This window comes from Oncorhynchus keta, unplaced genomic scaffold (genome assembly GCF_023373465.1).
Source record: "Oncorhynchus keta strain PuntledgeMale-10-30-2019 unplaced genomic scaffold, Oket_V2 Un_contig_5040_pilon_pilon, whole genome shotgun sequence".
NCBI lineage: Eukaryota > Metazoa > Chordata > Actinopteri > Salmoniformes > Salmonidae > Oncorhynchus > Oncorhynchus keta.
The window spans coordinates 48,954-119,665 of NW_026288089.1; the positions used below are offsets into that span (position 1 = coordinate 48,954).

Here is a 70,712-nt window from a genome sequence, read left to right on the forward strand (position 1 = left end):
TCCCCTATCAGATCACAGTCAGCCCACTGACACCCCACCCCACTGACACCCCTATCAGATCACAGTCAGCCCACTGACACCCCTATCAGATCAGTCAGCCCACTGACACCCCTATCAGATCAGTCAGCCCACTGACACCCCTATCAGATCAGTCACCCCACTGACACCCCTATCAGACCACAGTCAGCCCACTGACACCCCTATCAGACCACAGTCAGCCCACTGACACCCTATCAGACCACAGTCAGCCCACTGACACCCCTATCAGATCACAGTCAGTGTACTGACACCCTATCAGATCACAGTCAGCTCACTGACACCCTATCAGACCACAGTCACCGCACTGACACCCTATCAGACCACAGTCAGCCCACTGACACCCCTATCAGACCACAGTCAGACCACTGACACCCCTATCAGACCACAGTCAGCCCACTGACACCCTATCAGACCACAGTCAGCCCACTGACACCCCTATCAGACCACAGTCAGACCACTGACACCCTATCAGACCACAGTCAGCCCACTGAGACCCTATCAGACCACAGTCAGCCCACTGACTCCCTATCAGATCAGTCAGCCCACTGACTCCCCACCCCCACTGACAGCCCTATCAGACCACAGTCAGCCCACTGACACCCCACCCTACTGACACCCCTATCAGACCAGAGTCAGCCCACTGACACCCCACCCCACTGACACGCCTATCAGACCACAGTCAGCCCACTGACACCCCTATCAGATCACAGTCAGCCCACTGACACCCCTATCAGACCACAGTCAGCCCACTGACACCCCTATCAGACCACAGTCAGCCCACTGACACCCCTATCAGACCACAGTCAGCCCACTGACACCCCTATCAGACCACAGTCAGCCCACTGACACCCCTATCAGACCACAGTCAGCCCACTGACACCCCTATCAGATCAGTCAGCCCACCGACACCCCACCCCACTGACACCCCTATCAGATCAGTCAGCCCACTGACACCCCTATCAGATCACAGTCAGCCCACTGACACCCCTATCAGACCACAGTCAGCCCACTGACACCCCTATCAGACCACAGTCAGCCCACTGACACCCCTATCAGACCACAGTCAGCCCACTGACACCCCTATCAGACCACAGTCAGCCCACTGACACCCCTATCAGATCACAGTCAGCCCACTGACACCCCTATAAGACCACATTCAGCCCACTGACACCCCTATCAGACCACAGTCAGCCCACTGACACCCCTATCAGACCACAGTCAGCCCACTGACACCCTATCAGATCACAGTCAGCCCACTGACACCCTATCAGACCACAGTCAGCCCACTGACACCCCTATCAGACCACAGTCAGCCCACTGACACCCTATCAGACCACAGTCAGCCCACTGACACCCTATCAGACCACAGTCAGCCCACTGACACCCCTATCAGACCACAGTCAGCCCACTGACACCCCTATCAGATCAGTCAGCCCACCGACACCCCACCCCACTGACACCCTATCAGATCAGTCAGCCCACTGACACCCCTATCAGATCACAGTCAGCCCACTGACACCCCTATCAGACCACAGTCAGCCCACTGACACCCCTATCAGACCACAGTCAGCCCACTGACACCCTATCAGACCACAGTCAGCCCACTGACACCCTATCAGACCACAGTCAGCCCACTGACACCCCTATCAGATCACAGTCAGCCCACTGACACCCTATAAGACCACATTCAGCCCACTGACACCCTATCAGACCACAGTCAGCCCACTGACACCCTATCAGACCACAGTCAGCCCACTGACACCCCTATCAGACCACAGTCAGCCCACTGACACCCTATCAGATCACAGTCAGCCCACTGACACCCCTATAAGACCACATTCAGCCCACTGACACCCTATCAGACCACAGTCAGCCCACTGACACCCCTATCAGACCACAGTCAGCCCACTGACACCCTATCAGATCAGTCAGCCCACCGACACCCCACCCCACTGACACTATCAGATCAGTCAGCCCACTGACACCCTATCAGATCACAGTCAGCCCACTGACACCCTATCAGACCACAGTCAGCCCACTGACACCCCTATCAGACCACAGTCAGCCCACTGACACCCCTATCAGACCACAGTCAGCCCACTGACACCCCTATCATATCAGTCAGCCCACTGACACCCCTATCAGACCACAGTCAGCCCACTGACACCCCTATCAGACCACAGTCAGCCCACTGACACCCCTATCAGACCACAGTCAGCCCACTGACACCCCTATCAGACCACAGTCAGCCCACTGACACCCCTATCAGACCACAGTCAGCCCACTGACACCCCTATCAGACCACAGTCAGCCCACTGACACCCCTATCAGACCACAGTCAGCCCACTGACACCCCTATCAGACCACAGTCAGCCCACTGACACCCCTATCAGACCACAGTCAGCCCACTGACACCCCTATCATATCAGTCAGCCCACTGATACCCCTATCAGATCAGTCAGCCCACTGACACCCCTATCAGACCACAGTCAGCCCACTGCCACCCTATCAGACCACAGTCAGCCCACTGACACCCTATCAGACCACAGTCAGCCCACTGACACCCTATCAGACCACAGTCAGCCCACTGACACCCCTATCAGACCACAGTCAGCCCACTGACACCCCACCCCACTGACACCCCTATCAGACCACAGTCAGCCCACTGACACCCCTATCAGACCACAGTCAGCCCACTGACACCCCTATCAGATCACAGTCAGCCCACTGACACCCCTATAAGACCACAGTCAGCCCACTGACACCCCTATCAGACCACAGTCAGCCCACTGACACCCCTATCAGACCACAGTCAGCCCACTGACACCCCTATCAGATCAGTCAGCCCACCGACACCCCACCCCACTGACACCCCTATCAGATCAGTCAGCCCACTGACACCCCTATCAGATCACAGTCAGCCCACTGACACCCCTATCAGACCACAGTCAGCCCACTGACACCCCTATCAGACCACAGTCAGCCCACTGACACCCCTATCAGATCACAGTCAGCCCACTGACACCCCTATCAGACCACAGTCAGCCCACTGACACCCCTATCAAACCACAGTCAGCCCACTGACACCCCTATCAGACCACAGTCAGCCCACTGACACCCCTATCAGACCACAGTCAGCCCACTGACACCCCTATCAGACCACAGTCAGCCCACTGACACCCCTATCAGACCACAGTCAGGCCACTGACACCCCTATCAGACCACAGTCAGCCCACTGACACCACTATCAGACCACAGTCAGCCCACTGACACCCCTATCAGACCACAGTCAGCCCACTGACACCCCTATCAGACCACAGTCAGCCCACTGACACCCCTATCAGACCACAGTCAGCCCACTGACACCCCTATCATATCAGTCAGCCCACTGACACCCCTATCAGATCAGTCAGCCCACTGACACCCCTATCAGACCACAGTCAGCCCACTGACACCCTATCAGACCACAGTCAGCCCACTGACACCCCTATCAGACCACAGTCAGCCCACTGACACCCCCTATCAGACCACAGTCAGCCCACTGACACCCCTATCAGACCACAGTCAGCCCACTGACACCCCTATCAGACCACAGTCAGCCCACTGACACCCCACCCCACTGACACCCCTATCAGACCACAGTCAGCCCACTGACACCCCTATCAGATCCTACAAATGCTATTTGGCCCTAAACAGAGAGTACACAGTGGCATAATACCTGACCACTGTGACTGACCCAAAATTAAGGAAAGCTTTGACTATGTACAGACTCAGTGAGCATAGTCTTGCTATTGAGAAAGGCCGCCGTAGGCAGACATGGCTCTCAAGAGAAGACAGGCTATGTGCTCACTGCCCACAAAATGAGGTGGAAACTGAGCTGCACTTCCTAACCTCCTGCCCAATGTATGACCACATTAGAGAGACATATTTCCTTCAGATTACACAGATCCACAAAGCAACTCCCATATCTACTGGGTGAAATTCCACAGTGTGACATCACAGCAGCAAGATTTGTGACCTGTTGCCACGAGAAAAGGGCAACCAGTGAAGAACAAACACCATTGTAAATACAACCCATATCTATCTTTATTTATATATATATATATTTCCCTTTAGTACTTTAACTATTTGTTCCCCCGGGCCTTATTGTTATTATATTATATACAACGGCTTTCAGCCAATCAGTATTCAAGGTTCGACCCACCCAGTTTATAATAATGATTATAAACCAGCTAGTTTGGGTCCTGGATGCTGATTGGCTGAAAGCCATGGTATGTCAGACGTTATAAACTGGGTGGTTCAATCCCTTAATGCTGATTGGCTGACAGCCATTGTATATCAGAGCGTTTACCACCAGTATGACAAAACGTGTATTTGTACTTCTTTAATTACGTTGGTAACCAGTATATAACAGCAATAAGGCACTCAGGCGTTTGTGATATATTGCCAATATACCACGCCTAAGGGCTGTATCCAGGCACTCCGCAGTGTGTCGTGCTTAAGAACAGCCCTTAGCCGTGGTATATTGGCAATATACCACTCCCTCGGGCCTTATTGCTTAAATATACCACACCCCCTCGGTACAACACGTGTGTCAGTTTTCAGCACACTAACTTGTCAACAATGAGTTCTGTTTTAACTATCAAGTTGTAGACATACCGCAATGCACAGATTCACCACTAGGTGGGGGAGTTGATCCAACTTTACTCTGTCGTCTCCACTCATTCTATCCTCCTGGTAAAACCGAGAGAACGATCCCTTTTCTAAACGGGAGTTCAAACCCCCGAGCTGACAAGGTACAAATCTGTCATTCTGCCCCTGAACAAGGCAGTTAACCCACTGTTCCTAGGCCGTCATTGAAAATAAGAATTTGTTCTTAACTGACTTTCCTAGTTAAATAAAGGTAAAAAAAACTTACTGCCCTATCCGGCTGACTTACTGCCCCATCCGGCTGACTTGCTGCCCCATCCGGCTGACTTTACTGCCCCATCCGGCTGACTTACTGCCCCATCCGGCTGACTTACTGCCCCACCCGGCTGACTTACTGCCCCATCCGGCTGACTTGCTGCCCCATCCGGCTGACTTTACTGCCCCATCCGGCTGACTTACTGCCCCATCCGGCTGACTTTACTGCCCTATCCGGCTGACTTACTGCCCCATCCGGCTGACTTTACTGCCCCATCCGGCTGACTTACTGCCCCATCCGGCTGACTTTACTGCCCCATCCGGCTGACTTGCTGCCCCATCCGGCTGACTTACTGCCCCATCCGGCTGACTTTACTGCCCCATCCGGCTGACTTACTGCCCCATCCGGCTGACTTACTGCCCCATCCGGCTGACTTTACTGCCCCATCCGGCTGACTTACTGCCCCATCCGGCTGACTTACTGACCCATCCGGCTGACTTTACTGCCCCATCCGGCTGAGTTACTGCCCTGACTTACTGCCCCATCAAGCTGACTTACTGCCCCATCCAGCTGACTTACTGCCCTAACTTACTGCCCCATCCAGCTGACTTACTGCCCTAACTTACTGCCCCATCCAGCTGACTTACTGCCCTGACTTACTGCCCCATCCGGCTGACTTACTGCCCCATCCGGCTGACTTACTGCCCCATCCGGCTGACTTACTGCCCCATCCGGCTGACTTTACTGCCCCATCCGGCTGACTTTACTGCCCCATCCGGCTGACTTACTGCCCCATCCGGCTGACTTTACTGCCCCATGCGGCTGACTTACTGCCCCATCCGGCTGACTTACTGCCCCATCCGGCTGACTTTACTGCCCTATCCGGCTGACTTACTGCCCCATCCGGCTGACTTTACTGCCCCATCCGGCTGACTTACTGCCCCATCCGGCTGACTTTACTGCCCCATCCGGCTGACTTGCTGCCCCATCCGGCTGACTTACTGCCCCATCCGGCTGACTTTACTGCCCCATCCGGCTGACTTACTGCCCCATCCGGCTGACTTACTGCCCCATCCGGCTGACTTTACTGCCCCATCCGGCTGACTTACTGCCCCATCCGGCTGACTTACTGCCCCATCCGGCTGACTTTACTGCCCCATCCGGCTGACTTACTGCCCTGACTTACTGCCCCATCAAGCTGACTTACTGCCCCATCCAGCTGACTTACTGCCCTAACTTACTGCCCCATCCAGCTGACTTACTGCCCTGACTTACTGCCCCATCCGGCTGACTTACTGCCCCATCCGGCTGACTTACTGCCCCATCCGGCTGACTTACTGCCCCATCCGGCTGACTTTACTGCCCCATCCGGCTGACTTTACTGCCCCATCCGGCTGACTTACTGCCCCATCCGGCTGACTTTACTGCCCCATCCGGCTGACTTACTGCCCCATCCGGCTGACTTTACTGCCCCATCCGGCTGACTTACTGCCCCATCCGGCTGACTTACTGCCCCATCCGGCTGACTTTACTTCCCCATCTGGCTGACTTACTGCCCCATCCGGCTGACTTACTGCCCCATCCGGCTGACTTACTGCCCCATCCGGCTGACTTTACTGCCCCATCCGGCTGACTTACTGCCCCATCCGGCTGACTTTACTGCCCCATCCGGCTGACTTACTGCCCTGACTTACTGCCCCATCCAGCTGACTTACTGCCCCATCCAGCTGACTTACTGCCCTAACTTACTGCCCCATCCAGCTGACTTACTGCCCTGACTTACTGCCCCATCCGGCTGACTTACTGCCCCATCCGTTTGACTTACTGCCCCATCCGTTTGACTTACTGCCCCATCCAGCTGACTTACTGCCCTAACTTACTGCCGCATCCAGCTGACTTACTGCCCTGACTTACTGCCCCATCCGGCTGACTTACTGCCCCATCCAGCTGACATACTGCCCCATCCGGCTGACTTACTGCCCCATCCAGCTGACTTACTGCCCCATCCAGCTGAATTACTGCCCCATCCGGCTGACTTACTGCCTCATCCAGCTGACTTACTGCCCCCATCCGGCTGACTTACTGCCCCATCCGGCTGACTTTACTGCCCCATCCGGCTGACTTACTGCCCCATCCGGCTGACTTACTGCCCCATCCGGCTGACTTTACTGCCCCATCCGGCTGACTTACTGCCCCATCCGGCTGACTTACTGCCCCATCCGGCTGACTTTACTGCCCCATCCGGCTGACTTACTGCCCTGACTTACTGCCCCATCCAGCTGACTTACTGCCCCATCCAGCTGACTTACTGCCCTAACTTACTGCCCCATCCAGCTGACTTACTGCCCCATCCGGCTGACTTTACTGCCCCATCCGGCTGACTTACTGCCCCATCCGGCTGACTTACTGCCCCATCCGGCTGACTTTACTGCCCCATCCGGCTGACTTACTGCCCTGACTTACTGCCCCATCCAGCTGACTTACTGCCCCATCCAGCTGACTTACTGCCCTAACTTACTGCCCCATCCAGCTGACTTACTGCCCTGACTTTACTGCCCCATCCGGCTGACTTTACTGCCCCATCCGGCTGACTTACTGCCCCATCCGGCTGACTTTACTGCCCCATCCGGCTGACTTACTGCCCCATCCGGCTGACTTTACTGCCCCATCCGGCTGACTTACTGCCCCATCCGGCTGACTTACTGCCCCATCCGGCTGACTTTACTTCACCATCTGGCTGACTTACTGCCCCATCCGGCTGACTTACTGCCCCATCCGGCTGACTTAATGCCCCATCCAGGTGATCTTAACTGCCCCATCCGGCTGACTTACTGCCCCATCCGGCTGACTTTACTGCCCCATCCGGCTGACTTACTGCCCTGACTTACTGCCCCATCCAGCTGACTTACTGCCCCATCCAGCTGACTTACTGCCCTAACTTACTGCCCCATCCAGCTGACTTACTGCCCTGACTTACTGCCCCATCCGGCTGACTTACTGCCCCATCCGGCTGACTTACTGCCCCATCCGGCTGACTTACTGCCCCATCCGGCTGACTTTACTGCCCCATCCGGCTGACTTTACTGCCCCATCCGGCTGACTTACTGCCCCATCCGGCTGACTTTACTGCCCCATCCGGCTGACTTACTGCCCCATCCGGCTGACTTTACTGCCCCATCCGGCTGACTTACTGCCCCATCCGGCTGACTTACTGCCCCATCCGGCTGACTTTACTTCCCCATCTGGCTGACTTACTGCCCCATCCGGCTGACTTACTGCCCCATCCGGCTGACTTACTGCCCCATCCGGCTGACTTTACTGCCCCATCCGGCTGACTTACTGCCCCATCCGGCTGACTTTACTGCCCCATCCGGCTGACTTACTGCCCTGACTTACTGCCCCATCCAGCTGACTTACTGCCCCATCCAGCTGACTTACTGCCCTAACTTACTGCCCCATCCAGCTGACTTACTGCCCTGACTTACTGCCCCATCCGGCTGACTTACTGCCCCATCCGTTTGACTTACTGCCCCATCCGTTTGACTTACTGCCCCATCCAGCTGACTTACTGCCCTAACTTACTGCCGCATCCAGCTGACTTACTGCCCTGACTTACTGCCCCATCCGGCTGACTTACTGCCCCATCCAGCTGACATACTGCCCCATCCGGCTGACTTACTGCCCCATCCAGCTGACTTACTGCCCCATCCAGCTGAATTACTGCCCCATCCGGCTGACTTACTGCCTCATCCAGCTGACTTACTGCCCCCATCCGGCTGACTTACTGCCCCATCCGGCTGACTTTACTGCCCCATCCGGCTGACTTACTGCCCCATCCGGCTGACTTACTGCCCCATCCGGCTGACTTTACTGCCCCATCCGGCTGACTTACTGCCCCATCCGGCTGACTTACTGCCCCATCCGGCTGACTTTACTGCCCCATCCGGCTGCCTTACTGCCCTGACTTACTGCCCCATCCAGCTGACTTACTGCCCCATCCAGCTGACTTACTGCCCTAACTTACTGCCCCATCCAGCTGACTTACTGCCCTGACTTACTGCCCCATCCGGCTGACTTACTGCCCCATCCGGCTGACTTACTGCCCCATCCGGCTGACTTACTGCCCCATCCGGCTGACTTTACTGCCCCATCCGGCTGACTTTACTGCCCCATCCGGCTGACTTACTGCCCCATCCGGCTGACTTTACTGCCCCATCCGGCTGACTTACTGCCCCATCCGGCTGACTTTACTGCCCCATCCGGCTGACTTACTGCCCCATCCGGCTGACTTACTGCCCCATCCGGCTGACTTTACTTCCCCATCTGGCTGACTTACTGCCCCATCCGGCTGACTTACTGCCCCATCCGGCTGACTTACTGCCCCATCCGGCTGACTTTACTGCCCCATCCGGCTGACTTACTGCCCCATCCGGCTGACTTTACTGCCCCATCCGGCTGACTTACTGCCCTGACTTACTGCCCCATCCAGCTGACTTACTGCCCCATCCAGCTGACTTACTGCCCTAACTTACTGCCCCATCCAGCTGACTTACTGCCCTGACTTACTGCCCCATCCGGCTGACTTACTGCCCCATCCGTTTGACTTACTGCCCCATCCGTTTGACTTACTGCCCCATCCAGCTGACTTACTGCCCTAACTTACTGCCGCATCCAGCTGACTTACTGCCCTGACTTACTGCCCCATCCGGCTGACTTACTGCCCCATCCAGCTGACATACTGCCCCATCCGGCTGACTTACTGCCCCATCCAGCTGACTTACTGCCCCATCCAGCTGACATACTGCCCCATCCGGCTGACTTACTGCCTCATCCAGCTGACTTACTGCCCCCATCCGGCTGACTTACTGACCCATCCAGCTGACTTACTGCCCCATCCAGCTGACTTACTGCCCCCATCCTGCTGACTTACTGCCCCATCCGGCTGACTTACTGCCCTAACTTACTGCCCCATCCAGCTGACTTACTGCCCCATCCAGCTGACTTACTGCCCCATCCAGCTGACTTACAGCCCCCATCCGGCTGACTTAATGCCCCATTCGGCTGACTTACTGCCCCATCCGGCTGACTTACTGCCCTAAATTACTGCCCCATCCAGCTGACTTACTGCCCCATCCGGCTGACTTACTGCCCCATCCGGCTGACTTACTGCCCTAACTTACTGCCCCATCCGGCTGACTTACTGCCCCATCCGGCTGACTTACTGCCCCATCCGGCTAACTTACTGCCCCATCCGGCTGACTTACTGCCCTAACTTACTGCCCCATCCAGCTGACTTACTGCCCCATCCTGCTGACTTACTACCTCATCCAGCTGACTTACTACCTCATCCAGCTGACTTACTGCCCCATCCAGCTGACTTACTACCTCATCCAGCTGACTTACTGCCCCATCCTGCTGACTTACTGCCCCATCCGGCTGACTTTACTGCCCCATCCGGCTGACTTACTGCCCCATCCGGCTGACTTACTGCCCCATCCGGCTGACTTTACTTCCCCATCCGGCTGACTTACTGCCCCATCCAGCTGACATACTGCCCCATCCGGCTGACTTACTGCCCCATCCAGCTGACTTACTGCCCCATCCAGCTGACATACTGCCCCATCCGGCTGACTTACTGCCTCATCCAGCTGACTTACTGCCCCCATCCGGCTGACTTACTGACCCATCCAGCTGACTTACTGCCCCATCCAGCTGACTTACTGCCCCCATCCTGCTGACTTACTGCCCCATCCGGCTGACTTACTGCCCTAACTTACTGCCCCATCCAGCTGACTTACTGCCCCATCCAGCTGACTTACTGCCCCATCCAGCTGACTTACAGCCCCCATCCGGCTGACTTAATGCCCCATTCGGCTGACTTACTGCCCCATCCGGCTGACTTACTGCCCTAAATTACTGCCCCATCCAGCTGACTTACTGCCCCATCCGGCTGACTTACTGCCCCATCCGGCTGACTTACTGCCCTAACTTACTGCCCCATCCGGCTGACTTACTGCCCCATCCGGCTGACTTACTGCCCCATCCGGCTAACTTACTGCCCCATCCGGCTGACTTACTGCCCTAACTTACTGCCCCATCCAGCTGACTTACTGCCCCATCCTGCTGACTTACTACCTCATCCAGCTGACTTACTACCTCATCCAGCTGACTTACTGCCCCATCCAGCTGACTTACTACCTCATCCAGCTGACTTACTGCCCCATCCTGCTGACTTACTACCTCATCCAGCTGACTTACTGCCCCCATCCAGCTGACTTACTGCTCTGAGTGTAGTGTTATATTTCACCCCTCTGAGTGTAGTGTTATATTTCACCCCTCTGAGTGTAGTGTTATATTTCACCCCTCTGAGTGTAGTGTTATATTTCACCCCTCTGAGTGTAGTGTTATATTTCACCCTCTGAGTGTTATATTTCATCCCTCTGAGTGTGAGTGTTATATTTCACCCCTCTGAGTGTAGTGTTATATTTCACCCTCTGAGTGTTATATTTCACCTCTCTGAGTGTAGTGTATATATTTCACCCTCTGAGTGTAGTGTTATATTTCACCCCTCTGAGTGTAGTGTTATATTTCACCCTCTGAGTGTTATATTTCACCCCTCTGAGTGTAGTGTTATATTTCACCCCTCTGACTCTAGTGTTATATTTCACCCCTCTGAGTGTAGTGTTATATTTCACCCCTCTGAGTGTAGTGTAGTGTTATATTTCACCCCTCTGAGTGTAGTGTTATATTTCACCCTCTGTAGTGTTATATTTCACCACTCTGAGTGTAGTGTTATATTTCACCCCTCTGAGTGTAGTGTTATATTGCACCCTCTGAGTGTAGTGTTATATTTCACCCCTCTGAGTGTTATATTTCACCCCTCTGAGTGTAGTGTTATATTTTCACCCTCTGAGTGTAGTGTTATATTTCACCCCTCTGAGTAGTTTATATTTCACCCCTCTGAGTGTAGTGTTATATTTCACCCTCTGAGTGTAGTGTTATATTTCACCCTCTGAGTGTAGTGTTATATTTCACCCTCTGAGTGTAGTGTTATATTTCACCCCTCTGTAGTGTTATATTTCACCCCTCTGAGTGTAGTGTTATATTGCACCCTCTGAGTGTAGTGTTATATTTCACCCCTCTGAGTGTAGTGTTATATTTCACCCCTCTGAGTGTAGTGTTATATTTCACCCCTCTGAGTGTAGTGTTATATTTCACCCCTCTGAGTGTAGTGTTATATTTCACCCTCTGAGTGTTATATTTCACCCTCTGAGTGTTATATTTCATCCCTCTGAGTGTAGTGTTATATTTCACCCTCTGAGTGTAGTGTTATATTTCACCCTCTGAGTGTAGTTTATATTTCACCCCTCTGAGTGTAGTGTTATATTTCACCCTCTGTAGTGTTATATTTCACCCCTCTGAGTGTAGTGTTATATTTCACCCTCTGAGTGTAGTGTTATATTTCACCCTCTGAGTGTAGTGTTATATTTCACCCTCTGAGTGTTATATTTCACCCCTCTCTGAGTGTTATATTTCACCCCTCTGAGTGTTATATTTCACCTCTGAGTGTTATATTTCACCCCTCTGAGTGTTATATTTCACCCCTCACCAGACAGCAATAATAATGGTGATTCAGTCTGAACCGCAGTAAGCAGTGTGCTGTGGCAGTATTGTAATAGTTAGTATTTCATTGAAGAGAAAGGACAAAGGCAGGATCATTCCTTCATGTACAGTCCTGCTATTTCTCACAATGGAGTTTGAATGATGTCAATGAAATATACCAGATGTGTTGAGAGAACAGGGAAGAGGTTTACAAGATGCACACAGCTCTGATATAAACCCAAGGTCTCTGGAACAGAGGGGAAGGAACCTCCTGTTTTCTCTCGGGGGGCTGAGTAGAGGGAGAGAGACAGGACGGAAGGAGGGAGGCTGAGTAGAGGGAGAGAGACAGGAGGGAGGCTGAGTGGAGGGAGAGAGACAGGAGGGAAGGAGGGAGGCTGAGTAGAGGGAGAGAGACAGGAGAGAAGGAGGGAGGCTGAGTAGAGGGAGAGAGACAGGAGGGAAGGAGGGTGGCTGAGTGGAGGGAGAGAGACAGGAGGGCAGGAGGGAGGCTGAGTAGAGGGAGAGAGACAGGAGGGCAATGATTACTGATTCGTTGTGAAGTGTGGGTTTGTGACGCAAGACGATGGAGAAATACAACACTCCTCTCTCTCCCCCATCCCCATCCTTTTCTTTTTCCCTCCCTCCTCCTCCTCCCTCCCTCCCTCCCTCCCTCCCTCCTGTAGAACACAAAATGATAGGAGGACTGAGTAGTTAGGAGGAGCGTGTCTTTGGTAATCAGACGAGGGGCACTCTTTGAATACGGGGATGGTTAGCCTACTGAACAAGACAAATGGAGTATTCAGACACTCCTTCCTATGGGTCACGGCTGGATAGGTTGTGCTTCTGTTATCTACATCCATTACTCACTGTTACCAACTGTGTTACTGTTAAGGCCTGCTTTTGGTAGGGGCCTCCCGAGCGGCGCAGCGGTCTAAGGCACTGCATCACTACAGACCCGGGTTCGATCCCAGGCTGTGTCGCAGCCGGCCGCGACCTGGAGACCTATTAGGCGGCGCGCGATTTGGCCCAGTGTTGTTCCGGGTTAGGGAAGGGTTTGGCCGGCCGGGTTGTCCTTGTCCCATCTCGCTCTAGCGACTCCTGTGGACGGGCCAAGTGCAATGCACGCTGACACGGTTCCCAGGTGTATGGTGTTTCCTCCAACACATCGGTGCTTCCGGGTTAATCAAGAAGCAGTGTAGCTTGGCGATGTTGTGTTTCGGTGGACGCACGACTCTCAACCTTCGCCTCTGCCGAATCCGTACGTGAGTTGCAGCGATGGGACAAGACTGTAACTACCAATTGGATATCATGAAATTGGTGAGAAAAGGGGGTCACAAAATAAAATAAAAATGCTTTTGGAAACATCCCATTAACACTGCATGAAATGGTACATTTTGCGCTCGTTTTATAAAGGACACAAATCAAATAATGCCACCTCTCCCACCTCAGAGCAAGCCAGCTGATGGTATGTAAATATTGCCACCCCTCCCACCTCAGAGCAAGCCAGCTGATGGTGTGTAAATTGCTGAACTTGGCATCAGGGCATAAGGAGTTCCTAAAACATTAAACACGAATTACAATGTCATACTCATTTCATAACACCTGCTAGCTAGCTGGCTAATGTTAGCTAGTCAGCTAACTTGCTAAATAGTGATTTTATTTATGGAAAAAAATATATGGAGGCTGAGACAGGAGGGGTCAGGAGACACTGTGGCCTCATCCGGTGATTGGCCTGGACAGGGCCAAACAGGAAGGATATAACCCCACCCACTTTGCCAAAGCACAGCCCCCCACACCACTAGAGGGATATCTTCAACCACCAACTTACCATCCTGAGACTAGGCCGAGTATAGCCCACAAAGATCTCCGCCACAGCACAACCCAAGAGGAGGGCGCCAACCCAGACAGGAAGATCACATCAGTGACTCAACCCACTCAAGTGACACACCCCTCCTAGGGACGGCATGGAAGAGCACCAGTAAGCCAGTGACTCAGCCCCTGTAATAGGATTAGAGGCAGAGAATCCCAGTGGAAAGAGGGGAACCAGCCAGGCAGAGACAGCAAGGGCGGTTCGTTGCTCCAGAGCCTTTCCGTTCACCTTCACACTCCTGGGCCAGACTACACTCAATCAAATGATCCACTGAAGAGATGAGCCTTCAGTAAAGACTTAAAGGTTGAGTCCGAGTCTGCGTCTCTCACATGGGTAGGCAGACCATTCCATAAAAATGGAGCTCTATAGGAGAAAGCCCTGCCTTTGCTTAGAAATTCTAGAGACAATTAGGAGGCCTGCGTCTTGTGACCGTAGCGTATGTGTAGGTATGTACGGCAGGACCAAATCAGAGAGATAGGTAGGAGCAAGCCCATGTAATGCTTTGTAGGTTAGCTTTAAAACCTTGACATCAGCCCTTGCCTTGACAGGAAGCCAGTGTAGGGAGGCTAGCACTGGAGTAATATGATCACAATATTTTGGTTCTAGTCAGGATTCTAGCAGCCGTATTTAGCACCAACTGAAGTTTATTTAGTGCTTTATCTGCGTAGCCGGAAAGTAGAGCATTGCAGTAGTCTAACCTAGAAGTGACAAACGCATGGATTAATTTTTTGCATCATTTTTGGACAGAAAGTTTATGATTTTTGCAATGTTACGTAGATGGAAAAAAGCTGTCCTTGAAACAGTCTTGATATGTTCTTCAAAAGAAAGATCAGGGTCCAGAGTAACGCCGAGGTCCTTCACAGTTTTATTTGAGACGACTGTACAACCATTAAGATTAATTGTCAGATTCAACAGAAGATCTCTTTGTTAATTGGGACCTAGAACAAGCATCTCTGTTTTGTCCGAGTTTAAAAGTAGAAAGTTTGCAGCCATCCACTTCCTTATGTCTGAAACACATGCTTCTAGCGAGGGCAATTTTGGGGCGTCACCATGTTTCATTGAAATGTATAGCTGTGTGTCATCCGCATAGCAGTGAAAGTTAACATTATGTTTTCGAATGACATCCCCAGGAGCCACAGGAGAGGCAACAGAGGCAGCAGCAGCAGGAGCAGCAGCAGCTGCAGTGGGAGAGGCTGCACTACCTGGAGAAATGGACATAGGAGGACGAACTGGACGGTAAAGGACCCTGGGCTCAGCCTGAGAATATCGCCGCCCCAAGGAAGAACTGGAGGCGGAGGTATGAGGAGGCAGCATGGCGTAGCGGATGGAAGCCCGAGAGTCAGCCCCAAAATGTATTGGGGGCTCACAGGGAGTAGGGCTACGCTAACTTCCTGTGGTTACCGGGGGCTAGAGAGACCGGGCAGGCACCGTGTTATGCAGTGGTGCGCACGGTGTCCCCAGTGCGGGTGCATAGCCCGGTGCGGTATATTCCAGCTCCGCCCGGTGCGGTATATTCCAGCTCCGCGTATCGGCCGGGCAAGATTGAGCGTCGAGCCAAATACCATGAAGCCGGCTCTACGCATCTGGTCCCCAGTGCATCTCCTTGGGCCGGCTTACATGGCACCAGCCTTGCGCTCGGTGTCTCGGGTTCGCCTACATAGCCCAGTGCGGGCTATTCCACCTCGCCGCACTGGCAGGGCGACCGAGAGCATTCAACCAGGTAAGGTTGGGCAGGCTCGGTGCTCAAGAGCTCCAGTGCGCCTGCACGGTCCGGTCTATCCAGTACCACCTCCACACCCCAGCCCTCCGGTAGCAGCTCCCCGCACCAGGCTTCCTGTGCGTGTCCTCGGTCCAGTATCACCAGTGCCAGCACCACGCATCAGGCCTACAGTGCGCCTCGCCTCTCCTGCACTGTCGGAGTCTCCCGCCTCTCCAGCGCTGTCGGAGCCTTTCTCCTCTCCTGCGCTGCTGGAGACTCCTGTCTGTTCAGCGCTATCAGAGCCTTCCTCCTCTACAGCGCTCCCGGAGTCTCCTGCCTGTTCAGCGCAGCCAGTGCTGCCAGTCTGCATGGAGCAGCCAGAGCTGTCAGTCTACATGGAGCAGCCAGAGCCGTCAGTCAGCGTGGAGCAGCCAGAGCCGCCAGTCAGCATGGATCAGCCAGATCTTTCAGTCTGCCAGGATCCGCCAGTCAGCCAGACTCTTCCTGATCTGCCAGTCAGCCAGACTCTTCCAGATCTGCCAGTCAACCAGACTCTTCCAGATCTGCCAGTCAGCCAGACTCTTCCTGATCTGCCAGTCAGCCAGACTCTTCCAGATCTGCCAGTCAACCAGACTCTTCCAGATCTGCCAGTCAACCAGACTCTTCCAGATCTGCCAGTCAACCAGACTCTTCCAGATCTGCCAGAACTGCCAGTCGGCCAGGATCTGCCAGTCGGCCAGGATCTGCCAGTCGGCCAGGATCCGCCAGTCGGCCAGGATCCGCCAGATCCGCCAGTCAGCCAGGATGCCAGTCAGCCAGGATCTGCTGAGACCACCAGCCAGCCAGGATCTGGTAGATCTATCTACCTGCCTGAGCTTCCTCCACTCCTGAGCTTCCTCTCACTCCTGAGCTTCCTCTCACTACTGAGCTTCCTCTCACTCCTGAGCTTTCTCTCACTCCCGAGCTTTCTCTCACTCCCGAGCTTTCTCTCACTCCCAAGCTTTCTCTCACTCCCGAGCTTCCCCTCAGTCCCGAGCTGTCCTTCAGTCCCGATCTGCTCCTCAGTCCAGTGGGGTTCTGGGTGAGGACTACTAGGCCATGGTCGACGGTGAGGGTGGACTATCCAGGGACGCGAGGAGAGGGGACTAAGACATTGACTGAGTGGGGTCCACGTCACGCGCCGGAGCCGCCACCATGGACAGACGCCCACCCGGACCCTCCCTATTGTTTTGAGGTGCGTTTGGGAGTCCGCACTTTAGGGGGGTTCTGTCACGCCCTGGTCTAAGTATTTTGTGTTTATCTTCATGTATTGGGTCAGGCCAGGGTGTGGCATGGGGTTTTTGTAATGTGGTGTGTTTTGTCTTGGGGTTTTGGTGTTGGTATTGGTATTGTAGCTTAGTGGGGTTATCTAGCAAAGTCTATGGCTGTATGGAGTGGTTCTCAATCAGAGGCAGGTGTTTATCGTTGTCTCTGATTGGGAACCATATTTAGGCAGCCATATTCTTTGAGTTTGTCGTGGGTGATTGTCCTTAGTTTCCTGATGTCCTTGTTCTGTGTTAGTTTACACAAGTATAGGCTGTTTCGGTTTTCGTTACATTTATTGTTTTGTAGTGTTTGTGTTTAGTGTGTTTTTTCATTAAACATGAATCGTAATCTACACGTCGCATTTTGGTCCGACTCTCCTTCACACCTAGAAAACCGTTACAGAATCATCCACCACAAACGGACCAAGCAGCGTGTCAACAGGCAGGAGCCACAGGAGAGGCAACAGAGGCAGCAGCAGCAGGAGCAGCAGCAGCTGCAGTGGGAGAGGCTGCACCACCTGGAGAAATGGACATGGGAGGACGAACTGGACGGTAAAGGACCCTGGGCTCAGCCTGAGAATATCGCCGCCCCAAGGAAGAGCTGGAGGCGGGGAAAGCTGAAAGGCGCAGGTATGAGGAAGCAGCACGGCGTAGCGGATGGAAGCCCGAGAGTCAGCCCCAAAATTTCTTGGGGGAGGCTCACAGGGAGTAGGGCTACGCTAGGTAGGAGACCTACACTAACTTCCTGTGGTTACCGGGGGCTAGAGAGACCGGGCAGGCACCGTGTTATGCAGTGGTGCGCACGGTGTCCCCAGTGCGGGTGCATAGCCCGGTGCGGTATAATGTGGTTAATGTTGGGCTCATTAAATGTGGTTCGTGTAGGGCTCATTAAATGTGGTTAATGTAGAGTTCATTAAATGTGGTTAATGTAGGGCTCATTAAATGTGGTTAATGTAGGGCTCATTAAATGTGGTTCATGTAGGGCTCATTAAATGGGGTTCATGTAGGGCTCATTAAATGTGGTTAATGTAGGGCTCATTAAATGTGGTTAATGTAGAGTTCATTAAATGTGGTTCATGTAGGGCTCATTAAATGTGGTTAATGTAGAGTTCATTAAATGTGGTTCATGTAGGGCTCATTAAATGTGGTTAATGTAGGGCTCATTAAATGTGGTTAATGTAGGGCTCATTAAATGTGGTTCATGTAGGGCTCATTAAATGTGGTTAATGTAGGGCTCATTAAATGTGGTTCATGTAGGGCTCATTAAATGTGGTTAATGTAGCTTTCATTAAATGTGGTTCATGTAGGGCTCATTAAATGTGGTTAATGTAGGGCTCATTAAATGTGGTTCATGTAGGGCTCATTAAATGTGGTTCATGTAGGGCTCATTAAATGTGGTTCATGTAGGTCTCATTAAATGTGGTTAATGTAGGGCTCATTAAATGTGGTTCATGTAGGGCTCATTAAATGTGGTTCGTGTAGGGCTCATTAAATGTGGTTCATGTAGGGCTCATTAAATGCGGTTCATGTAGGGCTCATTAAATGTGGTTAATGTAGGGCTCATTAAATGTGGTTCATGTAGGGCTCATTAAATGCGGTTCATGTAGGGCTCATTAAATGTGGTTAATGTAGGGCTCATTAAATGTGGTTAATGTAGCTTTCATTAAATGTGGTTCATGTAGGGCTCATTAAATGTGGTTCATGTAGGGCTCATTAAATGTGGTTCATGTAGGTCTCATTAAATGTGGTTAATGTAGGGCTCATTAAATGTGGTTCATGTAGGGCTCATTAAATGTGGTTCATGTAGGGCTCATTAAATGCGGTTCATGTAGGGCTCATTAAATGTGGTTAATGTAGGGCTCATTAAATGTGGTTCATGTAGGGCTCATTAAATGCGGTTCATGTAGGGCTCATTAAATGTGGTTAATGTAGGGCTCATTAAATGTGGTTCATGTAGGGCTCATTAAATATGGTTCATGTAGGGCTCATTAAATGTGGTTCATGTAGGTCTCATTAAATGTGGTTCATGTAGGGCTCATTAAATGTGGTTCGTGTAGGGCTCATTAAATGTGGTTCATGTAGGGCTCATTAAATGTGGTTCATGTAGGGCTCATTAAAGGTGGTTCATGTAGGGCTCATTAAATGTGGTTCATGTAGGGCTCATTAAATGTGGTTCATGTAGGTCTCATTAAATCAAAGCTCTCATCAAATCCAGACATTTAAATGCGTTATAATGCTTTTCAATGACACTTCCAAGTCTTGGTGGAAACTACCAGGTGACCCGGGAGAAAAGTGATTTATTATCCCATAATACCGGGGAAATATTCAACCTTAATGCGCATACAGGTGGATTCACAAGACACCAATCAAATAACTAACATATATACAGTGCCTTGCAAAAGTATTCGGCCCCCTTGAACTTTGCGACCTTTTGCCACATTTCAGGCTTCAAACATAAATATATAAAACTGTATATTTTTGTGAAGAATCAACAACAACAAGTGGGACACAATCATGAAGTGGAAACGACATTTATTGGATATTTCAAACTTTTTTTAACAAATCAAAAACTGAAAAAATTGGCCGTGCGAAATTATTCAAGGGTGCCGAATACTTTCGCAAAGGCACTGTAGTATCTTCATTTAAGGCCTCGTGGCATTTTATGAAGTTAGTTATAGTGACTGAGTAAGTGTAATTATAAAAGTAAGCCTCCAAAGTGCCATGTTTCTTAGTTTATTATGTGGAGGAAACATTTAGGAAGCCAGGACCATCCTGCTCCTCAGCTCTCTTACTGCAGTCCAGTGCCATTAGACATCGTTGAAGTTTGGCCTCTAGTAAATTGGGGAAGGCCTTCTCACAATGGACTCATCATACAAGGCTCTACAGACAGATACAAACAAAAAAAAAGACCGGCTGTTTTCGTTGACGATGTCTTGAAGTCAAGTGGCTCAATATTGAAATGTAGTTTTCTGTACCACACAGGACAACCACAGGACAACCAGGAAAAAGCGACGGTCGGTGGAACTCTGGCGCCACCAACTGGACAATTGCTTCAGTTCGTTTGTGGCAGCAATGCTGCCAGATATACTTGATACAAGATCAAATGTTACGTCAATATTATTATCTCCAAATTGCCCCCCACGAACACACACACGTAATATATTATTATTCCAATTTAGCTGTTGATCTGGTTTTAACTTAACAACGCGTCTTCTCATTTCTGATTGGAGGGCGGGCGACCACGTGATCTTAGAACCTACAAATGTGTTACATTGTAACAGTCAAACGTGGTCATTCCTGGCGTTGATCGAATCCCCATCCACACCACCGTTTATTTAAAGCGTTATATTTTTTATGGAAAACAAAAGCATACAGAGTGTAACCATAGTAGAATTTGACGTGTCGGAGAACGGCTACTTTCTCCCGAAACCATTGTGGGTATCGCTTCTCGGCCTTTTGGCTAAGATCAAGTGTAGTATCTGTTCTTATCAGTTTAATATCTGATACGTCCCCTATCTGGGGACCATATATTAAATTGATTTTTGGAATAGGGAGATGGAATAGGGGCTTGCTCCGTCCACTCCACGCATCGACCTGGTATTGCAGTACCTCCAGGAACGGTGCACCCCCTTTCATTGTAAAGAGAAATCAGACGGAGTTGCTTCGTTGATCTATATTGTATTTTCATATTGAGCAAACTTCATTTCAATATCAGTGATGGCAAGATAGTACCGTTTTATTGACTACGATAACTGTTGGGAATGGGGTGCGTTCATATTCTAATCAAAGATTTTTCGTCACGTGCACGGGATACTTACTTGTAAAACTTTCCTCAACAGTGCATGATCACAAATATACACACAGAGCTAAGAAATAAAGTAGTTAAAACATTAATATACACACTGAGCTAAGAAATAAAGTAGTTAAAACATTAATATACACACAGAGCTAAGTAATAAAGTAGTTAAAACATTAATATACACACAGAGCTAAGAAATAAAGTAGTTAAAACATTAATATACACACAGAGCTAAGTAATAAAGTAGTTAAAACATTAATATACACACAGAGCTAAGAAATAAAGTAGTTAAAACATTAATATACACACAGAGCTAAGTAATAAAGTAGTTAAAACATTAATATACACACAGAGCTAAGAAATAAAGTAGTTAAAACATTAATATACACACAGAGCTAAGAAATAAAGTAGTTAAAACATTAATATACACACAGAGCTAAGTAATAAAGTAGTTAAAACATTAATATACACACAGAGCTAAGTAATAAAGTAGTTAAAACATTAATATACACACAGAGCTAAGTAATAAAGTAGTTAAAACATTTATTTTTGTTATGATTGGAAATATATGCAGTAGAAGACGATACAGAATAAACTATGAAATGTGCTGAAGTCATGTACTGGTAACATGGACTGTCTCACAAGCAACTGTCTATGTATTAGTTTGTCTCAATCACACACAAGCATTTCTTTGGAACAACCGTTTGTCGATTTTCAAAACAGAGTCCGCAAGACACAACTTTTGCAAAACAGTAAATGCATTTCGAAAATGTAGTTGTCTTTTAAACACATAAAAACATTAATAAAAAATATATTTTACGTCAAAATTGCAAATACTTATCTCTGGAGCGCAAGAGCAGACCAAGCAGAAAGTTAGTCTCTTGAAAATCCCAGTAGATCCATAAATGTTCTTTGCAGTCTCATTCTGTCGCCTCTCTGGTAACTAACCTCCTGTCGCGTCTCTCTGGTAACTAACCTCCTGTCGCGTCTCTCTGGTAACTAACCTTCTGTCGCGTCTCTCTGGTAACTAACCTTCTGTCGTCTCTCTGGTAACTAACCTTCTGTCGTCTCTCTGGTAACTAACCTTCTGTCGTCTCTCTGGTAACTAACCTTCTGTCGTCTCTCTGGTAACTAACCTTCTGTCGTCTCTCTGGTAACTAACATGCTGTCGTCTCTCTGGTAACTAACCTACGGTCGTATCTCTGGTAACTAACCTTCTGTCGTCTCTCTGGTAACTAACCTTCTGTCGTCTCTCTGGTAATTAACCTTCTGTCTCGTCTCTCTGGTAACTAACCTTCTGTCTCGTCTCTCTGGTAACTAACCGTCTGTCTCGTCTCGCTGGTAACTAACCGTCTGTCTCATCTCTCTGGTAACTAACCGTCTGTCGCGTCTCTCTGGTAACTAACCTTCTGTCGTCTCTCTGGTAACTAACCTTCTATCGCGTCTCTCTGGTAACTAACCTTCTATCGCGTCTCTCTGGTAACGAACCGTTTGTCTCGTCTCTCTGGGAACTAACTTTCTGTCGTCTCTCTGGTAACTAACCTTCTGTCGTCTCTCTGGTAACTAACCTTCTGTCTCGTCTCTCTGGTAACTAACCTTCTGTCTCGTCTCTCTGGTAACTAACCGTCTGTCTCGTCTCGCTGGTAACTAACCGTCTGTCTCATCTCTCTGGTAACTAACCGTCTGCCGCGTCTCTCTGGTAACTAACCTTCTGTCGTCTCTCTGGGAACCAACCTTCTATCGCGTCTCTCTGGTAACTAACCTTCTATCGCGTCTCTCTGGTAACTAACCTTCTGTCGTCTCTCTGGTAACAAACCGTCTGTCGTCTCTCTGGTAACTAACCTTCTGTCGTCTCTCTGGTAACTAACCTTCTGTCGTCTCTCTGGTCACTAACCGTCTGTCTCGTCTCTCTGGTAACTAACCTTCTGTCGTCTCTCTGGTAACTAACCTTCTGTCTCGTCTCTCTGGTAACTAACCTTCTGTCGTGTCTCTGGTAAGTTAACCGTCTGTCTCGTCTCTCTGGTAACTAACATTCTGTCGTCTCTCTGGTAACTAACCGTCTGTAGTCTCTCTGGTAACTAACCTACTGTCGTCTCTCTGGTAACTTTCCTTCTGTCGCGTCTCTCTGGTAACTTTCCTTCTGTCGCGTCTCTCTGGTAACTAACCTTCTGTCGTCTCTCTGGTAACTAACCTTCTGTCGTCCCTCTGGTAACTAACCTTCTGTCTTGTCTCTCTGGTAACTAACCTTCTGTCGTCTCTCTGGTAACTAACCTTCTGTCGTCTCTCTGGTAACTAACCTTCTGTCGTCTCTCTGGTAAATAACCGTCTGTCGTCTCTCTGGTAACTCTCTCTGGTAACTAACCTACTGTCGTCTCTCTGGTAACGAACCTTCTGTCGCGTCTCTCTGGTAACTAACCTTCTGTCTCGTCTCTCTGGTGGTAACTAACCTTCTGTCTCGTCTCTCTGGTAACTAACCTTCTGTCGCGTCTCTCTGGTAACGAACCTTCTGTCTCGTCTCTCTGGTAACTAACCTTCTGTCGTCTCTCTGGTAACTAACCTTCTGTCGTCTCTCTGGTAACGAACCTTCTGTCTTGTCTCTCTGGTAACTAACCTTCTGTCGTCTCTCTGGTAACTAACCTTCTGTCGTCTCTCTGGTAACTAACCTTCTGTCGTCTCTCTGGTAAATAACCGTCTGTCGTCTCTCTGGTAACTCTCTCTGGTAACTAACCTACTGTCGACTCTCTGGTAACGAACCTTCTGTCGCGTCTCTCTGGTAACTAACCTTCTGTCGCGTCTCTCTGGTAACTAACCTTCTGTCTCGTCTCTCTGGTAACTAACCTTCTGTCTCGTCTCTCTGGTAACTAACCTTCTGTCGCGTCTCTCTGGTAACTAACCTTCTGTCGCGTCTCTCTGGTAACTAACCTTCTGTCGCGTCTCTCTGGTAACTAACCTTCTGTCGCGTCTCTCTGGTAACTAACCTTCTGTCGCGTCTCTCTGGTAACTAACCTTCTGTCGCGTCTCTCTGGTAACTAACCTTCTGTCGTCTCTCTGGTAACTAACCTTCTGTCGTCTCTCTGGTAACTAACCTTCTGTCGTCTCTCTGGTAACTAACCTTCTGTTGCGTCTCTCTGGTAACTAACCTTCTTTCGTCTCTCTGGTAACTAACCTTCTGTCGCGTCTCTCTGGTAACTGACCGTCTGTCGTCTCTCTGGTAACTAACCTTCTGTCGTCTCTCTGGTAACTAACCTTCTGGCGTCTCTCTGGTAACTAACCTTCTGTCGTCTCTCTGGTAACTAACCTTCTGTCGACTCTCTGGTAACTAACCTTCTGTCTCGTCTCTCTGGTAACTAAACTTCTGTCTCGTCTCTCTGGTAACTAACCTTCTGTCGCGTCTCTCTGGTAACTAACCTTCTGCCTCGTCTCTCTGGTAACTAACCTTCTGCCGTCTCTCTGGTAACTAACCTTCTGCCGTCTCTCTGGTAACTAACCTTCTGTCGTCTCTCTGGTAACTAACCTTCTGTCGTCTCTCTGGTAACTAACCTTCTGTCGTCTCTCTGGTAACTAACCTTCTGTCGTCTCTCTGGTAACGAACCTTCTGTCTCGTCTCTCTGGTAACTAACCTTCTGTCGTCTCTCTGGTAACTAACCTTCTGTCGTCTCTCTGGTAACGAACCTTCTGTCTTGTCTCTCTGGTAACTAACCTTCTGTTGTCTCTCTGGTAACTAACCTTCTGTCGTCTCTCTGGTAACTAACCTTCTGTCGTCTCTCTGGTAAATAACCGTCTGTCGTCTCTCTGGTAACTCTCTCTGGTAACTAACCTACTGTCGTCTCTCTGGTAACGAACCTTCTGTCGCGTCTCTCTGGTAACTAACCTTCTGTCGCGTCTCTCTGGTAACTAACCTTCTGTCTCGTCTCTCTGGTAACTAACCTTCTGTCTCGTCTCTCTGGTAACTAACCTTCTGTCTCGTCTCTCTGGTAACTAACCTTCTGTCTCGTCTCTCTGGTAACTAACCTTCTGCCTCGTCTCTCTGGTAACTAACCTTCTGTCGTCTCTCTGGTAACTAACCTTCTGTCGTCTCTCTGGTAACTAACCTTCTGTCGTCTCTCTGGTAACTAACCTTCTGTCTCGTCTCTCTGGTAACTAACCTTCTGTCGTCTCTCTGGTAACGAACCTTCTGTCTCGTCTCTCTGGTAACTAACCTTCTGTCGTCTCTCTGGTAACTAACCTTCTGTCGTCTCTCTGGTAACGAACCTTCTGTCGTCTCTCTGGTAACGAACCTTCTGTCTTGTCTCTCTGGTAACTAACCTTCTGTCGTCTCTCTGGTAACTAACCTTCTGTCGTCTCTCTGGTAACTAACCTTCTGTCGTCTCTCTGGTAACTCTCTCTGGTAACTAACCTACTGTCGTCTCTCTGGTAACAAACCTTCTGTCGCGTCTCTCTGGTAACTAACCTTTTGTCGTGTCTCTCTGGTAACTAACCTTCTGTCTCGTCTCTCTGGTAACTAACCTTCTGTCTCGTCTCTCTGGTAACTAATCTTCTGTCTCGTCTCTCTGGTAACTAACCTTCTGTCGTCTCTCTGGTAACTAACCTTCTGTCTCGTCTCTCTGGTAACTAACCTTCTGTCTCGTCTCTCTGGTAACTAACCTTCTGTCTCGTCTCTCTGGTAACTAACCTTCTGTCGTCTCTCTGGTAACGAACCTTCTGTCTCGTCTCTCTGGTAACTAAACTTCTGTCTCGTCTCTCTGGTAACTAACCTTCTGTCGTCTCTCTGGTAACTAACCTTCTGTCGTCTCTCTGGTAACTAACCTTCTGTCGTCTCTCTGGTAATGAACCTTCTGTCTCGTCTCTCTGGTAACTAACCATCTGTCGTCTGTCTGGTAACTAACCTTCTGTCGTCTCTCTGGTAACTAACCTACTGTCGTCTCTCTGGTAACGAACCTTCTGTCTCGTCTCTCTGGTAACTAACTTTCTGTCGTCTCTCTGGTAACTAACCTTCTGTCGTCTCTCTGGTAACGAACCTTCTGTCTCGTCTCTCTGGTAACTAACCTTCTGTCGTCTCTCTGGTAACTAACCTTCTGTCGTCTCTCTGGTAACTAACCTTCTGTCGTCTCTCTGGTAACTAACCTTCTGTCGTCTCTCTGGTAATGAACCTTCTGTCTCGTCTCTCTGGTAACTAACCTTCTGTCGTCTCTCTGGTAACTAACCTTCTGTCGTCTCTCTGGTAACTAACCTTCTGTCTTGTCTCTCTGGTAACTAACCTTCTGTCGTCTCTCTGGTAACTAACCTTCTGTCGTCTCTCTGGTAACTAACCTTCTGTCGTCTCTCTGGTAAATAACCGTCTGTCGTCTCTCTGGTAACTCTCTCTGGTGACTAACCTACTGTCGTCTCTCTGGTAACGAACCTTCTGTCGCGTCTCTCTGGTAACTAACCTTCTGTCTCGTCTCTCTGGTAACTAACCTTCTGTCACGTCTCTCTGGTAACTAACCTTCTGTCGCGTCTCTCTGGTAACGAACCTTCTGTCTCGTCTCTCTGATAACTAACCTTCTGTCGTCTCTCTGGTAACTAACCTTCTGTCGTCTCTCTGGTAACGAACCTTCTGTCTTGTCTCTCTGGTAACTAACCTTCTGTCGTCTCTCTGGTAACTAACCTTCTGTCGTCTCTCTGGTAACTAACCTTCTGTCGTCTCTCTGGTAAATAACCGTCTGTCGTCTCTCTGGTAACTCTCTCTGGTAACTAACCTACTGTCGACTCTCTGGTAACGAACCTTCTGTCGCGTCTCTCTGGTAACTAACCTTCTGTCGCGTCTCTCTGGTAACTAACCTTCTGTCTCGTCTCTCTGGTAACTAACCTTCTGTCTCGTCTCTCTGGTAACTAACCTTCTGTCGCGTCTCTCTGGTAACTAATCTTCTGTCGCGTCTCTCTGGTAACTAACCTTCTGTCGCGTCTCTCTGGTAACTAACCTTCTGTCGCGTCTCTCTGGTAACTAACCTTCTGTCGCGTCTCTCTGGTAACTAACCTTCTGTCGTCTCTCTGGTAACTAACCTTCTGTCGTCTCTCTGGTAACTAACCTTCTGTCGTCTCTCTGGTAACTAACCTTCTGTCGTCTCTCTGGTAACTAACCTTCTGTCGCGTCTCTCTGGTAACTAACCTTCTTTCGTCTCTCTGGTAACTAACCTTCTGTCGCGTCTCTCTGGTAACTGACCGTCTGTCGTCTCTCTGGTAACTAACCTTCTGTCGTCTCTCTGGTAACTAACCTTCTGTCGTCTCTCTGGTAACTAACCTTCTGTCGTCTCTCTGGTAACTAACCTTCTGTCGACTCTCTGGTAACTAACCTTCTGTCTCGTCTCTCTGGTAACTAAACTTCTGTCTCGTCTCTCTGGTAACTAACCTTCTGTTGTGTCTCTCTGGTAACTAACCTTCAGTCGTGTCTCTCTGGTAACTAACCTTCTGTCGTCTCTCTGGTAACTAACCTACTGTCTCGTCTCTCTGGTAACGAACCGTCTGTCTCGTCTCTCTGGGAACTAACTTTCTGTCGTCTCTCTGGTAACTAACCTTCTGTCGTCTCTCTGGTAACTAACCTTCTGTCGATTCTCTGGTAAATAACCGTCTGTCGTCTCTCTGGTAACTCTCTCTGGTAACTAACCTACTGTCGTCTCTCTGGTAAAGAACCTTCTGTCGCGTCTCTCTGGTAACTAACCTTCTGTCGCGTCTCTCTGGTAACTAACCTTCTGTCTCGTCTCTCTGGTAACTAACCTTCTGCCTCGTCTCTCTGGTAACTAACCTTCTGCCGTCTCTCTGGTAACTAACCTTCTGCCGTCTCTCTGGTAACTAACCTTCTGTCGCGTCTCTCTGGTAACTAACCTTCTGTCGTCTCTCTGGTAACTAACCTTCTGTCGTCTCTCTGGTAACTAACCTTCTGTCGTCTCTCTGGTAACGAACCTTCTGTCTCGTCTCTCTGGTAACTAACCTTCTGTCGTCTCTCTGGTAACTAACCTTCTGTCGTCTCTCTGGTAACGAACCTTCTGTCTTGTCTCTCTGGTAACTAACCTTCTGTTGTCTCTCTGGTAACTAACCTTCTGTCGTCTCTCTGGTAACTAACCTTCTGTCGTCTCTCTGGTAAATAACCGTCTGTCGTCTCTCTGGTAACTCTCTCTGGTAACTAACCTACTGTCGTCTCTCTGGTAACGAACCTTCTGTCGCGTCTCTCTGGTAACTAACCTTCTGTCGCGTCTCTCTGGTAACTAACCTTCTGTCTCGTCTCTCTGGTAACTAACCTTCTGTCTCGTCTCTCTGGTAACTAACCTTCTGTCTCGTCTCTCTGGTAACTAACCTTCTGTCTCGTCTCTCTGGTAACTAACCTTCTGCCTCGTCTCTCTGGTAACTAACCTTCTGTCGTCTCTCTGGTAACTAACCTTCTGTCGTCTCTCTGGTAACTAACCTTCTGTCGTCTCTCTGGTAACTAACCTTCTGTCGTCTCTCTGGTAACTAACCTTCTGTCTCGTCTCTCTGGAAACTAACCTTCTGTCTCGTCTCTCTGGAAACTAACCTTCTGTCTCGTCTCTCTGGTAACTAACCTTCTGCCGTCTCTCTGGTAACTAACCTTCTGTCGCGTCTCTCTGGTAACTAACCTTCTGTCGTCTCTCTGGTAACTAACCTTCTGTCGTCTCTCTGGTAACTAACCTTCTGTCGTCTCTCTGGTAACGAACCTTCTGTCTCGTCTCTCTGGTAACTAACCTTCTGTCGTCTCTCTGGTAACTAACCTTCTGTCGTCTCTCTGGTAACTAACCTTCTGTCTTGTCTCTCTGGTAACTAACCTTCTGTTGTCTCTCTGGTAACTAACCTTCTGTCGTCTCTCTGGTAAATAACCGTCTGTCGTCTCTCTGGTAACTCTCTCTGGTAACTAACCTACTGTCGTCTCTCTGGTAACGAACCTTCTGTCGCGTCTCTCTGGTAACTAACCTTCTGTCGCGTCTCTCTGGAAACTAACCTTCTGTTGTCTCTCTGGTAACTAACCTTCTGTCGTCTCTCTGGTAAATAACCGTCTGTCGTCTCTCTGGTAACTCTCTCTGGTAACTAACCTACTGTCGTCTCTCTGGTAACGAACCTTCTGTCTCGTCTCTCTGGAAACTAACCTTCTGTCTCGTCTCTCTGGAAACTAACCTTCTGTCTCGTCTCTCTGGTAACTAACCTTCTGCCGTCTCTCTGGTAACTAACCTTCTGTCGCGTCTCTCTGGTAACTAACCTTCTGTCGTCTCTCTGGTAACTAACCTTCTGTCGTCTCTCTGGTAACTAACCTTCTGTCTCGTCTCTCTGGTAACTAACCTTCTGTCGTCTCTCTGGTAACTAACCTTCTGTCGTCTCTCTGGTAACTAACCTTCTGTCTTGTCTCTCTGGTAACTAACCTTCTGTTGTCTCTCTGGTAACTAACCTTCTGTCGTCTCTCTGGTAAATAACCGTCTGTCGTCTCTCTGGTAACTCTCTCTGGTAACTAACCTACTGTCGTCTCTCTGGTAACGAACCTTCTGTCGCGTCTCTCTGGTAACTAACCTTCTGTCGCGTCTCTCAGGTAACTAACCTACTGTCTCGTCTCTCTGGTAACTAACCTTCTGTCTCGTCTCTCTGGTAACTAACCTTCTGTCTCGTCTCTCTGGTAACTAACCTTCTGCCTCGTCTCTCTGGTAACTAACCTTCTGTCGTCTCTCTGGTAACTAACCTTCTGTCTCGTCTCTCTGGTAACTAACCTTTTGTCTCGTCTCTCTGGTAACTAACCTTCTGTCTCGTCTCTCTGGTAACTAACCTTCTGTCGTCTCTCTGGTAACTAACCTTCTGTCTCGTCTCTCTGGTAACTAACCTTCTGTCTCGTCTCTCTGGTAACTAACCTTCTGTCGTCTCTCTGGTAACTAACCTTCTGTCGTCTCTCTGGTAACGAACCTTCTGTCTCGTCTCTCTGGTAACTAACCATCGGTCGTCTGTCTGGTAACTAACCTTCTGTCATCTCTCTGGTAACTAACCGTCTGTCGTCTCTCTGGTAAATAACCGTCTGTCGTCTCTCTGGTAACTCTCTCTGGTAACTAACCTACTGTCGTCTCTCTGGTAACGAACCTTCTGTCTCGTCTCTCTGGTAACTAACTTTCTGTCGTCTCTCTGGTAACTAACCTTCTGTCGTCTCTCTGGTAACGAACCTTCTGTCTCTCTGGTAACTAACCTTCTGTCGTCTCTCTGGTAACTAACCTTCTGTCGTCTCTCTGGTAACTAACCTTCTGTCGTCTCTCTGGTAACTAACCTTCTGTCGTCTCTCTGGTAACGAACCTTCTGTCTCGTCTCTCTGGTAACTAACCTTCTGTCGTCTCTCTGGTAACTAACCTTCTGTCTTGTCTCTCTGGTAACTAACCTTCTGTCGTCTCTCTGGTAACTAACCTTCTGTCGTCTCTCTGGTAACTAACCTTCTGTCGTCTCTCTGGTAAATAACCGTCTGTCGTCTCTCTGGTAACTCTCTCTGGTAACTAACCTACTGTCGTCTCTCTGGTAACGAACCTTCTGTCGCGTCTCTCTGGTAACTAACCTTCTGTCGCGTCTCTCTGGTAACTAACCTTCTGTCGTCTCTCTGGTAACTAACCTTCTGTCGTCTCTCTGGTAACTAACCTTCTGTCGTCTCTCTGGTAACGAACCTTCTGTCTCGTCTCTCTGGTAACTAACCTTCTGTCGTCTCTCTGGTAACTAACCTTCTGTCTCGTCTCTCTGGTAACTAACCTTCTGTCGTCTCTCTGGTAACTAACCTTCTGTCTCGTCTCTCTGGTAACTAACCTTCTGTCTCGTCTCTCTGGTAACTAACCTTCTGTCGTCTCTCTGGTAACTAACCTTCTGTCGTCTCTCTGGTAACGAACCTTCTGTCTCATCTCTCTGGTAACTAACCATCTGTCGTCTGTCTGGTAACTAACCTTCTGTCGTCTCTCTGGTAACTAACCGTCTGTCGTCTCTCTGGTAAATAACCGTCTGTCGTCTCTCTGGTAACTCTCTCTGGTAACTAACCTACTGTCGTCTCTCTGGTAACGAACCTTCTGTCTCGTCTCTCTGGTAACTAACTTTCTGTCGTCTCTCTGGTAACTAACCTTCTGTCGTCTCTCTGGTAACGAACCTTCTGTCTCTCTGGTAACTAACCTTCTGTCGTCTCTCTGGTAACTAACCTTCTGTCGTCTCTCTGGTAACTAACCTTCTGTCGTCTCTCTGGTAACTAACCTTCTGTCGTCTCTCTGGTAACGAACCTTCTGTCTCGTCTCTCTGGTAACTAACCTTCTGTCGTCTCTCTGGTAACGAACCTTCTGTCGCGTCTCTCTGGTAACTAACCTTCTGTCGCGTCTCTCTGGTAACTAACCTTCTGTCTCGTCTCTCTGGTAACTAACCTTCTGTCTCGTCTCTCTGGTAACTAACCTTCTGTCTCGTCTCTCTGGTAACTAACCTTCTGTCGCGTCTCTCTGGTAACGAACCTTCTGTCTCGTCTCTCTGGTAACTAACCTTCTGTCGTCTCTCTGGTAACTAACCTTCTGTCGTCTCTCTGGTAACTAACCTTCTGTCGTCTCTCTGGTAAATAACCGCCTGTCGTCTCTCTGGTAACTCTCTCTGGTAACTAACCTACTGTCGTCTCTCTGGTAACGAACCTTCTGTCGCGTCTCTCTGGTAACTAACCTTCTGTCGTCTCTCTGGTAACTAACCTTCTGTCTCGTCTCTCTGGTAACTAACCTTCTGTCTCGTCTCTCTGGTAACTAACCTTCTGTCGTCTCTCTGGTAACTAACCTTCTGTCGTCTCTCTGGTAACTAACCTTCTGTCGTCTCTCTGGTAACTAACCTTCTGTCGCGTCTCTCTGGTAACTAACCTTCTGTCGCGTCTCTCTGGTAACTAACCTTCTGTCGTCTCTCTGGTAACTAACCTTCTGTCGTCTCTCTGGTAACTAACCTTCTGTCGTCTCTCTGGTAACTAACCTTCTGTCGTCTCTCTGGTAACTAACCTTCTGTCGCGTCTCTCTGGTAACTAACCTTCTGTCGTCTCTCTGGTAACTAACCTTCTGTCGCGTCTCTCTGGTAACTGACCGTCTGTCGTCTCTCTGGTAACTAACCTTCTGTCGTCTCTCTGGTAACTAACCTTCTGTCGTCTCTCTGGTAACTAACCTTCTGTCGTCTCTCTGGTAACTAACCTTCTGTCGACTCTCTGGTAACTAACCTTCTGTCTCGTCTCTCTGGTAACTAAACTTCTGTCTCGTCTCTCTGGTAACTAACCTTCTGTCGTGTCTCTCTGGTAACTAACCTTCAGTCGTGTCTCTCTGGTAACTAACCTTCTGTCGTCTCTCTGGTAACTAACCTACTGTCTCGTCTCTCTGGTAACGAACCGTCTGTCTCGTCTCTCTGGGAACTAACCTTCTGTCGTCTCTCTGGTAACTAACCTTCTGTCGTCTCTCTGGTAACTAACCTTCTGTCGATTCTCTGGTAAATAACCGTCTGTCGTCTCTCTGGTAACTCTCTCTGGTAACTAACCTACTGTCGTCTCTCTGGTAAAGAACCTTCTGTCGCGTCTCTCTGGTAACTAACCTTCTGTCGCGTCTCTCTGGTAACTAACCTTCTGTCTCGTCTCTCTGGTAACTAACCTTCTGCCTCGTCTCTCTGGTAACTAACCTTCTGCCGTCTCTCTGGTAACTAACCTTCTGCCGTCTCTCTGGTAACTAACCTTCTGTCGCGTCTCTCTGGTAACTAACCTTCTGTCGTCTCTCTGGTAACTAACCTTCTGTCGTCTCTCTGGTAACTAACCTTCTGTCGTCTCTCTGGTAACGAACCTTCTGTCTCGTCTCTCTGGTAACTAACCTTCTGTCGTCTCTCTGGTAACTAACCTTCTGTCGTCTCTCTGGTAACTAACCTTCTGTCTTGTCTCTCTGGTAACTAACCTTCTGTTGTCTCTCTGGTAACTAACCTTCTGTCGTCTCTCTGGTAACTAACCTTCTGTCGTCTCTCTGGTAAATAACCGTCTGTCGTCTCTCTGGTAACTCTCTCTGGTAACTAACCTACTGTCGTCTCTCTGGTAACGAACCTTCTGTCGCGTCTCTCTGGTAACTAACCTTCTGTCGCGTCTCTCTGGTAACTAACCTTCTGTCTCGTCTCTCTGGTAACTAACCTTCTGTCTCGTCTCTCTGGTAACTAACCTTCTGTCTCGTCTCTCTGGTAACTAACCTTCTGTCTCGTCTCTCTGGTAACTAACCTTCTGCCTCGTCTCTCTGGTAACTAACCTTCTGTCGTCTCTCTGGTAACTAACCTTCTGTCGTCTCTCTGGTAACTAACCTTCTGTCGTCTCTCTGGTAACTAACCTTCTGTCTCGTCTCTCTGGTAACTAACCTTCTGTCGTCTCTCTGGTAACTAACCTTCTGTCTCGTCTCTCTGGTAACTAACCTTCTGTCGTCTCTCTGGTAACTAACCTTCTGTCGTCTCTCTGGTAACTAACCTTCTGTCGTCTCTCTGGTAACGAACCTTCTGTCTTGTCTCTCTGGTAACTAACCTTCTGTCGTCTCTCTGGTAACTAACCTTCTGTCGTCTCTCTGGTAACTAACCTTCTGTCGTCTCTCTGGTAACTCTCTCTGGTAACTAACCTACTGTCGTCTCTCTGGTAACTAACCTTCTGTCGTCTCTCTGGTAACTCTCTCTGGTAACTAACCTTCTGTCGTCTCTCTGGTAACTAACCTTCTGTCGTCTCTCTGGTAACTCTCTCTGGTAACGAACCTTCTGTCTCATCTCTCTGGTAACTAACTTTCTGTCGTCTCTCTGGTAACTAACCTTCTGTCGTCTCTCTGGTAACGAACCTTCTGTCTCGTCTCTCTGGTAACTAACCTTCTGTCGTCTCTCTGGTAACTAACCTTCTGTCGTCTCTCTGGTAACTAACCTTCTGTCGTCTCTCTGGTAACTAACCTTCTGTCGTCTCTCTGGTAATGAACCTTCTGTCTCGTCTCTCTGGTAACTAACCTTCTGTCGTCTCTCTGGTAACTAACCTTCTGTCGTCTCTCTGGTAACTAACCTTCTGTCTTGTCTCTCTGGTAACTAACCTTCTGTCGTCTCTCTGGTAACTAACCTTCTGTCTCGTCTCTCTGGTAACTAACCTTCTGTCACGTCTCTCTGGTAACTAACCTTCTGTCGTCTCTCTGGTAACTAACCTTCTGTCTCGTCTCTCTGGTAACTAACCTTCTGTCGTCTCTCTGGTAACTAACCTTCTGTCGTCTCTCTGGTAACGAACCTTCTGTCTTGTCTCTCTGGTAACTAACCTTCTGTCGTCTCTCTGGTAACTAACCTTCTGTCGTCTCTCTGGTAACTAACCTTCTGTCGTCTCTCTGGTAAATAACCGTCTGTCGTCTCTCTGGTAACTCTCTCTGGTAACTAACCTACTGTCGACTCTCTGGTAACGAACCTTCTGTCGCGTCTCTCTGGTAACTAACCTTCTGTCGCGTCTCTCTGGTAACTAACCTTCTGTCTCGTCTCTCTGGTAACTAACCTTCTGTCTCGTCTCTCTGGTAACTAACCTTCTGTCGCGTCTCTCTGGTAACTAACCTTCTGTCGTCTCTCTGGTAACTAACCTTCTAACGTCTCTCTGGTAACTAACCTTCTGTCGTCTCTCTGGTAACTAACCTTCTGTCGTCTCTCTGGTAACTAACCTTCTGTCGTCTCTCTGGTAACTAACCTTCTGTCGTCTCTCTGGTAACTAACCTTCTGTCGTCTCTCTGGTAACTAACCTTCTGTCGTCTCTCTGGTAACTAACCTTCTGTCGCGTCTCTCTGGTAACTAACCTTCTGTCGTCTCTCTGGTAACTAACCTTCTGTCGCGTCTCTCTGGTAACTGACCGTCTGTCGTCTCTCTGGTAACTAACCTTCTGTCGTCTCTCTGGTAACTAACCTTCTGTCGTCTCTCTGGTAACTAACCTTCTGTCGTCTCTCTGGTAACTAACCTTCTGTCGTCTCTCTGGTAACTAACCTTCTGTCTCGTCTCTCTGGTAACTAAACTTCTGTCTCGTCTCTCTGGTAACTAACCTTCTGTCGTGTCTCTCTGGTAACTAACCTTCAGTCGTGTCTCTCTGGTAACTAACCTTCTGTCGTCTCTCTGGTAACTAACCTACTGTCTCGTCTCTCTGGTAACTAACCGTCTGTCTCGTCTCTCTGGGAACTAACTTTCTGTCGTCTCTCTGGTAACTAACCTTCTGTCGTCTCTCTGGTAACTAACCTTCTGTCGATTCTCTGGTAAATAACCGTCTGTCGTCTCTCTGGTAACTCTCTCTGGTAACTAACCTACTGTCGTCTCTCTGGTAAAGAACCTTCTGTCGCGTCTCTCTGGTAACTAACCTTCTGTCGCGTCTCTCTGGTAACTAACCTTCTGTCTCGTCTCTCTGGTAACTAACCTTCTGTCTCGTCTCTCTGGTAACTAACCTTCTGTCTCGTCTCTCTGGTAACTAACCTTCTGTCCGTCTCTCTGGTAACTAACCTTCTGTCGCGTCTCTCTGGTAACTAACCTTCTGTCGTCTCTCTGGTAACTAACCTTCTGTCGTCTCTCTGGTAACTAACCTTCTGTCGTCTCTCTGGTAACTAACCTTCTGTCTCGTCTCTCTGGTAACTAACCTTCTGTCGTCTCTCTGGTAACTAACCTTCTGTCGTCTCTCTGGTAACTAACCTTCTGTCTTGTCTCTCTGGTAACTAACCTTCTGTTGTCTCTCTGGTAACTAACCTTCTGTCCTCTCTGGTAACTAACCTTCTGTCGTCTCTCTGGTAAATAACCGTCTGTCGTCTCTCTGGTAACTCTCTCTGGTAACTAACCTACTGTCGTCTCTCTGGTAACGAACCTTCTGTCGCGTCTCTCTGGTAACTAACCTTCTGTCGTCTCTCTGGTAACTAACCTTCTGTCTCGTCTCTCTGGTAACTAACCTTCTGTCTCGTCTCTCTGGTAACTAACCTTCTGTCTCGTCTCTCTGGTAACTAACCTTCTGTCTCGTCTCTCTGGTAACTAACCTTCTGCCTCGTCTCTCTGGTAACTAACCTTCTGTCGTCTCTCTGGTAACTAACCTTCTGTCGTCTCTCTGGTAACTAACCTTCTGTCGTCTCTCTGGTAACTAACCTTCTGTCGTCTCTCTGGTAACTAACCTTCTGTCTCGTCTCTCTGGTAACTAACCTTCTGTCTCGTCTCTCTGGTAACTAACCTTCTGTCTCGTCTCTCTGGTAACTAACCTTCTGTCGTCTCTCTGGTAACTAACCTTCTGTCGTCTCTCTGGTAACTAACCTTCTGTCGTCTCTCTGGTAACTAACCTTCTGTCGTCTCTCTGGTAACTAACCTTCTGTCGTCTCTCTGGTAACTAACCTTCTGTCTCGTCTCTCTGGTAACTAACCTTCTGTCGTCTCTCTGGTAACTAACCTTCTGTCGTCTCTCTGGTAACTAACCTTCTGTTGTCTCTCTGGTAACTAACCTTCTGTTGTCTCTCTGGTAACTAACCGTCTGTCGTCTCTCTGGTAAATAACGTCTGTCGTCTCTCTGGTAACTCTCTCTGGTAACTAACCTTCTGTCGTCTCTCTGGTAACTAACCTTCTGTCGTCTCTCTGGTAACTAACCTTCTGTCGCGTCTCTCTGGTAACTAACCTTCTGTCTCGTCTCTCTGGTAACTAACCTTCTGTCTCGTCTCTCTGGTAACTAACCTTCTGTCTCGTCTCTCTGGTAACTAACCTTCTGCCTCGTCTCTCTGGTAACTAACCTTCTGCCGTCTCTCTGGTAACTAACCTTCTGTCTCGTCTCTCTGGTAACTAACCTTCTGTCTCGTCTCTCTGGTAACTAACCTTCTGTCTCGTCTCTCTGGTAACTAACCTTCTGTCGTCTCTCTGGTAACGAACCTTCTGTCTCGTCTCTCTGGTAACTAACCTTCTGTCTCGTCTCTCTGGTAACTAACCTTCTGTCGTCTCTCTGGTAACTAACCTTCTGTCGTCTCTCTGGTAACGAACCTTCTGTCTCGTCTCTCTGGTAACTAACCATCTGTCGTCTGTCTGGTAACTAACCTTCTGTCGTCTCTCTGGTAACTAACCGTCTGTCGTCTCTCTGGTAACTCTCTCTGGTAACTAACCTTCTGTCTCGTCTCTCTGGTAACTAACTTTCTGTCGTCTCTCTGGTAACTAACCTTCTGTCGTCTCTCTGGTAACGAACCTTCTGTCTTCTGGTAACTAACCTTCTGTCGTCTCTCTGGTAACTAACCTTCTGTCGTCTCTCTGGTAACTAACCTTCTGTCGTCTCTCTGGTAACTAACCTTCTGTCGTCTCTCTGGTAACTAACCTTCTGTCGTCTCTCTGGTAACTAACCTTCTGTCGTCTCTCTGGTAACTAACCTTCTGTCGTCTCTCTGGTAAATAACCGTCTGTCGTCTCTCTCTGGTAACTCTCTCTGGTAACTAACCTACTGTCGTCTCTCTGGTAACTAACCTTCTGTCGCGTCTCTCTGGTAACTAACCTTCTGTCGCGTCTCTCTGGTAACTAACCTTCTGTCGTCTCTCTGGTAACTAACCTTCTGTCGTCTCTCTGGTAACTAACCTTCTGTCGTCTCTCTGGTAACGAACCTTCTGTCTCGTCTCTCTGGTAACTAACCTTCTGTCGTCTCTCTGGTAACTAACCTTCTGTCTCGTCTCTCTGGTAACTAACCTTCTGTCGTCTCTCTGGTAACTAACCTTCTGTCTCGTCTCTCTGGTAACTAACCTTCTGTCTCGTCTCTCTGGTAACTAACCTTCTGTCGTCTCTCTGGTAACTAACCTTCTGTCGTCTCTCTGGTAACTAACCTTCTGTCTCGTCTCTCTGGTAACTAACCATCTGTCGTCTGTCTGGTAACTAACCTTCTGTCGTCTCTCTGGTAACTAACCGTCTGTCGTCTCTCTGGTAAATAACCGTCTGTCGTCTCTCTGGTAACTCTCTCTGGTAACTAACCTTCTGTCGTCTCTCTGGTAACGAACCTTCTGTCTCGTCTCTCTGGTAACTAACTCTTCTGTCGTCTCTCTGGTAACTAACCTTCTGTCGTCTCTCTGGTAACGAACCTTCTGTCTCTCTGGTAACTAACCTTCTGTCGTCTCTCTGGTAACTAACCTTCTGTCGTCTCTCTGGTAACTAACCTTCTGTCGTCTCTCTGGTAACTAACCTTCTGTCGTCTCTCTGGTAACTAACCTTCTGTCGTCTCTCTGGTAACTAACCTTCTGTCGTCTCTCTGGTAACTAACCTTCTGTCGTCTCTCTGGTAACTAACCTTCTGTCGTCTCTCTGGTAACTAACCTTCTGTCTCGTCTCTCTGGAAACTAACCTTCTGTCTCGTCTCTCTGGAAACTAACCTTCTGTCTCGTCTCTCTGGTAACTAACCTTCTGCCGTCTCTCTGGTAACTAACCTTCTGTCGCGTCTCTCTGGTAACTAACCTTCTGTCGTCTCTCTGGTAACTAACCTTCTGTCGTCTCTCTGGTAACTAACCTTCTGTCGTCTCTCTGGTAACGAACCTTCTGTCTCGTCTCTCTGGTAACTAACCTTCTGTCGTCTCTCTGGTAACTAACCTTCTGTCGTCTCTCTGGTAACTAACCTTCTGTCTTGTCTCTCTGGTAACTAACCTTCTGTTGTCTCTCTGGTAACTAACCTTCTGTCGTCTCTCTGGTAAATAACGTCTGTCGTCTCTCTGGTAACTCTCTCTGGTAACTAACCTACTGTCGTCTCTCTGGTAACGAACCTTCTGTCGCGTCTCTCTGGTAACTAACCTTCTGTCGCGTCTCTCTGGTAACTAACCTTCTGTCTCGTCTCTCTGGTAACTAACCTTCTGTCTCGTCTCTCTGGTAACTAACCTTCTGTCTCGTCTCTCTGGTAACTAACCTTCTGCCTCGTCTCTCTGGTAACTAACCTTCTGCCGTCTCTCTGGTAACTAACCTTCTGTCTCGTCTCTCTGGTAACTAACCTTTTGTCTCGTCTCTCTGGTAACTAACCTTCTGTCTCGTCTCTCTGGTAACTAACCTTCTGTCGTCTCTCTGGTAACTAACCTTCTGTCTCGTCTCTCTGGTAACTAACCTTCTGTCTCGTCTCTCTGGTAACTAACCTTCTGTCTCGTCTCTCTGGTAACTAACCTTCTGTCGCGTCTCTCTGGTAACTAACCTTCTGTCGTCTCTCTGGTAACTAACCTTCTGTCGTCTCTCTGGTAACTAACCTTCTGTCGTCTCTCTGGTAACTAACCTTCTGTCTCGTCTCTCTGGTAACTAACCTTCTGTCGTCTCTCTGGTAACGAACCTTCTGTCTCGTCTCTCTGGTAACTAACCTTCTGTCTCGTCTCTCTGGTAACTAACCTTCTGTCGTCTCTCTGGTAACTAACCTTCTGTCGTCTCTCTGGTAACGAACCTTCTGTCTCGTCTCTCTGGTAACTAACCATCGGTCGTCTGTCTGGTAACTAACCTTCTGTCATCTCTCTGGTAACTAACCGTCTGTCGTCTCTCTGGTAACTAACCTACTGTCGTCTCTCTGGTAACGAACCTTCTGTCTCGTCTCTCTGGTAACTAACTTTCTGTCGTCTCTCTGGTAACTAACCTTCTGTCGTCTCTCTGGTAACGAACCTTCTGTCTCTCTGGTAACTAACCTTCTGTCGTCTCTCTGGTAACTAACCTTCTGTCGTCTCTCTGGTAACTAACCTTCTGTCGTCTCTCTGGTAACTAACCTTCTGTCTTGTCTCTCTGGTAACTAACCTTCTGTCGTCTCTCTGGTAACTAACCTTCTGTCGTCTCTCTGGTAACTAACCTTCTGTCGTCTCTCTGGTAAATAACCGTCTGTCGTCTCTCTGGTAACTCTCTCTGGTAACTAACCTACTGTCGTCTCTCTGGTAAAGAACCTTCTGTCGCGTCTCTCTGGTAACTAACCTACTGTCGTCTCTCTGGTAACGAACCTTCTGTCGCGTCTCTCTGGTAACTAACCTTCTGTCGCGTCTCTCAGGTAACTAACCTACTGTCTCGTCTCTCTGGTAACTAACCTTCTGTCTCGTCTCTCTGGTAACTAACCTTCTGTCTCGTTTCTCTGGTAACTAACCTTCTGCCTCGTCTCTCTGGTAACTAACCTTCTGCCGTCTCTCTGGTAACTAACCTTCTGTCTCGTCTCTCTGGTAACTAACCTTTTGTCTCGTCTCTCTGGTAACTAACCTTCTGTCTCGTCTCTCTGGTAACTAACCTTCTGTCGTCTCTCTGGTAACGAACCTTCTGTCTCGTCTCTCTGGTAACTAACCTTCTGTCTCGTCTCTCTGGTAACTAACCTTCTGTCGCGTCTCTCTGGTAACTAACCTTCTGTCGCGTCTCTCTGGTAACTAACCTTCTGTCGTCTCTCTGGTAACTAACCTTCTGTCGTCTCTCTGGTAACTAACCTTCTGTCGTCTCTGGTAACTAACCTTCTGTCTCGTCTCTCTGGTAACTAACCTTCTGTCGTCTCTCTGGTAACTAACCTTCTGTCTCGTCTCTCTGGTAACTAACCTTCTGTCTCGTCTCTCTGGTAACTAACCTTCTGTCGTCTCTCTGGTAACTAACCTTCTGTCGTCTCTCTGGTAACTAACCTTCTGTCTCGTCTCTCTGGTAACTAACCATCGGTCGTCTGTCTGGTAACTAACCTTCTGTCATCTCTCTGGTAACTAACCGTCTGTCGTCTCTCTGGTAACTAACCTACTGTCGTCTCTCTGGTAACGAACCTTCTGTCTCGTCTCTCTGGTAACTAACTTTCTGTCGTCTCTCTGGTAACTAACCTTCTGTCGTCTCTCTGGTAACGAACCTTCTGTCTCTCTGGTAACTAACCTTCTGTCGTCTCTCTGGTAACTAACCTTCTGTCGTCTCTCTGGTAACTAACCTTCTGTCGTCTCTCTGGTAACGAACCTTCTGTCTTGTCTCTCTGGTAACTAACCTTCTGTCGTCTCTCTGGTAACTAACCTTCTGTCGTCTCTCTGGTAACTAACCTTCTGTCGTCTCTCTGGTAAATAACCGTCTGTCGTCTCTCTGGTAACTCTCTCTGGTAACTAACCTACTGTCGTCTCTCTGGTAACGAACCTTCTGTCGCGTCTCTCTGGTAACTAACCTTCTGTCGCGTCTCTCTGGTAACTAACCTTCTGTCTTGTCTCTCTGGTAACTAACCTTCTGTTGTCTCTCTGGTAACTAACCTTCTGTCGTCTCTCTGGTAAATAACCGTCTGTCGTCTCTCTGGTAACTCTCTCTGGTAACTAACCTACTGTCGTCTCTCTGGTAACGAACCTTCTGTCGCGTCTCTCTGGTAACTAACCTTCTGTCGCGTCTCTCTGGTAACTAACCTTCTGTCGTCTCTCTGGTAACTAACCTTCTGTCTCGTCTCTCTGGTAACTAACCTTCTGTCTCGTCTCTCTGGTAACTAACCTTCTGCCTCGTCTCTCTGGTAACTAACCTTCTGCCGTCTCTCTGGTAACTAACCTTCTGTCTCGTCTCTCTGGTAACTAACCTTCTGTCTCGTCTCTCTGGTAACTAACCTTCTGTCTCGTCTCTCTGGTAACTAACCTTCTGTCGTCTCTCTGGTAACTAACCTTCTGTCTCGTCTCTCTGGTAACTAACCTTCTGTCGTCTCTCTGGTAACTAACCTTCTGTCGCGTCTCTCTGGTAACTAACCTTCTGTCGCGTCTCTCTGGTAACTAACCTTCTGTCGTCTCTCTGGTAACTAACCTTCTGTCGTCTCTCTGGTAACTAACCTTCTGTCGTCTCTCTGGTAACTAACCTTCTGTCTCGTCTCTCTGGTAACTAACCTTCTGTCGTCTCTCTGGTAACTAACCTTCTGTCTCGTCTCTCTGGTAACTAACCTTCTGTCTCGTCTCTCTGGTAACTAACCTTCTGTCGTCTCTCTGGTAACTAACCTTCTGTCGTCTCTCTGGTAACTAACCTTCTGTCTCGTCTCTCTGGTAACTAACCATCTGTCGTCTCTCTGGTAACTAACCTTCTGTCATCTCTCTGGTAACTAACCGTCTGTCGTCTCTCTGGTAACTAACCGTCTGTCTCGTCTCTCTGGTAACTAACCGTCTGTCTCATCTCTCTGGTAACTAACCGTCTGTCTCATCTCTCTGGTAACTAACCTTCTGTCGTCTCTCTGGTAACGAACCTTCTGTCTCTCTGGTAACTAACCTTCTGTCGTCTCTCTGGTAACTAACCTTCTGTCGTCTCTCTGGTAACTAACCTTCTGTCGTCTCTCTGGTAACTAACCTTCTGTCTCGTCTCTCTGGTAACTAACCTTCTGTCGTCTCTCTGGTAACTAAACATTCTGTCGTCTCTCTGGTAACTAAACATTCTGTCGTCTCTCTGGTAACTAACCTTCTGTCGTCTCTCTGGTAACTCTCTCTGGTAACTAACCTTCTGTCATCTCTCTGGTAACTAACCTTCTGTCGTCTCTCTGGTAACTAACCTTCTGTCGCGTCTCTCTGGTAACTAACCTTCTGTCGTCTCTCTGGTAACTAAACATTCTGTCGTCTCTCTGGTAACTAACCTTCTGTCGTCTCTCTGGTAACTCTCTCTGGTAACTAACCTTCTGTCGTCTCTCTGGTAACTAACCGTCTGTCTCATCTCTCTGGTAACTAACCTTCTGTCGTGTCTCTCTGGTAACTAACGTCTCTCTGGTAACTAACCTTCTGTCTCGTCTCTCTGGTAACTAACCTTCTGTCGTCTCTCTGGTAACTAACCTTCTGTCGTCTCTCTGGTAACTAACCTTCTGTCTCATCTCTCTGGTAACTAACCATCTGTCGTCTCTGGTAACTAACCTTCTGTCGTCTCTCTGGTAACTAACCTTCTGTCGTCTCTCTGGTAAATAACCTTCTGTCGTCTCTCTGGTAACTCTCTCTGGTAACTAACCTACTGTCGTCTCTCTGGTAACGAACCTTCTGTCGTCTCTCTGGTAACTAACTTCTGTCGTCTCTCTGGTAACTAACCTTCTGTCGTCTCTCTGGTAACTAACTTCTTCTGTCTCTCTGGTAACTAACCTTCTGTCGTCTCTCTGGTAACTAACCTTCTGTCGTCTCTCTGGTAACTAACCTTCTGTCGTCTCTCTGGTAACTAACCTTCTGTCGTCTCTCTGGTAACTAACCTTCTGTCGTCTCTCTGGTAACTAACCTTCTGTCGTCTCTCTGGTAACTAACCTTCTGTCGTCTCTCTGGTAACTAACCTTCTGTCGTCTCTCTGGTAACTAACCTTCTTCTGTAACTAACCTTCTGTCTCTCTGGTAACTAACCTTCTGTCTCGTCTCTCTGGTAACTAACCTTCTGTCTCGTCTCTCTGGTAACTAACCTTCTGTCGTCTCTCTGGTAACTAACCTTCTGTCGCGTCTCTCTGGTAACTAACCTTCTGTCGTCTCTCTGGTAACTAACCTTCTGTCGTCTCTCTGGTAACTAACCTTCTGTCGTCTCTCTGGTAACTAACCTTCTGTCTCGTCTCTCTGGTAACTAACCTTCTGTCGTCTCTCTGGTAACTAACCTTCTGTCGTCTCTCTGGTAACTAACCTTCTGTCTTGTCTCTCTGGTAACTAACCTTCTGTTGTCTCTCTGGTAACTAACCTTCTGTCGTCTCTCTGGTAAATAACCGTCTGTCGTCTCTCTGGTAACTCTCTCTGGTAACTAACCTACTGTCGTCTCTCTGGTAACGAACCTTCTGTCGCGTCTCTCTGGTAACTAACCTTCTGTCGCGTCTCTCTGGTAACTAACCTTCTGTCTCGTCTCTCTGGTAACTAACCTTCTGTCTCGTCTCTCTGGTAACTAACCTTCTGTCTCGTCTCTCTGGTAACTAACCTTCTGCCTCGTCTCTCTGGTAACTAACCTTCTGCCGTCTCTCTGGTAACTAACCTTCTGTCTCGTCTCTCTGGTAACTAACCTTCTGTCTCGTCTCTCTGGTAACTAACCTTCTGTCGTCTCTCTGGTAACTAACCTTCTGTCGTCTCTCTGGTAACTAACCTTCTGTCTCGTCTCTCTGGTAACTAACCTTCTGTCTCGTCTCTCTGGTAACTAACCTTCTGTCGTCTCTCTGGTAACTAACCTTCTGTCGTCTCTCTGGTAACTAACCTTCTGTCTCGTCTCTCTGGTAACTAACCTTCTGTCGTCTGTCTGGTAACTAACCTTCTGTCATCTCTCTGGTAACTAACCTTCTGTCGTCTCTCTGGTAACTAACCTTCTGTCGTCTCTCTGGTAACTGTAACCTTCTGTCTCGTCTCTCTGGTAACTAACCTTCTGTCGTCTCTCTGGTAACTAACCTTCTGTCGTCTCTCTGGTAACTAACCTCTGTCTGTCTCTCTGGTAACTAACCTTCTGTCGTCTCTCTGGTAACTAACCTTCTGTCGTCTCTCTGGTAACTAACCTTCTGTCGTCTCTCTGGTAACGAACCTTCTGTCTTGTCTCTCTGGTAACTAACCTTCTGTCGTCTCTCTGGTAACTAACCTTCTGTCGTCTCTCTGGTAACTAACCTTCTGTCGTCTCTCTGGTAAATAACCGTCTGTCGTCTCTCTCTCTGGTAACTAACCTCTGTCGTCTCTCTGGTAACTAACCTTCTGTCGTCTCTCTCTGGTAACTAACCTTCTGTCGCGTCTCTCTGGTAACTAACCTTCTGTCGTCTCTCTGGTAACTAACCTTCTGTCGTCTCTCTGGTAACTAACCTTCTGTCGTCTCTCTGGTAACTAACCTTCTGTCTCGTCTCTCTGGTAACTAACCTTCTGTCGTCTCTCTGGTAACTAACCTTCTGTCGTCTCTCTGGTAACTAACCTTCTGTCGTCTCTCTGGTAACTAACCTTCTGTCTTCGTCTCTCTGGTAACTAACCTTCTGTGTCGTCTCTCTGGTAACTAACCTTCTGTCGTCTCTCTGGTAACTAACCTTCTGTCGTCTCTCTGGTAACGAACCTTCTGTCTCATCTCTCTGGTAACTAACCATCTGTCGTCTGTCTGGTAACTAACCTTCTGTCGTCTCTCTGGTAACTAACCTTCTGTCGTCTCTCTGGTAACTAACCTTCTGTCGTCTCTCTCTCTCTGGTAACTAACCTTCTGTCGTCTCTCTGGTAACTAACCTTCTGTCTCGTCTCTCTGGTAACTAACTTTCTGTCGTCTCTCTGGTAACTAACCTTCTGTCGTCTCTCTGGTCTCTCTGGTAACCTTCTGTCTCTCTCTGGTAACTAACTTCTTCTGTCGTCTCTCTGGTAACTAACCTTCTGTCGTCTCTCTGGTAACTAACCTTCTGTCGTCTCTCTGGTAACTAACCTTCTGTCGTCTCTCTGGTAACTAACCTTCTGTCTCGTCTCTCTGGTAACTAACCTTCTGTCGTCTCTCTGGTAACTAACCTTCTGTCGTCTCTCTGGTAACTAACCTTCTGTCGTCTCTCTGGTAACTAACCTTCTGTCTCGTCTCTCTGGTAACTAACCTTCTGTCTCGTCTCTCTGGTAACTAACCTTCTGTCTCGTCTCTCTGGTAACTAACCTTCTGTCGTCTCTCTGGTAACTAACCTTCTGTCTCGTCTCTCTGGTAACTAACCTTCTGTCGTCTCTCTGGTAACTAACCTTCTGTCGTCTCTCTGGTAACTAACCTTCTGTCGTCTCTCTGGTAAATAACCGTCTGTCGTCTCTCTGGTAACTCTCTCTGGTAACTAACCTCTGTCTCTCTGGTAACTAACCTTCTGTCGCGTCTCTCTGGTAACTAACCTTCTGTCGTCTCTCTGGTAACTAACCTTCTGTCGTCTCTCTGGTAACTAACCTTCTGTCTCGTCTCTCTGGTAACTAACCTTCTGTCTCGTCTCTCTGGTAACTAACCATCTGTCGCGTCTGTCTGGTAACTAACCTTCTGCCGTCTCTCTGGTAACTAACCTTCTGTCGCGTCTCTCTGGTAACTAACCTTCTGTCGCGTCTCTCTGGTAACTAACCTTCTGTCGTCTCTCTGGTAACTAACCTTCTGTCGTCTCTCTGGTAACTAACCTTCTGTCGTCTCTCTGGTAACTAACCTTCTGTCGTCTCTCTGGTAACTAACCTTCTGTCGTCTCTCTGGTAACTAACCTTCTGTCGTCTCTCTGGTAACTAACCTTCTGTCGTCTCTCTGGTAACTAACCTTCTGTCGTCTCTCTGGTAACTAACCTTCTGTCGTCTCTCTGGTAACTAACCTTCTGTCGTCTCTCTGGTAACTAACCTTCTGTCGTCTCTCTGGTAACTAACCTTCTGTCGTCTCTCTGGTAACTAACCTTCTGTCTCGTCTCTCTGGTAACTAACCTTCTGTCTCGTCTCTCTGGTAACTAACCTTCTGTAACTAACCTTCTGTCGTCTCTCTGGTAACTAACCTTCAGTCGTGTCTCTCTGGTAACTAACCTTCTGTCGTCTCTCTGGTAACTAACCTTCTGTCTCGTCTCTCTGGTAACGAACCTTCTGTCTCGTCTCTCTGGGAACTAACCTTCTGTCGTCTCTCTGGTAACTAACCTTCTGTCGTCTCTCTGGTAACTAACCTTCTGTCGATCTCTCTGGTAAATAACCGTCTGTCGTCTCTCTGGTAACTCTCTCTGGTAACTAACCTACTGTCGTCTCTCTGGTAACGAACCTTCTGTCGCGTCTCTCTGGTAACTAACCTTCTGTCGCGTCTCTCTGGTAACTAACCTTCTGTCTCGTCTCTCTGGTAACTAACCTTCTGTCTCGTCTCTCTGGTAACTAACCTTCTGTCGTCTCTCTGGTAACTAACCTTCTGCCGTCTCTCTGGTAACTAACCTTCTGTCGCGTCTCTCTGGTAACTAACCTTCTGTCGTCTCTCTGGTAACTAACCTTCTGTCGTCTCTCTGGTAACGAACCTTCTGTCTCGTCTCTCTGGTAACTAACCTTCTGTCGTCTCTCTGGTAACTAACCTTCTGTCGTCTCTCTGGTAACGAACCTTCTGTCTTGTCTCTCTGGTAACTAACCTTCTGTTGTCTCTCTGGTAACTAACCTTCTGTCGTCTCTCTGGTAACTAACCTTCTGTCGTCTCTCTGGTAACTAACCTTCTGTCTCGTCTCTCTGGTAACTAACCTTCTGTCTCGTCTCTCTGGTAACTAACCTTCTGTCGTCTCTCTGGTAACTAACCTTCTGTCGTCTCTCTGGTAACTAACCTTCTGTCGTCTCTCTGGTAACTAACCTTCTGTCGTCTCTCTGGTAACTAACCTTCTGTCGTCTCTCTGGTAACTAACCTTCTGTCGTCTCTCTGGTAACTAACCTTCTGTCGTCTCTCTGGTAAATAACCGTCTGTCGTCTCTCTGGTAACTCTCTCTGGTAACTAACCTACTGTCGTCTCTCTGGTAACGAACCTTCTGTCGTCTCTCTGGTAACTAACCTTCTGTCGCGTCTCTCTGGTAACTAACCTTCTGTCTCGTCTCTCTGGTAACTAACCTTCTGTCTCGTCTCTCTGGTAACTAACCTTCTGTCTCGTCTCTCTGGTAACTAACCTTCTGTCGCGTCTCTCTGGTAACTAACCTTCTGTCTCGTCTCTCTGGTAACTAACCTTCTGTCGCGTCTCTCTGGTAACTAACCTTCTGTCGTCTCTCTGGTAACTAACCTTCTGTCGTCTCTCTGGTAACTAACCTTCTGTCGTCTCTCTGGTAACTAACCTTCTGTCGTCTCTCTGGTAACTAACCTTCTGTCGTCTCTCTGGTAACTAACCTTCTGTCGCGTCTCTCTGGTAACTAACCTTCTGTCGTCTCTCTGGTAACTAACCTTCTGTCGCGTCTCTCTGGTAACTGTCTGTCGTCTCTCTGGTAACTAACCTTCTGTCGTAACTAACCTTCTCTCTCTGGTAACTAACCTTCTGTCGTCTCTCTGGTAACTAACCTTCTGTCGTCTCTCTGGTAACTAACCTTCTGTCTCTTCTGGTAACTAACCTTCTGTCTCGTCTCTCTGGTAACTAACCTTCTGTCTCGTCTCTCTGGTAACTAACCTTCTGTCGTCTCTCTGGTAACTAACCTTCTGTCTCGTCTCTCTGGTAACTAACCGTCTGTCGTCTGTCTGGTCTCTCTGGTAACTAACCTCTGTCGTCTCTCTGGTAAAGAACCTTCTGTCGCGTCTCTCTGGTAACTAACCTTCTGTCTCGTCTCTCTGGTAACTAACCTTCTGTCTCGTCTCTCTGGTAACTAACCTTCTGTCGTCTCTCTGGTAACTAACCTTCTGTCGTCTCTCTGGTAACTAACCTTCTGTCGCGTCTCTCTGGTAACTAACCTTCTGTCGTCTCTCTGGTAACTAACCTTCTGTCGTCTCTCTGGTAACTAACCTTCTGTCGTCTCTCTGGTAACGAACCTTCTGTCTCGTCTCTCTGGTAACTAACCTTCTGTCGTCTCTCTGGTAACTAACCTTCTGTCGTCTCTCTGGTAACTAACCTTCTGTCTTGTCTCTCTGGTAACTAACCTTCTGTTGTCTCTCTGGTAACTAACCTTCTGTCGTCTCTCTGGTAACTAACCTTCTGTCGTCTCTCTGGTAACTAACCTTCTGTCTCGTCTCTCTGGTAACTAACCTTCTGTCTCGTCTCTCTGGTAACTAACCTTCTGTCGTCTCTCTGGTAACTAACCTTCTGTCGTCTCTCTGGTAACTAACCTTCTGTCGTCTCTCTGGTAACTAACCTTCTGTCGTCTCTCTGGTAACTAACCTTCTGTCGTCTCTCTGGTAACTAACCTTCTGTCGTCTCTCTGGTAACTAACCTTCTGTCGTCTCTCTGGTAACTAACCTTCTGTCGTCTCTCTGGTCTCTCTGGTAACTAACCTTCTGTCCTCTCTGGTAACTAACCTTCTGTCGTCTCTCTGGTAACTAACCTTCTGTCGCGTCTCTCTGGTAACTAACCTTCTGTCTCGTCTCTCTGGTAACTAACCTTCTGTCTCGTCTCTCTGGTAACTAACCTTCTGTCTCGTCTCTCTGGTAACTAACCTTCTGTCTCGTCTCTCTGGTAACTAACCTTCTGTCGTCTCTCTGGTAACTAACCTTCTGTCGTCTCTCTGGTAACTAACCTTCTGTCGTCTCTCTGGTAACTAACCTTCTGTCGTCTCTCTGGTAACTAACCTTCTGTCGTCTCTCTGGTAACTAACCTTCTGTCGTCTCTCTGGTAACTAACCTTCTGTCGTCTCTCTGGTAACTAACCTTCTGTCGTCTCTCTGGTAACTAACCTTCTTTCGTCTCTCTGGTAACTAACCTTCTGTCGTCTCTCTGGTAACTAACCTTCTGTCGTCTCTCTGGTAACTAACCTTCTGTCGTCTCTCTGGTAACTAACCTTCTGTCGTCTCTCTGGTAACTAACCTTCTGTCGTCTCTCTGGTAACTAACCTTCTGTCGTCTCTCTGGTAACTAACCTTCTGTCTCGTCTCTCTGGTAACTAACCTTCTGTCTCGTCTCTCTGGTAACTAACCTTCTGTCGTCTCTCTGGTAACTAACCTTCTGTCTCGTCTCTCTGGTAACTAACCTTCTGTCGTCTCTCTGGTAACTAACCTTCTGCCGTCTCTCTGGTAACTAACCTTCTGTCGTCTCTCTGGTAACTAACCTTCTGTCGTCTCTCTGGTAACTAACCTTCTGTCGTCTCTCTGGTAACTAACCTTCTGTCGTCTCTCTGGTAACTAACCTTCTGTCTCGTCTCTCTGGTAACTAACCTTCTGTCGTCTCTCTGGTAACTAACCTTCTGTCGTCTCTCTGGTAACGAACCTTCTGTCTTGTCTCTCTGGTAACTAACCTTCTGTTGTCTCTCTGGTAACTAACCTTCTGTCGTCTCTCTGGTAACTAACCTTCTGTCGTCTCTCTGGTAAATAACCGTCTGTCGTCTCTCTGGTAACTCTCTGGTAACTAACCTACTGTCGTCTCTCTGGTAACGAACCTTCTGTCGCGTCTCTCTGGTAACTAACCTTCTGTCGTCTCTCTGGTAACTAACCTTCTGTCTCGTCTCTCTGGTAACTAACCTTCTGTCTCGTCTCTCTGGTAACTAACCTTCTGTCTCGTCTCTCTGGTAACTAACCTTCTGTCTCGTCTCTCTGGTAACTAACCTTCTGCCTCGTCTCTCTGGTAACTAACCTTCTGTCGTCTCTCTGGTAACTAACCTTCTGTCGTCTCTCTGGTAACTAACCTTCTGTCGTCTCTCTGGTAACTAACCTTCTGTCGTCTCTCTGGTAACTAACCTTCTGTCGTCTCTCTGGTAACTAACCTTCTGTCTCGTCTCTCTGGTAACTAACCTTCTGTCGTCTCTCTGGTAACTAACCTTCTGTCGTCTCTCTGGTAACTAACCTTCTGTCGTCTCTCTGGTAACGAACCTTCTGTCTTGTCTCTCTGGTAACTAACCTTCTGTCGTCTCTCTGGTAACTAACCTTCTGTCGTCTCTCTGGTAACTAACCTTCTGTCGTCTCTCTGGTAACTCTCTCTGGTAACTAACCTACTGTCGTCTCTCTGGTAACTAACCTTCTGTCGCGTCTCTCTGGTAACTAACCTTCTGTCGTCTCTCTGGTAACTAACCTTCTGTCTCGTCTCTCTGGTAACTAACCTTCTGTCTCGTCTCTCTGGTAACTAACCTTCTGTCTCGTCTCTCTGGTAACTAACCTTCTGTCGTCTCTCTGGTAACTAACCTTCTGTCTCGTCTCTCTGGTAACTAACCTTCTGTCGTCTCTCTGGTAACTCTCTCTGGTAACTAACCTTCTGTCGTCTCTCTGGTAACTAACCTTCTGTCTCGTCTCTCTGGTAACTAACCTTCTGTCTCGTCTCTCTGGTAACTAACCTTCTGTCGTCTCTCTGGTAACTAACCTTCTGTCGTCTCTCTGGTAACTAACCTTCTGTCGTCTCTCTGGTAACTAACCTTCTGTCGTCTCTCTGGTAACTAACCTTCTGTCGTCTCTCTGGTAACTAACCTTCTGTCGTCTCTCTGGTAACTAACCTTCTGTCGTCTCTCTGGTAACTAACCTTCTGTCGCGTCTCTCTGGTAACTAACCTTCTGTCGTCTCTCTGGTAACTAACCTTCTGTCGTCTCTCTGGTAACTAACCTTCTGTCGTCTCTCTGGTAACTAACCTTCTGTCGTCTCTCTGGTAACTAACCTTCTGTCGTCTCTCTGGTAACTAACCTTCTGTCTCGTCTCTCTGGTAACTAACCTTCTGTCTCGTCTCTCTGGTAACTAACCTTCTGTCTCTCTGGTAACTAACCTTCTGCCTCGTCTCTCTGGTAACTAACCTTCTGCCTCGTCTCTCTGGTAACTAACCTTCTGTCGTCTCTCTGGTAACTAACCTTCTGTCGCGTCTCTCTGGTAACTAACCTTCTGTCGTCTCTCTGGTAACTAACCTTCTGTCGTCTCTCTGGTAACTAACCTTCTGTCGTCTCTCTGGTAACTAACCTTCTGTCTCGTCTCTCTGGTAACTAACCTTCTGTCGTCTCTCTGGTAACTAACCTTCTGTCGTCTCTCTGGTAACGAACCTTCTGTCTTGTCTCTCTGGTAACTAACCTTCTGTTGTCTCTCTGGTAACTAACCTTCTGTCGTCTCTCTGGTAACTAACCTTCTGTCGTCTCTCTGGTAAATAACCGTCTGTCGTCTCTCTGGTAACTCTCTCTGGTAACTAACCTACTGTCGTCTCTCTGGTAACGAACCTTCTGTCGCGTCTCTCTGGTAACTAACCTTCTGTCGCGTCTCTCTGGTAACGAACCTTCTGTCGCGTCTCTCTGGTAACTAACCTTCTGTCTCGTCTCTCTGGTAACTAACCTTCTGTCTCGTCTCTCTGGTAACTAACCTTCTGCCTCGTCTCTGGTAACTAACCTTCTGCCTCGTCTCTCTGGTAACTAACCTTCTGTCGTCTCTCTGGTAACTAACCTTCTGTCGTCTCTCTGGTAACTAACCTTCTGTCGTCTCTCTGGTAACTAACCTTCTGTCTCGTCTCTCTGGTAACTAACCTTCTGTCGTCTCTCTGGTAACTAACCTTCTGTCGTCTCTCTGGTAACTAACCTTCTGTCGTCTCTCTGGTAACTAACCTTCTGTCGTCTCTCTGGTAACTAACCTTCTGTCGTCTCTCTAACCTTCTGTCTTGTCTCTCTGGTAACTAACCTTCTGTCGTCTCTCTGGTAACTAACCTTCTGTCGTCTCTCTGGTAACTAACCTTCTGTCTCTCTGGTAACTAACCTTCTGTCTCTGGTAACTAACCTCTGTCGTCTCTCTGGTAACAAACCTTCTGTCGCGTCTCTCTGGTAACTAACCTTCTGTCGTGTCTCTCTGGTAACTAACCTTCTGTCTCGTCTCTCTGGTAACTAACCTTCTGTCTCGTCTCTCTGGTAACTAACCTTCTGTCTCGTCTCTCTGGTAACTAACCTTCTGTCGTCTCTCTGGTAACTAACCTTCTGTCTCGTCTCTCTGGTAACTAACCTTCTGTCTCGTCTCTCTGGTAACTAACCTTCTGTCTCGTCTCTCTGGTAACTAACCTTCTGTCGTCTCTCTGGTAACTAACCTTCTGTCTCGTCTCTCTGGTAACTAACCTTCTGTCTCGTCTCTCTGGTAACTAACCTTCTGTCGTCTCTCTGGTAACTAACCTTCTGTCGTCTCTCTGGTAACTAACCTTCTGTCGTCTCTCTGGTAACTAACCTTCTGTCTCGTCTCTCTGGTAACTAACCTTCTGTCGTCTCTCTGGTAACTAACCTTCTGTCGTCTCTCTGGTAACTAACCTTCTGTCGTCTCTCTGGTAACGAACCTTCTGTCTCGTCTCTCTGGTAACTAACCTTCTGTCGTCTCTCTGGTAACTAACCTTCTGTCGTCTCTCTGGTAACTAACCTTCTGTCTCGTCTCTCTGGTAACTAACCTTCTGTCGTCTCTCTCTGGTAACTAACCTTCTGTCGTCTCTCTGGTAACTAACCTTCTGTCGTCTCTCTGGTAACTAACCTTCTGTCGTCTCTCTGGTAACGAACCTTCTGTCTCGTCTCTCTGGTAACTAACCTTCTGTCGTCTCTCTGGTAACTAACCTTCTGTCGTCTCTCTGGTAACTAACCTTCTGTCGTCTCTCTGGTAACTAACCTTCTGTCGTCTCTCTGGTAACTAACCTTCTGTCGTCTCTCTGGTAACTAACCTTCTGTCGTCTCTCTGGTAACTAACCTTCTGTCGTCTGTCTGGTAACTCTCTCTGGTAACTAACCTTCTGTCGTCTCTCTGGTAACTAACCTTCTGTCTCGTCTCTCTGGTAACTAACCTTCTGTCTCGTCTCTCTGGTAACTAACCTTCTGTCGTCTCTCTGGTAACTAACCTTCTGTCGTCTCTCTGGTAACTAACCTTCTGTCTCGTCTCTCTGGTAACTAACCTTCTGTCGTCTCTCTGGTAACTAACCTTCTGTCGTCTCTCTGGTAACTAACCTTCTGTCTCGTCTCTCTGGTAACTAACCTTCTGTCGTCTCTCTGGTAACTAACCTTCTGTCGTCTCTCTGGTAACTAACCTTCTCGTCTCTCTGGTAACTAACCTTCTGTCGTCTCTCTGGTAATGAACCTTCTGTCTCGTCTCTCTGGTAACTAACCTTCTGTCGTCTCTCTGGTAACTAACCTTCTGTCGTCTCTCTGGTAACTAACCTTCTGTCTTGTCTCTCTGGTAACTAACCTTCTGTCGTCTCTCTGGTAACTAACCTTCTGTCGTCTCTCTGGTAACTAACCTTCTGTCGTCTCTCTGGTAAATAACCTTCTGTCGTCTGTCTGGTAACTCTCTGGTAACTAACCTTCTGTCGTCTCTCTGGTAACTAACCTTCTGTCGCGTCTCTCTGGTAACTAACCTTCTGTCTCGTCTCTCTGGTAACTAACCTTCTGTCGTCTCTCTGGTAACTAACCTGTCGCGTCTCTCTGGTAACTAACCTTCTGTCTCGTCTCTCTGGTAACTAACCTTCTGTCGTCTCTCTGGTAACTAACCTTCTGTCGTCTCTCTGGTAACTAACCTTCTGTCTTGTCTCTCTGGTAACTAACCTTCTGTCGTCTCTCTGGTAACTAACCTTCTGTCGTCTCTCTGGTAACCTTCTGTCGTCTCTCTAACCTTCTGTCGTCTCTCTGGTAACTCTCTCTGGTAACTAACCTTCTGTCGTCTCTCTGGTAACTAACCTTCTGTCGCGTCTCTCTGGTAACTAACCTTCTGTCGTCTCTCTGGTAACTAACCTTCTGTCGTCTCTCTGGTAACTAACCTTCTGTCGTCTCTCTGGTAACTAACCTTCTGTCGTCTCTCTGGTAACTTAGCTTCTGTTGTCTCTCTGGTAACTTAGCTTCTGTTGTCTCTCTGGTAACTAACCGTCTGTCGTCTCTCTGGTAACTAACCTTCTGTCGCGTCTCTCTGGTAACTAACCTTCTGTCGTCTCTCTGGTAACTAACCTTCTGTCGTCTCTCTGGTAACTAACCTTCTGTCGTCTCTCTGGTAACTAACCTTCTGTCGTCTCTCTGGTAACTAACCTTCTGTCGCGTCTCTCTGGTAACTAACCTTCTGTCGTCTCTCTGGTAACTAACCTTCTGTCGTCTCTCTGGTAACTAACCTTCTGTCGTCTCTCTGGTAACTAACCTTCTGTCGTCTCTCTGGTAACTAACCTTCTGTCGTCTCTCTGGTAACTAACCTTCTGTCGTCTCTCTGGTAACTAACCTTCTGTCGTCTCTCTGGTAACTAACCTTCTGTCTCGTCTCTCTGGTAACTAACCTTCTGTCGTCTCTCTGGTAACTAACCTTCTGTCGTGTCTCTCTGGTAACTAACCTTCTGTCGTGTCTCTCTGGTAACTAACCTTCTGTCGTCTCTCTGGTAACTAACCTTCTGTCTCGTCTCTCTGGTAACGAACCGTCTGTCTCGTCTCTCTGGGAACTAACTTTCTGTCGTCTCTCTGGTAACTAACCTTCTGTCGTCTCTCTGGTAACTAACCTTCTGTCGTCTCTCTGGTAAATAACCGTCTGTCGTCTCTCTGGTAACTCTCTCTGGTAACTAACCTACTGTCGTCTCTCTGGTAAAGAACCTTCTGTCGCGTCTCTCTGGTAACTAACCTTCTGTCGCGTCTCTCTGGTAACTAACCTTCTGTCTCGTCTCTCTGGTAACTAACCTTCTGTCTCGTCTCTCTGGTAACTAACCTTCTGTCTCGTCTCTCTGGTAACTAACCTTCTGTCGTCTCTCTGGTAACTAACCTTCTGTCGTCTCTCTGGTAACTAACCTTCTGTCGTCTCTCTGGTAACTAACCTTCTGTCGTCTCTCTGGTAACTAACCTTCTGTCGTCTCTCTGGTAACTAACCTTCTGTCTCGTCTCTCTGGTAACTAACCTTCTGTCGTCTCTCTGGTAACTAACCTTCTGTCGTCTCTCTGGTAACGAACCTTCTGTCTTGTCTCTCTGGTAACTAACCTTCTGTTGTCTCTCTGGTAACTAACCTTCTGTCGTCTCTCTGGTAACTAACCTTCTGTCGTCTCTCTGGTAACTAACCTTCTGTGTCTCTCTGGTCTCTCTGGTAACTAACCTTCTGCCGTCTCTCTGGTAACTAACCTTCTGTCTTGTCTCTCTGGTAACTAACCTTCTGTCGTCTCTCTGGTAACTAACCTTCTGTCTCGTCTCTCTGGTAACTAACCTTCTGTCTCGTCTCTCTGGTAACTAACCTTCTGTCGTCTCTCTGGTAACTAACCTTCTGTCTCGTCTCTCTGGTAACTAACCTTCTGTCTCGTCTCTCTGGTAACTAACCTTCTGTCGTCTCTCTGGTAACTAACCTTCTGTCGTCTCTCTGGTAACTAACCTTCTGTCGTCTCTCTGGTAACTAACCTTCTGTCGTCTCTCTGGTAACTAACCTTCTGTCGTCTCTCTGGTAACTAACCTTCTGTCGTCTCTCTGGTAACTAACCTTCTGTCTCGTCTCTCTGGTAACTAACCTTCTGTCGTCTCTCTGGTAACTAACCTTCTGTCGTCTCTCTGGTAACTAACCTTCTGTCGTCTCTCTGGTAACTAACCTTCTGTCGTCTCTCTGGTAACTAACCTTCTGTCGTCTCTCTGGTAACTAACCTTCTGTCTCGTCTCTCTGGTAACTAACCTTCTGTCGTCTCTCTGGTAACTAACCTTCTGTCTTGTCTCTCTGGTAACTAACCTTCTGTCTCGTCTCTCTGGTAACTAACCTTCTGTCGTCTCTCTGGTAACTAACCTTCTGTCGTCTCTCTGGTCTAACCGTCTGTCGTCTCTCTGGTAACTCTCTCTGGTAACTAACCTACTGTCGTCTCTCTGGTAACTAACCTTCTGTCGCGTCTCTCTGGTAACTAACCTTCTGTCGCGTCTCTCTGGTAACTAACCTACTGTCTCGTCTCTCTGGTAACTAACCTTCTGTCTCGTCTCTCTGGTAACTAACCTTCTGTCGTCTCTCTGGTAACTAACCTTCTGTCTCGTCTCTCTGGTAACTAACCTTCTGTCGTCTCTCTGGTAACTAACCTTCTGTCTCGTCTCTCTGGTAACTAACCTTCTGTCGTCTCTCTGGTAACTAACCTTCTGTCGTCTCTCTGGTAACTAACCTTCTGTCGTCTCTCTGGTAACTAACCTTCTGTCGTCTCTCTGGTAACTAACCTTCTGTCGTCTCTCTGGTAACTAACCTTCTGTCTCGTTTCTCTGGTAACTAACCTTCTGTCGTCTCTCTGGTAACTAACCTTCTGTCGTCTCTCTGGTAACTAACCTTCTGTCTCGTTTCTCTGGTAACTAAACTTCTGTCTCATCTCTCTGGTAACTAACCTTCTGTCGCGTCTCTCTGGTAACTAACCTACTGTCTCGTCTCTCTGGTAACGAACCGTCTGTCTCGTCTCTCTGGGAACTAACTATCTGTCGTCTCTCTGGTAACTAACCTTCTGTCGTCTCTCTGGTAACTAACCTTCTGTCGTCTCTCTGGTAAATAACCTTCTGTCGTCTCTCTGGTAACTAAACTGTCGTCTCTCTGGTAACTAACCTTCTGTCTCGTCTCTCTGGTAACTAACCTTCTGTCGTCTCTCTGGTAACTAACCTTCTGTCGTCTCTCTGGTAACTAACTTCTTCTGTCTCTCTGGTAACTAACCTTCTGTCGTCTCTCTGGTAACTAACCTTCTGTCGTCTCTCTGGTAACTAACCTTCTGTCGTCTCTCTGGTAACTAACCTTCTGTCGTCTCTCTGGTAACTAACCTTCTGTCTCGTCTCTCTGGTAACTAACCTTCTGTCGTCTCTCTGGTAACGAACCTTCTGTCTTGTCTCTCTGGTAACTAACCTTCTGTTGTCTCTCTGGTAACTAACCTTTTGTCGTCTCTCTGGTAACTAACCTTCTGTCGTCTCTCTGGTAAATAACCGTCTGTCGTCTCTCTGGTAACTCTCTCTGGTAACTAACCTACTGTCGTCTCTCTGGTAACGAACCTTCTGTCTCGTCTCTCTGGTAACTAACCTTCTGTCGTCTCTCTGGTAACTAACCTTCTGTCGTCTCTCTGGTAACTAACCTTCTGTCGTCTCTCTGGTAACTAACCTTCTGTCGTCTCTCTGGTAACTAACCTTCTGTCTCGTCTCTCTGGTAACTAACCTTCTGTCGTCTCTCTGGTAACTAACCTTCTGTCTCGTCTCTCTGGTAACTAACCTTCTGTCGTCTCTCTGGTAACTAACCTTCTGTCTCGTCTCTCTGGTAACTAACCTTCTGTCGTCTCTCTGGTAACTAACCTTCTGTCGTCTCTCTGGTAACTAACCTTCTGTCGTCTCTCTGGTAACTAACCTTCTGTCTCGTCTCTCTGGTAACTAACCATCTGTCGTCTGTCTGGTAACTAACCTTCTGTCGTCTCTCTGGTAACTAACCTTCTGTCGTCTCTCTGGTAACTAACCTCTCTGTCTCTCTGGTCTCTCTGGTAACTAACCTTCTGTCGTCTCTCTGGTAACTAACCTTCTGTCTCTCTGGTAACTAACCTTCTGTCGTCTCTCTGGTAACTAACCTTCTGTCTCGTCTCTCTGGTAACTAACCTTCTGTCGTCTCTCTGGTAACTAACCTTCTGTCGTCTCTCTGGTAACTAACCTTCTGTCTCTCTGTAACTAACCTTCTGTCGTCTCTCTGGTAACTAACCTTCTGTCGTCTCTCTGGTAACTAACCTTCTGTCGTCTCTCTGGTAACTAACCTTCTGTCGTCTCTCTGGTAACTAACCTTCTGTCTCGTCTCTCTGGTAACTAACCTTCTGTCGTCTCTCTGGTAACTAACCTTCTGCGTCTCTCTGGTAACTAACCTTCTGTCGCGTCTCTCTGGTAACTAACCTTCTGTCTCGTCTCTCTGGTAACTAACCTTCTGTCGTCTCTCTGGTAACTAACCTTCTGTGTCTCTCTGGTAACGAACCTTCTGTCTCGTCTCTCTGGTAACTAACCTTCTGTCGTCTCTCTGGTAACTAACCTTCTGTCGTCTCTCTGGTAACTAACCTTCTGTCGTCTCTCTGGTAACTAACCTTCTGTCGTCTCTCTGGTCTCTCTGGTAACTAACCTACTGTCGTCTCTCTGGTAACGAACCTTCTGTCGCGTCTCTCTGGTAACTAACCTTCTGTCGCGTCTCTCTGGTAACTAACCTTCTGTCTCGTCTCTCTGGTAACTAACCTTCTGTCTCGTCTCTCTGGTAACTAACCTTCTGTCGTCTCTCTGGTAACTAACCTTCTGTCTCGTCTCTCTGGTAACTAACCTTCTGTCTCGTCTCTCTGGTAACTAACCATCTGTCGTCTCTCTGGTAACTAACCTTCTGTCGCGTCTCTCTGGTAACTAACCTTCTGTCGTCTCTCTGGTAACTAACCTTCTGTCGTCTCTCTGGTAACTAACCTTCTGTCGTCTCTCTGGTAACTAACCTTCTGTCGTCTCTCTGGTAACTAACCTTCTGTCGTCTCTCTGGTAACTAACCTTCTGTCGTCTCTCTGGTAACTAACCTTCTGTCGCGTCTCTCTGGTAACTAACCTTCTGTCGTCTCTCTGGTAACTAACCTTCTGTCGTCTCTCTGGTAACTAACCTTCTGTCGTCTCTCTGGTAACTAACCTTCTGTCGTCTCTCTGGTAACTAACCTTCTGTCGACTCTCTGGTAACTAACCTTCTGTCTCGTTTCTCTGGTAACTAACCTTCTGTCTCGTCTCTCTGGTAACTAACCTTCTGTCGTGTCTCTCTGGTAACTAACCTTCTGTCGTGTCTCTCTGGTAACTAACCTTCTGTCGTCTCTCTGGTAACTAACCTACTGTCTCGTCTCTCTGGTAACGAACCGTCTGTCTCTGTCTTCTCTCTGGTAACTAACCTTCTGTCGTCTCTCTGGTAACTAACCTTCTGTCGTCTCTCTGGTAACTAACCTTCTGTCGATCTCTCTGGTAAATAACCGTCTGTCGTCTCTCTGGTAACTCTCTCTGGTAACTAACCTCTGTCGTCTCTCTGGTAAAGAACCTTCTGTCGCGTCTCTCTGGTAACTAACCTTCTGTCGTCTCTCTGGTAACTAACCTTCTGTCTCGTCTCTCTGGTAACTAACCTTCTGTCTCGTCTCTCTGGTAACTAACCTTCTGTCGTCTCTCTGGTAACTAACCTTCTGTCGTCTCTCTGGTAACTAACCTTCTGTCGCGTCTCTCTGGTAACTAACCTTCTGTCGTCTCTCTGGTAACTAACCTTCTGTCGTCTCTCTGGTAACTAACCTTCTGTCGTCTCTCTGGTAACTAACCTTCTGTCGTCTCTCTGGTAACTAACCTTCTGTCGTCTCTCTGGTAACTAACCTTCTGTCGTCTCTCTGGTAACTAACCTTCTGTCTTGTCTCTCTGGTAACTAACCTTCTGTTGTCTCTCTGGTAACTAACCTTCTGTCGTCTCTCTGGTAACTAACCTTCTGTCGTCTCTCTGGTAACTAACCTTCTGTCTCGTCTCTCTGGTAACTAACCTTCTGTCGTCTCTCTGGTAACTAACCTTCTGTCGTCTCTCTGGTAACTAACCTTCTGTCGTCTCTCTGGTAACTAACCTTCTGTCGTCTCTCTGGTAACTAACCTTCTGTCGTCTCTCTGGTAACTAACCTTCTGTCGTCTCTCTGGTAACTAACATTCTGTCGTCTCTCTGGTAACTAACCTTTCTGTCTCGTAACTAACCTTCTCTCTGGTAACTAACCTTCTGTCTCGTCTCTCTGGTAACTAACCTTCTGTCTCGTCTCTCTGGTAACTAACCTTCTCGTCTCTCTGGTAACTAACCTTCTGTCGTCTCTCTGGTAACTAACCTTCTGTCGTCTCTCTGGTAACTAACCTTCTGTCGTCTCTCTGGTAACTAACCTTCTGTCGTCTCTCTGGTAACTAACCTTCTGTCGTCTCTCTGGTAACTAACATTCTGTCGTCTCTCTGGTAACTAACCTTCTGTCGTCTCTCTGGTAACTAACCTTCTGTCGTCTCTCTGGTAACTAACCTTCTGTCGTCTCTCTGGTAATTAACCTTCTGTCGTCTCTCTGGTCTCTCTCTGGTAACTAACCTTCTGTCGTCTCTCTGGTAACTAACCTTCTGTCGTCTCTCTGGTAACTAACCTTCTGTCGTCTCTCTGGTAACTAACCTTCTGTCTCGTCTCTCTGGTAACTAACCTTCTGTCTCGTCTCTCTGGTAACTAACCTTCTGTCTCGTCTCTCTGGTAACTAACCTTCTGTCTCGTCTCTCTGGTAACTAACCTTCTGCCGTCTCTCTGGTAACTAACCTTCTGTCTCGTCTCTCTGGTAACTAACCTTCTGTCTCGTCTCTCTGGTAACTAACCTTCTGTCTCGTCTCTCTGGTAACTAACCTTCTGTCGTCTCTCTGGTAACTAACCTTCTGTCGTCTCTCTGGTAACTAACCTTCTGTCTCGTCTCTCTGGTAACTAACCTTCTGTCTCGTCTCTCTGGTAACTAACCTTCTGTCGTCTCTCTGGTAACTAACCTTCTGTCTCGTCTCTCTGGTAACTAACCTTCTGTCGTCTCTCTGGTAACTAACCTTCTGTCGTCTCTCTGGTAACTAACCTTCTGTCGTCTCTCTGGTAACTAACCTTCTGTCGTCTCTCTGGTAACTCTCTCTGGTAACTAACCTTCTGTCGTCTCTCTGGTAACTAACCTTCTGTCTCGTCTCTCTGGTAACTAACCGTCTGTCTCATCTCTCTGGTAACTAACCTTCTGTCGTCTCTCTGGTAACGAACCTTCTGTCTCTCTGGTAACTAACCTTCTGTCGTCTCTCTGGTAACTAACCTTCTGTCGTCTCTCTGGTAACTAACCTTCTGTCGTCTCTCTGGTAACTAACCTTCTGTCGTCTCTCTGGTAACGAACCTTCTGTCTCGTCTCTCTGGTAACTAACCTATTGTCGTCTCTCTGGTAACGAACCTTCTGTCTTGTCTCTCTGGTAACTAACCTTCTGTCGTCTCTCTGGTAACTAACCTTCTGTCGTCTCTCTGGTAACTAACCTTCTGTCGTCTCTCTGGTCTAACCTTCTGTCGTCTCTCTGGTACTCTCTCTGGTAACTAACCTTCTGTCGTCTCTCTGGTAACTAACCTTCTGTCGTCTCTCTGGTAACTAACCTTCTGTCGTCTCTCTGGTAACTAACCTTCTGTCGTCTCTCTGGTAACTAACCTTCTGTCGTCTCTCTGGTAACTAACCTTCTGTCGTCTCTCTGGTAACTAACCTTCTGTCGTCTCTCTGGTAACTAACCTTCTGTCGTCTCTCTGGTAACTAACCTTCTGTCTCGTCTCTCTGGTAACTAACCTTCTGTCGTCTCTCTGGTAACTAACCTTCTGTCTCGTCTCTCTGGTAACTAACCTTCTGTCTCGTCTCTCTGGTAACTAACCTTCTGTCGTCTCTCTGGTAACTAACCTTCTGTCTCTCTCTGGTAACTAACCTTCTGTCGTCTCTCTCTCTGGTAACTAACCTTCTGTCGTCTCTCTGGTAACTAACCTTCTGTCGTCTCTCTGGTAACTAACCTTCTGTCGTCTCTCTGGTAACTCTCTCTGGTAACTAACCTTCTGTCGTCTCTCTGGTAACTAACCTTCTGTCTCGTCTCTCTGGTAACTAACCTTCTGTCGTCTCTCTGGTAACTAACCTTCTGTCGTCTCTCTGGTAACTAACCTTCTGTCTCTCTGGTAACTAACCTTCTGTCGTCTCTCTGGTAACTAACCTTCTGTCGTCTCTCTGGTAACTAACCTTCTGTCGTCTCTCTGGTAACTAACCTTCTGTCGTCTCTCTGGTAACTAACCTTCTGTCTCGTCTCTCTGGTAACTAACCTTCTGTCGTCTCTCTGGTAACGAACCTTCTGTCTTGTCTCTCTGGTAACTAACCTTCTGTCGTCTCTCTGGTAACTAACCTTCTGTCGTCTCTCTGGTAACTAACCTTCTGTCGTCTCTCTGGTAAATAACCGTCTGTCGTCTCTCTGGTAACTCTCTCTGGTAACTAACCTACTGTCGTCTCTCTGGTAACTAACCTTCTGTCGTCTCTCTGGTAACTAACCTTCTGTCGTCTCTCTGGTAACTAACCTTCTGTCGTCTCTCTGGTAACTAACCTTCTGTCGTCTCTCTGGTAACTAACCTTCTGTCGTCTCTCTGGTAACGAACCTTCTGTCTCGTCTCTCTGGTAACTAACCTTCTGTCGTCTCTCTGGTAACTAACCTTCTGTCGTCTCTCTGGTAACGAACCTTCTGTCTTGTCTCTCTGGTAACTAACCTTCTGTTGTCTCTCTGGTAACTAACCTTCTGTCGTCTCTCTGGTAACTAACCTTCTGTCGTCTCTCTGGTAAATAACCGTCTGTCGTCTCTCTGGTAACTCTCTCTGGTAACTAACCTTCTGTCGTCTCTCTGGTAACGAACCTTCTGTCTCGTCTCTCTGGTAACTAACCTTCTGTCTCGTCTCTCTGGTAACTAACCTTCTGTCGTCTCTCTGGTAACTAACCTTCTGTCGTCTCTCTGGTAACGAACCTTCTGTCTCGTCTCTCTGGTAACTAACCATCTGTCGTCTGTCTGGTAACTAACCTTCTGTCGTCTCTCTGGTAACTAACCGTCTGTCGTCTCTCTGGTAAGTCTCTCTGGTAACTAACCTACTGTCGTCTCTCTGGTAACGAACCTTCTGTCTTGTCTCTCTGGTAACTAACTTTCTGTCGTCTCTCTGGTAACTAACCTTCTGTCGTCTCTCTGGTAACTAACCTTCTGTCTCTCTGGTAACTAACCTTCTGTCGTCTCTCTGGTAACTAACCTTCTGTCGTCTCTCTGGTAACTAACCTTCTGTCGTCTCTCTGGTAACTAACCTTCTGTCGTCTCTCTGGTAACGAACCTTCTGTCTCGTCTCTCTGGTAACTAACCTTCTGTCGTCTCTCTGGTAACGAACCTTCTGTCTTGTCTCTCTGGTAACTAACCTTCTGTCGTCTCTCTGGTAACTAACCTTCTGTCGTCTCTCTGGTAACTAACCTTCTGTCGTCTCTCTGGTAAATAACCTTCTGTCGTCTCTCTGGTAACTCTCTCTGGTAACTAACCTTCTGTCGTCTCTCTGGTAACTAACCTTCTGTCGTCTCTCTGGTAACTAACCTTCTGTCGCGTCTCTCTGGTAACTAACCTTCTGTCGTCTCTCTGGTAACTAACCTTCTGTCGTCTCTCTGGTAACTAACCTTCTGTCGTCTCTCTGGTAACTCTCTCTGGTAACTAACCTTCTGTCTTCTCTCTGGTAACTAACCTTCTGTCTCGTCTCTCTGGTAACTAACCTTCTGTCGCGTCTCTCTGGTAACTAACCTTCTGTCGTCTCTCTGGTAACTAACCTTCTGTCGTCTCTCTGGTAACTAACCTTCTGTCTCGTCTCTCTGGTAACTAACCGTCTGTCGTCTCTCTGGTAACTAACCTTCTGTCGTCTCTCTGGTAACTAACCTTCTGTCGTCTCTCTGGTAACTAACCGTCTGTCGTCTCTCTGGTAACTCTCTGGTAACTAACCTTCTGTCGTCTCTCTGGTAACTAACCTTCTGTCTCGTCTCTCTGGTAACTAACCTTCTGTCGTCTCTCTGGTAACTAACCTTCTGTCGTCTCTCTGTAACGAACCTTCTGTCTCTCTGGTAACTAACCTTCTGTGTCGTCTCTCTGGTAACTAACCTTCTGTCGTCTCTCTGGTAACTAACCTTCTGTCGTCTCTCTGGTAACTAACCTTCTGTCGTCTCTCTGGTAACTAACCTTCTGTCTCGTCTCTCTGGTAACTAACCTTCTGTCGTCTCTCTGGTAACTAACCTTCTGTCTTGTCTCTCTGGTAACTAACCTTCTGTCGTCTCTCTGGTAACTAACCTTCTGTCGTCTCTCTGGTAACTAACCTTCTGTCGTCTCTCTGGTAACTAACCTTCTGTCGTAACTCTCTCTGGTAACTAACCTTCTGTCGTCTCTCTGGTAACAAACCTTCTGTCGCGTCTCTCTGGTAACTAACCTTCTGTCGTCTCTCTGGTAACTAACCTTCTGTCGTCTCTCTGGTAACTAACCTTCTGTCGTCTCTCTGGTAACTAACCTTCTGTCGTCTCTCTGGTAACTAACCTTCTGTCTCGTCTCTCTGGTAACTAACCTTCTGTCGTCTCTCTGGTAACTAACCTTCTGTCGTCTCTCTGGTAACTAACCTTCTGTCTTGTCTCTCTGGTAACTAACCTTCTGTTGTCTCTCTGGTAACTAACCTTCTGTCGTCTCTCTGGTAACTAACCTTCTGTCGTCTCTCTGGTAAATAACCGTCTGTCGTCTCTCTGGTAACTCTCTCTGGTAACTAACCTACTGTCGTCTCTCTGGTAACTAACCTTCTGTCGCGTCTCTCTGGTAACTAACCTTCTGTCGCGTCTCTCTGGTAACTAACCTTCTGTCTCGTCTCTCTGGTAACTAACCTTCTGTCTCGTCTCTCTGGTAACTAACCTTCTGTCTCGTCTCTCTGGTAACTAACCTTCTGTCTCGTCTCTCTGGTAACTAACCTTCTGCCTCGTCTCTCTGGTAACTAACCTTCTGCCGTCTCTCTGGTAACTAACCTTCTGTCTCGTCTCTCTGGTAACTAACCTTCTGTCGTCTCTCTGGTAACTAACCTTCTGTCGTCTCTCTGGTAACTAACCTTCTGTCTCGTCTCTCTGGTAACTAACCTTCTGTCTTGTCTCTCTGGTAACTAACCTTCTGTCGTCTCTCTGGTAACTAACCTTCTGTCGTCTCTCTGGTAACTAACCTTCTGTCTCGTCTCTCTGGTAACTAACCATCTGTCGTCTGTCTGGTAACTAACCTTCTGTCGTCTCTCTGGTAACTAACCGTCTGTCGTCTCTCTGGTAAATAACCGTCTGTCGTCTCTCTGGTAACTCTCTCTGGTAACTAACCTACTGTCGTCTCTCTGGTAACGAACCTTCTGTCTCGTCTCTCTGGTAACTAACTTTCTGTCGTCTCTCTGGTAACTAACCTTCTGTCGTCTCTCTGGTAACGAACCTTCTGTCTCGTCTCTCTGGTAACTAACCTTCTGTCGTCTCTCTGGTAACTAACCTTCTGTCGTCTCTCTGGTAACTAACCTTCTGTCGTCTCTCTGGTAACTAACCTTCTGTCGTCTCTCTGGTAACTAACCTTCTGTCGTCTCTCTGGTAACTAACCTTCTGTCGTCTCTCTGGTAACTAACCTTCTGTCGTCTCTCTGGTAACTAACTTCTGTCGTCTCTCTGGTAACTAACCTTCTGTCGTCTCTCTGGTAACTAACCTTCTGTCGTCTCTCTGGTAACTAACCTTCTGTCGTCTCTCTGGTAACTAACCTTCTGTCGACTCTCTGGTAACTAACCTTCTGTCTCGTTTCTCTGGTAACTAAACTTCTGTCTCATCTCTCTGGTAACTAACCTTCTGTCGTGTCTCTCTGGTAACTAACCTTCTGTCGTGTCTCTCTGGTAACTAACCTTCTGTCGTCTCTCTGGTAACTAACCTTCTGTCTCGTCTCTCTGGTAACTAACCTTCTGTCTCGTCTCTCTGGTAACTAACCTTCTGTCGTCTCTCTGGTAACTAACCTTCTGTCGTCTCTCTGGTAACTAACCTTCTGTGTCTCTCTGGTAACTAACCTTCTGTCGTCTCTCTGGTAACTAACCTTCTGTCGTCTCTCTGGTAACTAACCTTCTGTCGTCTCTCTGGTAACTAACCTTCTGTCGTCTCTCTGGTAACGAACCTTCTGTCGTCTCTCTGGTAACTAACCTTCTGTCGTCTCTCTGGTAACGAACCTTCTGTCTTGTCTCTCTGGTAACTAACCTTCTGTCGTCTCTCTGGTAACTAACCTTCTGTGGTCTCTCTGGTAACTAACCTTCTGTCGTCTCTCTGGTAAATAACCTTCTGTCTCTGGTAACTCTCTGGTAACTAACCTGTCTGTCGTCTCTCTGGTAACTAACCTTCTGTCGTCTCTCTGGTAACTAACCTTCTGTCGTCTCTCTGGTAACTAACCTTCTGTCGTCTCTCTGGTAACTAACATTCTGTCGTCTCTCTGGTAACTAACCTTCTGTCGTCTCTCTGGTAACTAACCTTCTGTCGTCTCTCTGGTAACTAACCTTCTGTCGTCTCTCTGGTAACTAACCTACTGTCGTCTCTCTGGTAACTAACCTTCTGTCTTGTCTCTCTGGTAACTAACCTTCTGTTGTCTCTCTGGTAACTAACATTCTGTCGTCTCTCTGGTAACTAACCTTCTGTCGTCTCTCTGGTAACTAACCTTCTGTCGTCTCTCTGGTAACTCTCTGGTAACTAACCTTCTGTCGTCTCTCTGGTAACCTTCTGTCTCGTCTCTCTGGTAACTAACCTTCTGTCTCGTCTCTCTGGTAACTAACCTTCTGTAACTAACCTTCTGTCGTCTCTCTGGTAACTAACCTTCTGTCTCGTCTCTCTGGTAACTAACCTTCTGTCGTCTCTCTGGTAACTAACCTTCTGTCGTCTCTCTGGTAACTAACCGTCTGTCGTCTCTCTGGTAACTAACCGTCTGTCGTCTCTCTGGTAACTCTCTCTGGTAACTAACCTTCTGTCGTCTCTCTGGTAACGAACCTTCTGTCTCGTCTCTCTGGTAACTAACCTTCTGTCGTCTCTCTGGTAACTAACCTTCTGTCGTCTCTCTGGTAACTAACCTTCTGTCTCTCTGGTAACTAACCTTCTGTCGTCTCTCTGGTAACTAACCTTCTGTCGTCTCTCTGGTAACTAACCTTCTGTCGTCTCTCTGGTAACTAACCTTCTGTCGTCTCTCTGGTAACGAACCTTCTGTCTCGTCTCTCTGGTAACTAACCTTCTGTCGTCTCTCTGGTAACTAACCTTCTGTCTTGTCTCTCTGGTAACTAACCTTCTGTCGTCTCTCTGGTAACTAACCTTCTGTCGTCTCTCTGGTAACTAACCTTCTGTCGTCTCTCTGGTAACTAACCTTCTGTCTCTCTGGTCTCTCTGGTAACTAACCTTCTGTCGTCTCTCTGGTAACAAACCTTCTGTCTGTCTCTCTGGTAACTAACCTTCTGTCGTCGTCTCTCTGGTAACTAACCTTCTGTCGTCTCTCTGGTAACTAACCTTCTGTCGTCTCTCTGGTAACTAACTTCTGTCTTCTGTCTCGTCTCTCTGGTAACTAACCTTCTGTCGTCTCTCTGGTAACTAACCTTCTGTCGTCTCTCTGGTAACTAACCTTCTGTCTCGTCTCTCTGGTAACTAACCTTCTGTCGTCTCTCTGGTAACTAACCTTCTGTCGTCTCTCTGGTAACTAACCTTCTGTCTCGTCTCTCTGGTAACTAACCATCTGTCGTCTCTCTGGTAACTAACCTTCTGTCGTCTCTCTGGTAACTAACCTTCTGTCGTCTCTCTGGTAACTAACCTTCTGTCGTCTCTCTGGTAACTGGTAACTAACCTTCTGTCGTCTCTCTGGTAACTAACCTTCTGTCTCGTCTCTCTGGTAACTAACCTTTCTGTCGTCTCTCTGGTAACTAACCTTCTGTCGTCTCTCTGGTAACTAACCTTCTGTCGTCTCTCTGGTAACTAACCTTCTGTCGTCTCTCTGGTAACTAACCTTCTGTCGTCTCTCTGGTAACTAACCTTCTGTCGTCTCTCTGGTAACTAACCTTCTGTCGTCTCTCTGGTAACTAACCTTCTGTCTCGTCTCTCTGGTAACTAACCTTCTGTCGTCTCTCTGGTAACTAACCTTCTGTCTTGTCTCTCTGGTAACTAACCTTCTGTCGTCTCTCTGGTAACTAACCTTCTGTCGTCTCTCTGGTAACTAACCTTCTGTCGTCTCTCTGGTGTCTGTCGTCTCTCTGGTAACTCTCTCTGGTAACTAACCTTCTGTCGTCTCTCTGGTAACTAACCTTCTGTCGCGTCTCTCTGGTAACTAACCTTCTGTCGTCTCTCTGGTAACTAACCTTCTGTCGTCTCTCTGGTAACTAACCTTCTGTCGTCTCTCTGGTAACTAACCTTCTGTCGTCTCTCTGGTAACTAACCTTCTGTCTCGTCTCTCTGGTAACTAACCTTCTGTCGTCTCTCTGGTAACTAACCTTCTGTCGTCTCTCTGGTAACTAACCTTCTGTCTTGTCTCTCTGGTAACTAACCTTCTGTTGTCTCTCTGGTAACTAACCTTCTGTCGTCTCTCTGGTAACTAACCTTCTGTCGTCTCTCTGGTAAATAACCTTCTGTCGTCTCTCTGGTAACTCTCTCTGGTAACTAACCTACTGTCGTCTCTCTGGTAACTAACCTTCTGTCGTCTCTCTGGTAACTAACCTTCTGTCGTCTCTCTGGTAACTAACCTTCTGTCTCGTCTCTCTGGTAACTAACCTTCTGTCTCGTCTCTCTGGTAACTAACCTTCTGTCTCGTCTCTCTGGTAACTAACCTTCTGTCTCGTCTCTCTGGTAACTAACCTTCTGTCTCGTCTCTCTGGTAACTAACCTTCTGTCGTCTCTCTGGTAACTAACCTTCTGTCTCGTCTCTCTGGTAACTAACCTTCTGTCTCGTCTCTCTGGTAACTAACCCTCTGTCGTCTCTCTGGTAACGAACCTTCTGTCTCGTCTCTCTGGTAACTAACCTTCTGTCTTGTCTCTCTGGTAACTAACCTTCTGTCGTCTCTCTGGTAACTAACCTTCTGTCGTCTCTCTGGTAACGAACCTTCTGTCTCGTCTCTCTGGTAACTAACCATCTGTCGTCTGTCTGGTAACTAACCTTCTGTCGTCTCTCTGGTAACTAACCGTCTGTCGTCTCTCTGGTAACTAACCGTCTGTCGTCTCTCTGGTAACTCTCTCTGGTAACTCTGTCGTCTCTCTGGTAACGAACCTTCTGTCTCGTCTCTCTGGTAACTAACTTTCTGTCGTCTCTCTGGTAACTAACCTTCTGTCGTCTCTCTGGTAACGAACCTTCTGTCTCGTCTCTCTGGTAACTAACCTTCTGTCGTCTCTCTGGTAACTAACCTTCTGTCGTCTCTCTGGTAACTAACCTTCTGTCGTCTCTCTGGTAACTAACCTTCTGTCGTCTCTCTGGTAACTAACCTTCTGTCGTCTCTCTGGTAACTAACCTTCTGTCGTCTCTCTGGTAACTAACCTTCTGTCGTCTCTCTGGTAACTAACCTTCTGTCGTCTCTCTGGTAACTAACCTTCTGTCGTCTCTCTGGTAACTAACCTTCTGTCGTCTCTCTGGTAACTAACCTTCTGTCGTCTCTCTGGTAACTAACCTTCTGTCGACTCTCTGGTAACTAACCTTCTGTCTCGTTTCTCTGGTAACTAAACTTCTGTCTCATCTCTCTGGTAACTAACCTTCTGTCGTGTCTCTCTGGTAACTAACCTTCTGTCGTGTCTCTCTGGTAACTAACCTTCTGTCGTCTCTCTGGTAACTAACCTACTGTCTCGTCTCTCTGGTAAAGAACCGTCTGTCTCGTCTCTCTGGGAACTAACTTTCTGTCGTCTCTCTGGTAACTAACCTTCTGTCGTCTCTCTGGTAACTAACCTTCTGTCGTCTCTCTGGTAAATAACCGCCTGTCGTCTCTCTGGTAACTCTCTCTGGTAACTAACCTACTGTCGTCTCTCTGGTAAAGAACCTTCTGTCGCGTCTCTCTGGTAACTAACCTACTGTCGTCTCTCTGGTAAAGAACCTTCTGTCGCGTCTCTCTGGTAACTAACCTTCTGTCGCGTCTCTCTGGTAACTAACCTTCTGTCTCGTCTCTCTGGTAACTAACCTTCTGTCTCGTCTCTCTGGTAACTAACCTTCTGTCTCGTCTCTCTGGTAACTAACCTTCTGCCTCGTCTCTCTGGTAACTAACCTTCTGCCGTCTCTCTGGTAACTAACCTTCTGCCGTCTCTCTGGTAACTAACCTTCTGTCGCGTCTCTCTGGTAACTAACCTTCTGTCGTCTCTCTGGTAACTAACCTTCTGTCGTCTCTCTGGTAACTAACCTTCTGTCGTCTCTCTGGTAACTAACCTTCTGTCTCGTCTCTCTGGTAACTAACCTTCTGTCGTCTCTCTGGTAACTAACCTTCTGTCGTCTCTCTGGTAACGAACCTTCTGTCTTGTCTCTCTGGTAACTAACCTTCTGTTGTCTCTCTGGTAACTAACCTTCTGTCGTCTCTCTGGTAACTAACCTTCTGTCGTCTCTCTGGTAAATAACCGTCTGTCG

At 48.0% G+C, this 70,712-nt stretch overlaps 1 long non-coding RNA gene and 1 other non-coding gene across 5 annotated transcripts; one reads left to right on the plus strand and one right to left on the minus strand.

Annotated features, from left to right (window-relative positions):
- The first annotated feature begins 20,860 nt into the window (after positions 1-20,860).
- LOC127925085 (U2 spliceosomal RNA) lies at positions 20,861-21,051 on the plus strand. Its single transcript, XR_008119699.1, has one exon. It is a non-coding gene; the product is annotated as a U2 spliceosomal RNA (small nuclear RNA).
- A 2,993-nt stretch (positions 21,052-24,044) lies between these two features.
- On the minus strand, positions 24,045-58,712 carry LOC127925084 (uncharacterized). Of its 4 annotated transcripts, XR_008119696.1 has the most exons (4): positions 58,667-58,712; positions 51,818-51,873; positions 27,152-27,235; positions 24,045-24,253 (listed from the first exon to the last, which is right to left on the minus strand). It is a non-coding gene; the product is annotated as an uncharacterized LOC127925084 (long non-coding RNA). The 4 variants fall into 4 exon arrangements; XR_008119698.1 differs by lacking the exon at positions 58,667-58,712 and having other exon boundaries at positions 27,152-27,207; positions 51,818-51,906; XR_008119695.1 differs by lacking the exon at positions 58,667-58,712 and having other exon boundaries at positions 51,818-51,883.
- Between the last annotated feature and the right edge of the window lie 12,000 nt (positions 58,713-70,712).